We start from the raw sequence: 72089 nt of genomic DNA, 5'->3' as shown, positions 1-72089 counted from the left end.
TTAATTTTATTCGATTAATGAAGCAGTCGTTACTTTGTCCACGATTAAGGATCCGTGTGTAGTCAACATAATAACTCAATAAAGCCATAGTGTATTATTTTCTTCTAGAGTAGGTATGTGTAGTATTGGGAGGATGATCGTAATAAGAATAATTTTAAGTAGCCTTCTATTGGTTCAAAATTTCCACATACTGTCCCGGTAAATGTTACTTAAGCAATATAATATGCATGCGCTTGACTGCAATCACATAAAATAGTAAGTAGATGATGGTGCAGCCTAAGGTGGAGTTCGCCTACATAGAATACGCCTATTCACTCTTTTTTGAACGTCCCAATATTGTATCAATATTCTTTTGAAGGTTAATTAAAATATAACAGCAAAAAGGGTTATTAAATAACTAGCTTATGCCCGCGACTTCGTTCGCGTGGACTACACGAATTTCAAACCCCTATATTACACCCTTAGGGGTTGAATTTTCAAAAATCCTTTCTTAGCGGACGCCTACGTCATAATAGCTATCTGCATGCCAAATTTCAGCCCGATCCGTCCAGTAGTTTGCGCTGTGCATTGATAGATTAGTCAGTCAGTCAGTCACCTTTTCCATTTACATATTAAGAGAATGTCATAAAACAAAAGAGAACAAAAACTCCAGATTTATTTCTCACAAGTTAAAGTTTAAATTTCGCGATGACCCAACGATGCGTAAAATCGGAAATGGCGGACATCCCGCAAGCGCCCCAAATCTTTTGCCACTGAATCGCTGCTCACTATAAAACGCTTATTGCAATAAAACAATAAAAAATATTCCTTATGCATTTTATTGTGTTTTGGTGAGTCACAAATCTCTGAGACAATTTCCCTTATAAATTTATTCATAGTGATAGAAATCGAGATAACGATATGTTATTGCCACAATAAGTTAAGCTGATTTCTAGTTCTATGGTTATTGCAACTATTATGGATCTTTTATGAATTACTAGCTGATCCGCCCCGGCTTCGCTCGGGTGGAGATAAAAAATTGAGGGGGAGGTTGAATAAAAATTTTCTCTCCGTAAGAACCATCCTCGTGCTTCAAGGAATATTATAAAAAAAGAATTAGCGAAATCGGTTCAGCTGTTCTGGAGATTTGCGATGAGCAACACATTTAGTAATTCATTTTTATATATTCAAATTAAAAGTTAATTAATTAATAATTTAAACTAAAACTAAAACCTTAAAAAATATAATATTATAACTAAAATATATTATTCAAAGGAGTCCCTTTAGGCAATTTTTATATTATAGATAGAGTCATAATAATTATATCTACATAATTAATCCTAAAAATATTATAAGTATGAAAGTTGATGTTTGAATAATATTTGTTAACGGTGTTTTCGAAGGTCTAGCACGCGCTGGCTCTAGTCCTTGAAAATATCAACATGATATTATGTACCATTATTAGGTATTGCTCGTAAAACGTCAGCCTCGTAATTAGGTTCTGTCATAGTTGAAATCCAGCAAATTACACGCCAAAATGCATACTCTGATATAAACTATTTGCACACTGTAATATAATTTCGCTCTAAATTCAAAGCGCTAATGATTAAGTTTATTTATTAGAATGTGATTAACATGTTTTGTAGCCATTGTTTGTAGCTGAATTATTGTAGTGTTATTGATATTGCAGTTGTAAATAATACAGCCATTTATCTACTTTAATGTCGTTATTTGGATGGGTTGATTAGGTTATCATATCGATATCATTATTGCGTAAGGACTCTTTTAAGCGACCTATATCACCTTATTACACGTAAGGATTCTTTTTAGGGTTCCGTACCTCAAAAGGAAAAACGGAACCCTTATAGGATCACTTTGTTGTCTGTCTGTCTGTCTGTCCGTCTGTCTGTCTGTCAAGAAACCTACAGGCTACTTCCCGTTGACCTAGAATCATGAAATTTGGCAGGTAGGTAGATCTTATAGCTGACATTTGGGGAAAAATCTGAAAACCGTGAATTTAGGGTTAGATCACACAAAAAAAATTAAATTTTTTGATGGTCATGAAATAATAATTAGTATTTTCAACTTTCGAAGTGAGATAACTATATCAAGTGGGGTATCATAATATGAAAGGTCTTCACCTGTGTACATTCTAAAATAGATTTTTATTTATTTTTATGCATCATAGTTTTGAATTATAGTGCAAAATGTCGAAAAATACGACTGTAGTACGAAACCCTCATTGCGCGAGCCTGACTCGCACTTGGCCGGTTTTTTTAAGTGACCTATGCGATCTTTAACATTATTATCAGCGCAGAACAGACGACGGCTGATGGGGAAGATGCCTTCTGGAATGGGGACCATGTTTTTATTTATTTATTCTGATACAAGTTTGCCCTTGACTACGATCTCACCTGATGGTAAGTGATGATGCAGTCTAACATGGAAGCGGGCTAACTTGGAAGGGGTAGGTATGGCAATTCAATTATATTCATAACCCTAATCGGTTTCTACACGGCATCGTACTGGAACGCTAAATCGCTTGACGCACCGGTTTTGGGGTGGTAACTAGGGAGGAAACCTTCCACCAGACCAAATGCCTACCGGTAAGCTTAGTAAAGACGACCCGGTGGACTAATGCCCTGAAGCCGCCGAGGTGGCGGAAAGCCGTTGGGATCCCAACGTCTATCGGTTTTCCAAACTATGTGCCATGCACATTGCCACTTCAGCTTAACAACCCGCTAAGTTATGACAGTTACTCTAGTTCTAATGGATCTCCTCATTTCTACCTTGATCTCGTACAAAAACTCCATGTATAACTGTTTTCATCGCCCGCTGATATTTTAAGGTAATTTTCCCAAGAAATGGAAAGGGTCACAACTCTAACCAATGATCAAGACGCAGAGAAAGATTATAAGCTAACAGATAATAAGATTTGTTATGGGAAACATTGTTTTAAATGCAAGACTAAAATCAATTTGCTGAAACGCTGCCAAGCAAATTATCTCTCCCGCTATGCAAATAGGTATCCATGTAACTTCGCTCTTATAGCGGGCAAGAGACGGTTAGTTAAACAACGCTTTTCCTTAGTCCAAGCTTAACGTAATGAGATTTAAAAATAACAGGACCTTTCTTATAAAATTAACATAAAATAAGGAAGGGTCTAGAAAGCTGCAAGCGGTCGTTTGATTATAAAAATATATATGACCACAAATGAAGTTATCCATACTAATATTATTAATGCGATAGTGTGTCTGTCTGTTTGTCTGCTAGCTTTTCACGGCTCATCCGTCCATCCGATTTTGGCGAAATTTGCTACAGAGATAGCATGCATCCCGGGGAAGGACATAGGCTACTTTTGATCCCGGAAAATCAAAGAGTTCCCGCGGGATTTTTAAAAACCTAAATCCACGCGGACGAAGTCGCGGGCATCATCTAGTTCTTGTATAAAACCTGTGGCCATTTTTTCAAATAGGTAAGATGCTTCAATGGATATACTTCTATCTACTCATGTGCTCCTATGAAATGATTTAATATGATAATGGGTTTGTCGTTGGCAAGCTGAGAATAGAACGCTTTATTTAATTAGTGCTCATTTGCTGTGTCTGTTTTAGTCCGTTTGAGGTAAATAAAGCTTTGATATTAGAATAAAGGACTTCCTTTGTCTAATAATACTGAATGACCTTTGTTTGAACTTCTGTGAACCTACTATTAATATATTAAAAAAACAGCTTTATTCCTGAATAGATGATAATACTCGTATAATAGAGTCAGGGACTAAAACAATATTATCTCAAAAGGCGAGTTTTTTTGAGTTGAAACAGTTTTGATCTAGGGGTACGACATATAAAATAGTATATTTTAAGAAGCTTTAACGGAACCTACTCCTATGAAATGATTTAATATGATAATGGGATTGTCTTTGGCAAGCTGAGCGCTCGTAATGTATTAGAATGCTTCATTTAATGCGCTCATTTTCTTCATTCATACTATGTCTGTAGTCCGTTTGAGGTAAATAAGGCTTTGATATTAGAATAAAGGACTTCCTTTGTCTGATAATAAGTGACCTTTATGCTTGAACTTCTGTGAACCAGGATACTATTTCTGTGACTATTCCACTTTGCTTTGAAAGGTTATTTATTGTTGTAAAATGGGTAAAGTTTATAGAATTGGCTACTAATTTATAAAAACTTCATATTGTCACTAATCCTGTTGTAGTACCTACCTAGTTTGTATACCTACACAAACCCTAAACTAAAATAAAATGGACATTGTCATAAATCATAAATCATAAATCATAAATCCTTTATTTTGCTAGAATACATGTCACAATGGTAGTTAGTTTTTAAGGTAAGTAAGAATCAATGTAATCGGCCATTTCTGGCATGCAAAATTTTTTCTATTATAACACAATTAATAAAATTCTAATAATTATTAGCATAGTTAAATTCATTAAATTTTAATTATTTTTACAATCTAAGTCAAGTTTAATTCTATATATTATATATTATAATAGTCAACTTAACCTACTGTGCCAACATTTCATTGATTGAATAAAAACATTTATCTATAAGCCACTTAAAAAGATCCTTCTTAAATCGTTGGAGGGGTAATACCCGTAATCCTGGAGGTAGTTTATTAAATATTTTTATACACATGACATAACTACATTTTCCGTAAGATGCACCATGTCTAAATCTAGAACTATCCTTTTACGCAGGGAGAATCAACAAAGGGATAGGAATAAAGGGATAAATCTGTAATTTTCATTTAGTTTAGAGATCGTGTAAAACAGAATTATAAAAACCACGTATGGATTAATTCTTACCCAAAAGACATACAATATCTGCTATAGAATAGGTATCTTGGTTGAAAAAAATAAACAAAACGTAGACGTTGCTTTGAAGGCGCGCGTACATGTGTACGATTTTAATTGCTAGAAAGAGAAACTATAATAACGTCACAGAGTTGCGCGCGATGACGACTGCGTGCACGAATGCGGCTCCTGAACGCTATCCACAGTTAGTTGCTTTCATGCTGCCAGAGACTATTTTTACTCCTCGGTGCATGCCGCCATTTCTCAGTGCTACTCTTTCTTTACAATTCTAGGAGCCTTTACCTGAAAGGGAATTGAGAATAAAACCCCCATCATCTCAACTCATCGCCGCCGGCTCACTAATGAGAACGGGTATCTTCTCAGAAAGAAAAGGGTTAGGTCATAGTCCACCACGCTGGCCAAGTGAGGATTGCCAGACTTGACACATCTTTGAGACTGTTTTGGAGAACTCTCAGGCATGCAGGTTTTCTCAAAATGTTTTCCTTCACCGTTACAGCATGTGCATAATATCATACATACGAACTCCGGTCCCCCGAATAGATGGCCAACGTCTTAGCGACAAATGACTATGCTACCACTGCTATTATCTGTTAAAAACATACTGTTAGATAAAACCACGTACCTACCTACCTGTTTTATCTAAAATACGTGGATCGACGAATGTGAATATAGCTGCCAAGATTATTATTATAAAAATCATTTTTCCAATATTTTTCAGAAAAACAGGAAGGCCTGATGTTTAATGGGATACAATGTAGCTGAAAGGTGTTGGATGCGTCACCCGTCGCGCCATGCAGTCGCGCCGTCGCGACGTCTCTCCCGTCGCGTAGCAACCACCCTGTATTAACCTCTTCGGGATGGATGACCTCCTAGTACTCATGGATTACTCATAGCCTTATGGGTGTTATCATGGCTTTTGCAAATAATGGGGAAGCTTAGGTAATTAATGTCTATGGGTCTATATAGAAGCCTCAGTAGCTCAACGGTTAAAGGAACGGACTGATATTTGAAAGGTCGGCAGTTTAAACCCCATCAGTTGCACTATTGCCTTGGCCACCCCTAGCATAAGCTTTACGTTTAGTTGGAGGGGAAATGGGAATACTAATCATGATTAACATAGCTAAGTAGGTACACTTTAAATATGTCGTGTAATTAGAACCAAATTTAATATTGGAATAATAGGATTTTCAAAGTTTAGTTTTCACGAAATCGTTCACACGACCAAATGTTTTAGATTATAAGCTTTAAGTAGTTCTAGTTATTCACTACTACGAATTAACTGAACGATCTTTAACTATCAAAAACTAGGTTTGTGTGCGATTTATTCAGCGTGATTTATAATATTTTAGCCTATAGAACTCGGAGATATATCGGATATACCGAGAAAGCTATCTAGCAGTCAAGGAATTTTCAGAATTAGTTTCAGAGACTAGCGCCTACCCTATCTCTTTATTATGTGAGCTTGGAGTGCTTACTGCTTCGACCTATTTATTACGTCCATGGATATGAGTGTAAATTAATTTAATTTTAAGTATTAAAAGCAGCCGCTTTTAGCAGTTGCTAAAAAGCGGTAAAACCTCTATGATATAAAAATATAAAACATTGAAGAAAATACATATGAAAATATGTAATTCATAAAATTGCCCCATTTTCTTATTCCATCCATCTCAGCGTATTTATTTATTCCCAGGCACCGAGAATAAGGATATTTTTTGATGGATATATCTTAGGTAGAAATACCTTTTCATGTCTCTCAGAAATATTACTAGTCGTAAATAACTAAAACAATCATGCGAATACCGTTATTTAAGTGACATTTTATTTATCTACCGACTTACTTTCTAGGTTCAACATTTTCATGTACCTAAAGTATGTAAAAACGTCTTGTAATTCTTGTAAAAATATTCACGTGAACATCATAGAAGTTTGTACTTAGTAGGTACTATTTATTTCTGTATTTACTTTTCCTGCAACCACTGCAACCATATTCCTTAAAATCTGAGAATTAGGTGTATTTTGTGCTTATTTAATTGGATACAAGTCTAACGAAAGTTAAATTGAGTTGCGAGTTTTAAATGAAACGAAATTGGGATGTTGTTAACTAGTTTAATTCTAAAAATGTTCGAGTTTTGAACACAAACAAAAAACTAGGTGCCGACTGTTAGATGCCCACAATCGTAGTCTATAGGTATACCACTGAAATTCTACTTGTTTAGGTAGGTAGGTTTACATAATGTATGTATTTTATAATGTCAAGATAGGTATCTAAAATCCTTCAATACCTACAGCTATTTGTCGATACATAACAACCGAATATAATATAATAACCGGAGTTTTTCACGCTATACATTGCGAGTTTGAAAAATACTAAATCACTAAAACTACAAAATGAGGCAAATGGTTATTGGTATTGGATTGTGTTTAGGTAGAATAACAATAATGCTAACTTTTTGCTAGCGTTCTAGTTACACCCTGTATATTGAAGAGAACCTTTTACATGAGATCCATAAAAAATAAAACGAACACGTAGGCACGTAGGTACGTGGGTATTTTGTTACCGCATTTTATCGTATCTATACGAATAAAACGTTATTTACATAAAAAGTTACTTTTTGATCTAATATTACACTTAACTTTCGATTGGTGATGTTTATTGATATCTACTTGTAGAGAGAGCCAGCGAGTACCAGACAAAAGTTTAAAAGTTTATGGGTGTTGGCAGGGGGTTGCCACGATACTAAGTGTGCAGCAATGCTGAATGCATGACGTAATTTTTAATACTAAAATATATAAAAAATTTGACTTTTTGACGTAAGATTTTCACACCTTTGTTACCTAGCTAGGATAGCCAGTTCTTGATCTTGTACCATTTTTAATATTGTATATGTCAACAAGCACGCAAATTTGTTCAAGATCAAATCAATGTATGTGTGTAATCTAGATGATTGAAAAATAAACGTTTTATTTTATTTATTATTTACCTTTGTTACCTGTTATCTCCCAAAGCCACTCATGATCCAAACTTCATAGTCGCAGATCGTTCCTCCCTGTGTTTGGGACAATACGCAGAGAAACATAATTCGGCTTTTATAAAATATCGAAGATCTAATCCTCGTGGGCTCTTACGTTTATTGATTACTATAACATGACATGGAAATCCTTACCTAAATTGATGTTTGTAAGATAAATAGCGATGTAAAGCTTGATTTATTATCGTCCCGAAATGACTCAAACTTATCCTGACTATCGATGCCATTATCGTTAGATTTAAGGCTTGGCTTAAGTGGTTGTGTTCCATAGAAAAAAACGTTATTTGCCTATATAAGTACCATAACAGCTGTGGGCCTCATAAGAAATACTCTTTCATAAGAAATACCTTACTTACAACGCCCGAAATTTTCAGCATAAATTGGAAAAGTCGATACGTTCGAGTTGAAAGTAGTAACACCTACTCTCACAATAGATTGAAGTTACCATAGATTACCACAGCACACTTCAGAAACAAGATACTTCTTTCCTTTATTACAGAGCATCGAAACTATTGGAAACTTTCCAACATTCTGCGTCGGCGATAGTTTTAATCGATAGCTTTATAAAGCCAACAAACCATTAACCATAGAATGTATTGAAAACAAAATTGTTATCAGGCCAAAGATTTCCTGTAGCTTTTATTAGCTTTTACTATGTTTTATAATGAGGAATACTTCCTTGATTTTAATTATACTTGATCAACAAGTGCATGGAAGTCCTTATAGTTTAAACTTTTAATTGACTTCTCAAAAAATCATACTGGTCTGGTACGTAGAAAGTTAGTTCGGTTGTTAGTTTGCAGTACGGATTTCGAGGCTAGTAGGTAATAGGTATACACCATAAAAGCGTAATAGCCTATAGTGGTTAAGACATTGGCTTCCTAGTCGGGGGATTCGGAGTTCAATCCCGGGCATGCACCTTTAACTTTACAGAGTTACGTGCGTTTTAAGCAATTAAGTATTATTACTTCCTTTAACTGTGAAGGAAAACATCGTGAGGAAACCTACATGTCCGAGAATTCTGCATGATGTTCTCAGATGTGTGAAGTCTGCTAATCCACACATGACCAGCCTGAGGGATTATGGCCTAAACCCTTCTAATTCTGAGAGGAGACATGTGCTCAGTGACCACTTAGCACATGTCTCGATTAGCATGGCATTGACTAGTGATGATGATGATGATGATACATATAATAAGTTTATTTAATTTTCGTCAAAAATAAAGTAAATAGCTCAACAACTAATGATAAATGGTAGGTTTAGTGCCAATCTAGGTTTATTTGATTCAAACCGATATCCGACAAGGCAGGTTCTATATAAGGTAGGTTTTTGTACCGCTACGTCGAAAAAATTGTCAAGAAGTTAAACTGTAAAAGTGTCAAGTGTAAACTTTGTATCACAGCTGCTACGAATAGTATTCTATCCACTTAGACAGCGCCCGACTTTCCCCTTTCTTGCGCTGAACGTGAGGTATTAGTTTCACCCTGAAGATATATTATTAGTATCTGTGCCTAACTGCCTTATTATATAACTAGCTTATGCCCGCGACTTTGTCCGCGTGGACTAAACAAATTTTAAACCCCTATTTTACACCTTAGGGTTGATCTTTAACAATGAGATTTTAACATAATTATTATGAGCTTAATAAAATATGTCATACTGCTAATTGCAAAAATATTAATATTCAAAACTTCTTTATAGACACTTCAAACTTATACAAACTTCAAACCCCTATTTAACCCCTTTAGGGGTTAAATTTTGGAAAATCCTTTCTTAGCGGATGCCTACGTCATAATAGCTATCTGCATGCCGAATTTCAGCGCGATCCGTTCAGTAGTTTGAGCTGTGCGTTGATAGATCAGTCAGTCAGTCACTCTTTCCTTTTATATATATATAGATTTCCCACCTAAAATAAATATCAAATCATTTAAAGTTGTTTAGATCCAGGTCTTTTTCTTCCGCTTATCTTATAAGAGATCCTAATTCCCTTTAACAAACTTCGTCAGTTTATTAATCTATCCCTCATATTCCCACAGAGCCCTCATTTCCTACAACGCTTATGTCACGTTAGCTATCACGTAGAGGCCTACGTGATAGCGTGACATAAGCGTTTAGTGGTTTAGGGAATTTGTTATCATCATGTTATCACGCTTACAATGTTGCGATTTCAACATCAAAAAGACTCTAATCATTTTACTTTATTTATAAAGTAAACCCTTTTTGGGCCGAAATTTTATAAAATTAAATTACGCAATTTCGAAAATATCGGTATTCATTACATTTTAAAGCTAAATATATTGAAAATGATGTTTTGTCGAAATTATTCTCATCAGGAAAATGTAATTACAAATTATTTACCTTCATAAACAAATTTCTCTTTTTGAAGTAGGCAAGTACATAAATGAATAAAAACATTCATAATTTTATGTGAACACATAATGATAGTACCCATGCAATAATAGGTAAAGTACGCGGCAGTAAGTAATGCACATCGGCCTTTAGAATGACATTTCAGCTTTGTAGAGCGTTGTCTCTGTCACTCATATCTATGTTATATTTTGTCGGTCTCAACGACAGACACAATGCTCTACAAATCTGCTATCTCCTTCTAAATGTCGATGTACATTACTTTCTACCGCGTACTGTAGTGACTTTTTATTTGCAGGGCTTATTCTGTTACTCAAGCGGTAATAATAATAATAAGTAATAAATAATTTATTGATTCACCAAAATTACAACCAAAATATGCCTAAAATAAGTTGTAAACTCGTGTTATAGGCATCAGTGCTCTCCCCTTACAGACTAGAACATTAAAAACAATAAAGGAATGAAAAATATTATACAAAACAAAAACATTTTTGACATTAGGTATAGCAATAGCCTAGAAACATCGTGAATAAACAAACCTGCATGTCTGAGAGTTTTGCATAATGTTCTCTAAGGTGTACGACGTCACAAGTATGAAATCAAAGGTGTATCCCATTCGCATTTGACCGGTGGCCAACCCCTTCTCATTCTCAGAGGAGACCCGTGCTCTATTATAGTGAGACGACGATGGGTTGATTATGATGATGATGATAATTCTCTTGTTCTTAATTGTGATCTCTAAATGTCTAAATCAGTTTAATAAGCAAATGCTTACGTGTCTTTTTTTTTTAATTATCACCTAAATTTTTTGGGGAAATTAGAATAGAATAGAACTATGTATATTTTTATTCAAGGAAACTTTAACAAGTGCTTTTGAATCGTCAAATACTTAGTTTAATTTACCACTGGTTCAGAATTCGTATGATTACTAACGTAAAACCGTTATTAACGGATCACTAACAAAGCAAAAAGGATTGTTCAGATTATCTTGTTACTTTCTTTCAATACCAGCTTTAAGCTACGAAGATTAACACAATGCACTTAAGAAACAAGATATTTCTTTCCTTTGTTACAAAGCAGGACCGATTGGCAACTTTCCAGTACTTTTCTACGATGATATACCTAGTTCTAATCGACAGCTTTCCAAAGCTAACAAAGAGTAAGTAGAAGGTGATTAAGTATTTTTAAAATCTAACTAAACCAACTCTTTTCAAACAGTTTATTTTTGATACAACATTACACTTAACTAGCTTATGCTCGCGACTTCGTTCGCGTGGACTACACAAATTTCAAACCCCTATTTCACCCCTTTAGGGGTTGAGTTTTCAAAAATCCTTTCTTAGCGGATGCCTACGTCATAATAGCTATCTGCATGCCAAATTTCAGCCCGATCCGTCCAGTAGTTTGAGCTGTGCGTTGATAGATCAGTCAGTCAGTCAGTCAGTCAGTCAGTTACCTTTTCCTTTAATATATTTAGATTAATGTACCTATTTCGTAAAATGCCGAGGCCTCTTAAGGAACTTAACTGCAAGTAACACTTGCTTCTACACAAATTTATTCTGCAGTTTATTGAACTGAAATTTTCGATTACAGAGGTCAGATGGCTATGGGGTAAATTAACCCCATAGTAAACCAGGAAACTTAAAGTTTGTAGGAGAAAGTAAGGCGAGAAACATACTTAGAACAAAGTCAACGCACCCAACGTTGTGTTACGCGTGATGGGCAAAATCTTATACTTAAATTAAGACCAAAACTGATACTCGATTCGTGAAGACAGAATATTTAATAAGTAGGTACCTACTATCTTCCTGATAAGACAGAATACTTAATAAATACTACCTTCCAAGTACTAAAGATTCATTTTGCAAAGACGTTGAAATAAATAGCGACTCTTTTTACGACCCAATAATGTGCAAAGCCACAACCATTTTTAAGAAAAGAATTCTGTGGCGAAGCTCGCACAGTGCAGTGGTCCAAAATTACACAAACGTGTCTTTTTCTATCGCCTCAATCCTTATCTCTTAACTCTCTTTCTCTCTTACGAGATAAGACTCACGTGAGAGCTGTCAAAGGGGCACACATCCGTAAGTAGATATATATATTTCTTGGATCATGTGACCAATTAGTTGGCCAGGCTTGATACAACGTATTACGTAGCGTTCGAAGTTTGTAGTGAGTTGCAAATTTCAAAGAGTGTTACATAAAACTACGATTTCATTGGACTCATAGTCGACGCGTGGTCACGTAATAGGGTCCGAGTGTTTTGTTAGAAGTATGTTTCGAGCCTCTTGGTCAAAGTTAATAGCTATTAGATGTCGCTTTCTCTATCCCTTACCTCCCAACCGCGGACGTGGGAATGACTGCACCATCTGTGACCTTCCCCTCTTGGAAGTTGCAACTGTGAAGATTCAACCATCCGGAGAAAAACCGATTGAGTAAATTTACAAAAGATAGCCAGGATGAATTTGATAGCAAGGGAGTATACCGTATTGTTACGATTCTATAGGACGACTAGTTTCGGCCCACGGCTTATCTGCTATGTTTGGGTTCTATATTATTTTAATTTACGATTTTGATCAAAGTTGGAGCAGTATAATAATCCATACTTTTAATATATCCATACTAATATTATAAATACGTATGTGTATCTGTCTGTCTGTCTGTCTGCTAGCTTTTCACAGTCCAGCAGTTTAACCGATTTTGATCACATTTGGTACAGACTTAACTTATACATCCCGGGGATGGACACAGGCTACTTTTTATCCCGGAAAATCAAAGAGTTCCCACGAGATTTTTTAAAAACCTAAATCCACGCTGACGAAGTCGCGGGCATCATCTAGTAAATCATAAATGCGAAAGTGTCCAACCGGCCCATCCCTTTAATCAATTTTGTCAGCTACAGAGATAGCTTGCATCGCGGAGACAGACAGAAGCTACTTTTTATCCCGGAAAATTATTGTACCTACCACTTAACAAGAAATTTTTAAATAACCTAGTCGTGGCGTATCATCTAGGAAATAACGATTTTATGAGGGTAGTAAATAAGCCTAGTCATTGGAACCGGATATAAGAAAATCGATCAACCATGACCTAAATCCCTAATAGTAGGTAGGTATAATAGGCTTTTCACTTCAGCACGCTAAATTAATACCTACTTACTGAATAGTAATCGTTAACCTTCGACGCGAAGTTAACGGTTTTAATAGCACCTTTCATCATCATCATGATCAACCCGTCGCTACAGAGCATGGGTCTCCTCTCAGAGTGAGAAAGGTTTTGGCCATAGTCTACCACGCTGGCCATGTGCGGATTTGTAGACCACACCTTACCTTTACTGATAGATATTATGTACCAATATTCGATCATAATAAAAATACTTGAAGAATTTGTAGACAATACTCACTTTAATATTATTTTTAATTTATGCTTAGGTAAGTAGGTAGGATGATGGAGCTTTTTACAAAAAAATATGTATGGGAATCATTCAAGTAATTTATTATAATCGATAATATTCGCGCCCCCAAGAGTAGGTGTAACATTGATACAAAAGAAATGAGGCGTCATTTATTCGTTCCAGTGTAATTTCGTTGCTTTTAATCTAAAAGTAATTTTGAGTACTTTTTTGATATCATGTGGTCCACCCTACCGGCAAAGCCGTGCTGCCAAGTGATTTAGCGTTCCGGTACGATGCCGTGTAGAAACCAAAGGGGTATGCGTTTAAAAAAGAAAACTGCGGTACCAGGTTGGCCCGCTTCCATCTTCGACTGCATGATCACTTACCACCAGGTGAGATTGCAGTCTAGGGCTAACTTGTATCGGAATAAAAAAAAAATTTAGATACCAATAATATTCGATCATCATAAAAATACTTGAAGAAGTAGACAGTACTAAAATTATTTATTTTATGCTTAGGTAAGTAGATAGGTAACGCTCTTTACAAAAAAAATGTATGACCAACTAGCTGATGCCCGCGACTTCGTCCGCGTGGAATTAGGTTTTTAAAAATCCCGCGGGAACTCTTTGATTTTCCGAGATAAAAAGTAGCATATGTGTTAATCCAGGGTATAATCTATCTCCATTCCAAATAACATCCAAATCCGTTCAGCCGTTTTTGCGTGATTGAGTAACAAACATCCAAACATCCACACTTTCACATTTATAATATTAGTAGGATCATACAAACAATTTTATTACAATCGATAATATTCGCACCCCCAAGAGTATAACATTGATACAACAGAACTGCGTCCATGACGGGGCGTCTCCAGAGAGCATCGGCGTCATTTATTCGTTCCAGTGTTCATTCGTTGCTTTTAATCTAAAAGCAATTTTGTGTTACCGCATACCTACCCAGCGGCCATAGGGAAATGTTCTCATTTATATTCCATCAATCATTTTCGGTAGGTAACTTGATTTTACTAAGTGAAACACTGGCACGGCTCATTTTCAGATACGTAATCTGATTAACATACTAGCAATGCGATTTCTGTATTAATTTCCATTATTTAATTGAAACACGGTGATAGTCTAGTGGTTAAGACGTCGTGCGTCTGGCTCCTGTACGGAGGGTAAGGGGTTTGATCCCGGCACGCATCTCTAACCTTTCGCAGTGGTTTTAAGAAATTAAATGTCGCTTGGTTTAATGGTCAAGAAAAACAACGTGAGGAAACCATTGAATTATTATTACTAAGAAGAATCGTGCAGTTCTGCATATTGTTCTCGAAGGTGTGTGAAGTCTGCCAATCCGCACGTCTGGGTTAGCGTGGTGGACTAAACCCTTCTAATTCTGAGAGAAGATCCGTACTCAGTTGTGGGCTGGCGATGGGTTGATAATTATTAATTAAAAATACTTTATTTGAAGCCCCTAATTTTATTATGGACCAATTTCCCAATCGCGAGTCTCCTCTCAAAATTATTAGGAACTAAGATAAAGCTAGGTAAATATAAAATCCATGGATTTTTAAATAATTTTAAATACATATCAAAAATTGCGAACCAACAGGAATCGTCCATCCATGGATTTATCAAAATCGGATTTTATTTAAATGTTAAAATCATCAATTTAACATTGAAAATATTCCTAGAAAATTTCACTTTTATTATTATTTATACCTACATACTTACTGTATGTAGTAACATAGTTCCAGAGAAATGGAAAGTATAGTTCCACATTACTCTGGAACTATGTTATTACATAGGTAGGTACTTACTGTATGTAGTAACATAGTTCCAGAGAAATGGAACATCGAAGTTATTTTAAAGTTTGGCGTCAGGTTTAAAGTGAGATTGAAAATATTGAAAATATGTAGCGAGATACTTTTCTGAAAATGTGTTTTGTAAATATTTCCCTTATCTGTTTGGTAATAGTAGATTTCTCTTTGGGACCGATTTGTGAGAAAATATCACTTGTTTACAAGAGTAAAAATTGTGTGAGAGTACTACTTAAGTACTTGGGTATTTACCTATTTAAGCCTGTGTAAACTGTCTAGGCTATTGTATGGCCTAGTCGTCACAACGCATATCATGTTAAGCAGCATTGACTCAAGTCCATAACTAGATGGGTGGTTGGCTTTGAAGGTCTGATTTTGGCCCTTTCGTGCTTCTGTGTCTCGGAGCATGTTAAGTCGTCGATCCCGGTTATTATCACTAATAATCTGATAATTACTGTAAAAACCAAGAAGCCAAATCTCGTTTTCTTTCGATTTGTAAGCAAAAGGATCTAGGAACCAACCGCGTCATTTTCCCAAAAAAACTCCTACCATAATGGAACTCCTTAACAAAGACACAAACATTTATCAAAACTGTAAAATCATAATCTTTATGTAAGTACAAGTAGGAAGTTATATATAGAACTTTTGATAAATCTCTCACTTTGAGCGGTACTTGTTCACATAAGTTTTATCGTTAATTTTCCTACGTAGCAAGTTTATGCGGAAGTTTTTACATAAGTAATGCAATCACAGGAAAGTTTGCGACGCGCCGAGTGGTTTTCCTATTTCTCTTAATATAAAACGCCGGACTACTTTTTCTTTAGTGATTGATTTTTCGAGTAACTCGTATATGAAGTTATACGAAGTTCTTATATTGTTTGAATTTACATAATATGTAGGTATACACGAATTTTATAAGGTACATAGGTACAATATAAAAAGATTTTTGTAACTTGTAAGTTGTATCTGTATTTATCAACGCATAGCTTAAACAGATGGGTTTAAAAACTTGAAGTACCTATTTCCTTTTAATACGTAGGCACTCTATAACGATTTTTAGAATTTTCAGAAGAAGTAAGTCCGTCAAGTTTTTATCATAATTAATGTTGCTTTCGATTAATAATGAAGATATACGTAATTATTTCAGATTTTTTGGGAATTTTCCCTCAAGGCGGTTAAATGAAAGTGTATACTTTTCAAGTTGGTACCATGAAAGTTTGTAATCAATACAGATTTGAAATAATTTTGATTGAACAAAAAATCAGTTACCAATTTTGACGGAGTGACAACATACGAACAAACCTTACCAATAAAAAGCTCTTAGAAAGCATGAATTAATAATCGCATTTTTGTTGTTTTTAATAAAGCTCTATTACAACTATCGCCTGGAAAAATATTGGAAAGTAGCCAAACGTTTCTGCTTTGTAACAAAGAAGAGAAATGTTGTTTCTGGAGTCCATTGTCTTAATCACTGTGGCTTTCAGTTGGCGCTATATGGGAGTCATAAAATCTCTGACTATAGATTTTACTTGATTCAAATTGATTAAAAAAATTCAAACAGTTTTCAAGTATAATCTAAATTTATTTAAAAAGAATTCCTGACTCACTCATAGGCTAACTCATCAACTTGCAACCCAAACCCTTGGAACTAGAGAGCTGAATTTTTTCCTAAAAAGACCATAAGAAAGGCCGGATTTTTTTTTAAATTTTCACGTTAGCGAAGTCACGGGCGCTCGCTAGCTTTTAATGCAAAAGTCTATGAAAAATATAATAAAAATTTTATTAAAGAAGAAAGTTTATGAATTTATCGTATCTTAGCGTTCCGTGTGTTTGTTTTGTACGCCTGTTTATTTGTTACCTTTTAACAACTAAACAGCTAAACTGAAATTGATGGTTACAGAGATAACTCACTTTCTGAAGACGGATATAGAATTACCTACATATATTGTATCGTTTAGGTATATATTTTATTTTTTACCTTCTAGATCAACGCCATAATATTTTATTCACACACCGGATTCGGAATAAAAACACCTGCGTTCGTTTGAAAAGACGTTGTACTAAGAACTCCAGTCCCATTTATTTTTCTAATAGATTGCTTCGGCGTGAAGACGCACATCCGGGCTTCTATTGCCATCCAAACACCTGCAGGTCGATTGCGATAGTTATGATTATATCATTACTCACTAGCGTCGTTAGTCATCGCCTAAGACCAGCCATACACGGACAGCTTGAAGCAGTCGGGATGGACTGCTTCAAGCTGCGACTGCATGTGAACTACAGACTTCTACGTACGTACATACACGAACCGCTCAAGCAGTTGCAACTGCTTCGGGCGGTTGGGTGGCCAAGCAGTCGCCAGGCATACACTGACTGCTCGAGCTGTCGACCGCTCTCGCGCAGTTACCTCCGCCCGCGATCCTCATTCCACGTCGCGCACGATTCCCGCCCGCAATGAAATTGCTTGGCAGCTTGAAACTGCCATCGAGCAGTTAGGTTAACTGCTCGATGGCAGCTTCAAGCTGTTGACTCTGACTGCTCGAGCGGTCCGTGTATGTTGATCACTGGCTAACCGCTCGAGCAGTCCGTGTGTGGCGGGCCTGGTTGATGAATTGTTTTTTTTCTCTAGGCATCTCCTAAATACTTAGGCATCCGATTTAGGCAACTCCTAGGTTTATTGAAAACGGCTATTACTTAAACAGTTTAACTTACAAACACCTGATTTCCTTAGGACGATAGCAACTCATTGCAACTTTGCCCAGAAACTAAGTCCGTCATAAATTCTCTATAGCCCGTAAGTAAAGATAAAGTTTAAGCGGTCGTGAAACTTTACCTATAAAATATTCAAATGGACTAAGAGCCAGCGCGTGCCAGCCCTTCGTTATTTTATAAAAGCTGTAAGTTTCTCTGCGTATTGTCGCCAACACTAGGAGGAACGTTTGTTTGGGTGTTTGTTTGGATCATGGTAGTTTTGGAATACAATAGGTAATCAAGGTATAAAAATCTTACATCAAAGTATAAAGTGTAGTTTTTTTTTATTTATTTTTTCAGAAATCAGTAATAGAAAGGCAAGGGTTGCTTAAGTGATCGACTCTAAGTATCTGGCAATGCATGACGTGGTTTCTAATAATTAGAGACCGGATTATGTGCAACATAAAAAGCTTGTTATATGCATGCAAATATGCATGAAAAATGCTTGAAATATGCACAAAATTGCTTGAAATATGCACAAAATTGCTTGAAATATGCACAAAAATTGGTAGAATATGCGAAATTAAATGATAAATTTTAGGAATCTCCAAAAAAGAGAAAAGTAAGTATTTTATACCTGCATCTTAAATTAATGCGTCATTTTATTTGACTTGTTGTAGTTTGTTTTTTAAACAAACATCAAAAAATTGCCTAAAATCATAATGGATTTAACGAAAATATAGAAAATATAGTTGACTTTCCAATATTCAGCCAATTAATTAAATCGCAGGCTCTAAGAGGCGATAGTCGGTCAACTTCATAGTAACAGCTGGACGAATGCAAAACGAACAGATGCGGAATATTGATAGAGCTCTTGAGGATCTGTGGCTTAGGACTGGCCGTTTATTTTACGTTCATTACTGGGGGATGGGAGGATTTAACACTTCGAATTTAGTCCGCTAGAGGTAATGTAATATTCATTCGATTCTACTTAAAGATACAAGAGAAATAAACTATTTATGTGAACACTAGATGATGCCCGCCGCCCGCGCCTTTGTACGCGTGGAGGTAGGTTTTTAAAAATCCTGTGGAAGCTCTTTGATTTTTCGAGGTAATGAGTAATTTAAAAAGTCTAAAAAAATCTTGACTGCGGTTTTCACTGCATTCCTTTTCAGCCCCTCCGTGTCGTCGCGCCTCACTTCACACCACCAACAGATCGACAAATCTCCTACTGCACAGGTTCAGAGAGCTCTTTTTTCAGAAAAGAGTAGGTAGTCTAACTTGAAAAGAGATTGTGCCCATTATAATACGAAACAGCCAGCTAAATACCCAGTATATAGTACGCGACAGGTCAAGATGGCAATCGGGATATGAGGCGGGGGGACGCCCCGCAAACATACACGTCACCAACGCTCGCCCGCACCGGGTTAGCGCGGGGGCTGTGCACTGTGCAGGTATGCGGGGTGTTCCCATCCCGATCGCCATCTCGACCTGACGCCTATGGTACTTATCATACCTATACCTAGGTACTATAGTAGATTATGTAGACAGCCGCTTACGGCGTTTACCCACAATTAGAGGGTAAAACGTGGTTTGAGCAACCCTTGTGGGGAAAATTGTTTTCCTGCCTAAAGGCTTGGCCCATATTATCTACTTTTCCATCCCATTTGCAATGTTGGCGCAATTGAGCTTAAGCTGATTACACGAGAACTTTTCTCTAGTGTTGTTTTGTTGGTATTAATGAAATATTTTTTTTTGTATTTGTATTTATTTATTTATTAAAGAAGAATATTTGCAGGTTACAACAAGTTTGGTGCATTCATAAACTTTAAATAAGTTTTTCCGTACACCAGTGCCGTCGACAGTCGATAGGTACCTACACGTAACATTAATTTATTGTTATACTTAATACTTAACAGCTAACTAACAATTACTTAATATAAACTAACAACATTAAGCTAAATATGGGTTATTTTAAACTTACTATACATTAAAAAATTATTTTAAACTTAATATACATAATAGGTAAAAATCACAATCATTTATATAATGTAGGTAGGTAAGAAAACGTTCATTATTAAATATCACAGCGGAGTAGTAACATACGATATCCCTTATTATTCCTCTTCTTCATTTTAGTGTAATATGATCTGAGCAGATGATGATGATGATCTGTGATGACCTATGATCCTTTGATAGAAGGTTGGAGATCATATTATTTCAAAGTACATAATATTTTTCATCACGAATCAGTACCCTTATCAGTACCCTTATTATAAATGCGAAAGTGTTTATTTGTTGGTTTGTCCTTCAATCACGTCACAACAGTGCAACGGATTGACATGATTTTTTGCATGGGTAAGTACTCTTATTATAAATGCGAAAGTGTGTTTGTTTGTTGGTTTGTCCTACAATCACGTCGCAACAGTGCAACGGATTGACGTGATTTTTTGCATGGGTATAGATAAAGACCTGGAAAGTGGCATAGGCTTTTTATCTCGGAAAATCAAAGAGCTCCCACGGGATTTTTAAAAACCTAAATCCACGCGAACGAAGTCGCGAGCATCAGCTAGTAACGAATATTAAGAGAAAATATAGGAATCTTGAATAATTTCCATCTTGTTTAATCAAGACAAATAACAAACGATTATGCCAAGATTTGTAAATTCAAACAAACGATTAAGCAACGTTGCAATTTTTCCACCACCCTTTCGTAAAACGCTTCCCTATTCTTAATGCTGTTCTTTTCAGTAAAAACGAGCGATTTATGTAAGTAGGGGGAACCACATTGCTTGTTCATTGCCCTCCATAACAAGATCCTAAAAAGATTTACGAAAGGGTGGGTACCAACTTTGTAAAAAATAGCATCGCATTAGCTGAACAAAAAGCACAAAGTAGAGTCGATGAAAGAAAAATAATCACCCTTTAGTCATCTTTAGTAAACATTTTCCCTTAAATTTGTTCAGAATATCGGTACTAATATTATAAATGGAAAAACATGTCTGTCTGCTAGCTTTTCATGGTCATTACCATTATTATAAACTGTAACAACATGAGTCCTCTTTCATGAGCAGCACGCACTTCCATTGTTTCAATCTATTTCTAGATGGAATTTAAACTCATAGAGCCCCATAAAGTAACCGTTTCGGAACCTTTTGCCATTAAGAATGACATTCCATTCTACGGCAAAAGACTGAAGGCGCTCTAAAAATAAGCGTGATGTTTACTTCAATATGCGTCCCGTTTTGGTACAGGAGTTGGTGGAAATATTCGAGGCGGTATCTACTTTAACTTCTTGAAATTTCCGAATGCTTTCAGGTTTTATCTTGAACAAACCTGAAAATAATTGCCTTCTAGTGTGATACTTTACCTGAGCTAGAGGACGTTCACCTACTCGATGAATAACTGTGGTATACTGCTCCTGCGATCAACTCTCAACGCTACCAACAATAAATACAGGCGGAGGAGCATCGTGTGAAAGTTGGCGACACAAAACCAAAGAGGAGAGACGTCTACCTAAGTATATCACCCCAGCCGCCACGAGTATTCAAGTAGTGCACAATTGAGAAGAACTCTACCTTAGTTTGGTACCAGGTGACAGGTAAGTCGGTTTTGTTACTCACGTAAGGTGCAGGTGCTTCATATTTTTTAAACGTCTTTGAGTCTTTGTTGCTTTACCATATTCACTGTTTTAATAAGTAGACCGTACCTTAGTTGAAACCAAGAATATGCAATAGCAATAAAAATGCTAATTTTTACTGGAAGAGATTACCTACCGACTGGTCAAGAATATCCGAATAAATATCAAGTTTAGAATAATTATTTGTAACTTTCAATATTATAATTTAAATAACCGGTACGGGTACAACGATTAATTTGATGATTTTGAATATATATTTTACTGATAGTAACAACATTTTCCCCGTTATTTAAATAAAATGTCGCTAAGTCACATAATAAGCCTAAAGTCATTACTTTTAATATTACCAGATTGTTTTAGTTACAGGACCGCCGGCCTAACGTGCTCTCCGAGTGTTGAATGAAGAATAAATTTTCATATCCAAACTTCTAAAATAAGACTCACATGTCCAACTCGGCTAGTCGACTGATCGGCAAAACCCGTAATATTTGGGCAATCTCTAACTGGAATCCTATTTGATGTGCTGTACAAAATATCCCACCAGTTCTTCAGCTATTTATGTGTCCCGTTTTCGAACGCAACGCGCGCTGAAGCAATAGTCAAACGTCAGTCGGTTAATGCCTAGTCGCCCGCATACATGGAGACAACCGCACTAATCAATTAGTTAAAAGCGTGTTTCGGAACGCATATTCTAATTTTAAATTTTTCAAATAACATGAAGTTTTCCGTCGCGTTTTATTTGCGCTGTTATTATTTTTAGCACTTGTTCCAATTATTCAATTTAATAGGTCAGTCATATTATTTTTGTCATGGAGAAATTAGTTTTTGTTGCGTTATTATTTTGTGTTCTTTTATCAGGTGAGTTTTTAGTTTTGATTTTTAATGTATGCATGTTAGGAGTATTTTATGTTAAAATTCAGATCTACCATTTAATTAAAATACTCAATAATTTTATACAGAATATCGAATCTATGTTCGATTTTATTTAAATAAAGCTCTTGTTTTGTTTTCAACATGTTATCGGCATTACTTAATTGGTTCAGTTTTCAGTTTTCACGAAGTAAGAATTTGTTTTTAAATTTAAAAGCTACACTGTTTTTTTCAATTGAATTGCTTTAAATTCGCTTTAAAATTCGTTTATTAATATGCAACTAATTTGTATTTTCTTAATTGTACCTAAGTAATAACAGTGAACTATTTTACAAAAGTTACGGATATAACGACAGTTTGAATTAAGTATATCCGTGTTAAAATCAGTAATTATGGCTAAGTCTGTAATTGCGAATAATGACTACTTTAAAATATTCCCTTATTATATTGTGGTTACGATAGTATGGCCTAAAGGCTAAAACGCGTGAAGCCTTACAAGCTAGTGGTCATACGGGATTGTTTCTTGGGCGAGTACCTATCTAATCGATTCTGAATTTCGTATAGAATTGAAGTTCGCGTCACAATTTAAGTATAATCATTACTAAACTAACCGTTCTTTGACAAAGATACTAGTTGATGGCCGCGGCTTCGTCCGCGCGGATTTAGGATTTTTTAAAATCCCCTGAGAACTCTTTAATTTTCCAGGACAAAATAAGTCTAGGCCCGTACTTCGAATGCAAGCTGTCTCTGTACCAAAGTTTATTAAAATCGGTTACACGGATAGGTACTTTTGTCCCGGAAAATCAAAGAGTTGCCGCGGAATATATAAAAACTGAAATCTACGTGCACGAAAGATTATAATTTACTAGTAGTATGGATATTTATTTTACAAGGAGAACAGAAGAAAATTAAAGCTAATACCTAACAAGTTTTTACACATAGAATTTACATAAGAAAACCAAAAAAACTGGGGGAAGAGAGAATAGAGGGAAAAAAAAATTTTTTTTGAAAGAAAAAAAATATTTGGCAAATATAAAAATTGCATTTCCTCGCTAAATCAGCGTAGAACTTAAAGCGTGGGTACTTTTCAAAAACTCCAGCTATATCTCGGCTTTGCCAGGGCTTTCCTGAAATTAATTTCGTAAACTCAAACTCAAATAATTTATTCAGATTGGGTATTATTTTATAGGTACACTTTCTGATTGAAACTTTCTGAATCTGCAATACAATGATGTAGTGTTGATAATAGATACGTACACTTATAACTAAAGCTACGAGGGTAGTGACGGTCTATGCTATGAAGAAAACATTTTTTTTAATAAAAATTTGTTGGTCCGCCCTCTTGAATCACCCCATGTATGCATGTATGCAAAATATCAAGTAGGTCTATAGATTATATTATAGACCCAGGGGTTTGAGCTGTACATCACTCATCAGTTTCATACTCGTAGATAATATGGCTTTTTAAATGATTTTGTAAGTGCGATAAACAAAACATCATATTTATACACAATCAAGATACCTACAACAATGCCAGTAGATAAGCAACTGAAGACCAACGTTCAAGGCCCCCTTACACCTAGGCCATACAATACTAGTATTTCCTGAACACAATACATGTGTTATTAAAAAGAGTAACGCAATATACACATCAATTTGATGCGTTCGGTCACAAGCTAGTTGAGCTCGTTAAAGCAAATGGTACCAATTCCTGAAATTATGTGCGCCATATTGGTGTCATGATGATGGTGGCACTAATGAACGTAGGTACCTACTTCGGGTAAATATTTGGGCTGATGTTATTTTAATCATTATGATGTAACGCGAAATTAGTACCTAGCTAAGGGAGAGTCTTTTTTAGGTTTGCGCTTGACGACAATCATGCATTAAGAGCTTCCGAGACGGTCAAGCGGCTTGAAGTCGAGCACGTAGTTTTTAGCCTGAGTCAAGCATTTTGACCGTTCACAAAAGATAATTGATGCTTGAGACAAGCATTTACGTGCTTGACGCGTGATTGATGGATTTTATATTTTTGCTTGACGCGAGCGACGTTCAGACAGTGTTCGATGTATGAGAAAAGTGCCGTTTGCTTGATCAAGCCGCTTGAAGGGCGCATCAAGCAGCTTGATCAAGCAAAACATATCTACGTGCTTGACGTCAAGCAACTTGACCGTCTCGGAACCTCTTTAAAGAAAGCAATGATGAGGTCTAAGTTGGACCACGCTTGCCTATAAGATGCCTATTCACTCTTGCCTTGAAGGTACCTAAGTTAGACGTGGCAGGAAACACTGAGGCCGGAAAGGGGTTTCAAACCTTAGTCATCCCTTATCTACTACTCGTAATTTCATAGTTCAAAGAGGTTACAAAAAGAGCATTAAAACGGTAGATTTCTCTTTCAGCGCGTATTTTTTATAGGTGAGGGTCGTAACCCCTTTTAATAATTACACAGCGATATGGATTTTCTTTATACGAAAATGCGATGAGTTCCCGGATCCTGCTGTATAGTTGAAAATGAATGGCAATGTAATAAATAAAAAGGCTTTTCAAAAAATAAAATAGGTTTGAGCTTTACGATAAAATACTTCATGCCTTATGAAAAGCAATGATCCTAATCATTGGTTGGAGCGTGCTTGCCTAGAAGATGCCTCTTCAATCTTGCCTTGAAGGTACTTAAGTTATACCTACGTGGCAGGAAACACGGACACCGGAAGGGCGTTTCAAACTTAGGATTCTGTTACCTATACAGGTGTTTAATTGGTAGATTTGTTCACTAAAGTCAGTCTGATATCGATTGTGGTTTATGGAAGCCATAAACTATCGATGTAGGACCGATAAAACAAAAAAAAATGTACTTAATTCAAAACATTTTTAACACTGTTGCATTTAACTTTAATTTTAGAATACTTTCCGTAAAAGTAGTGCTAACATTAAAAATATTAATAAAGGTTTTTCTTTATAGTAGGTAAGCATACATAAATATTACTAATATTTATAAAAAGGTAAAATTTGTCAGTTTGAGTGTTTGTAGATGTAGGGGTATTCTTCAGAACTAATGATCTGATTCTTCAAATTCTTTCACTGATAGATACCTACTACATTATTCCCGAGTGCTTATATTATGTCACGCGGAACAAGTATCGGTCTAAAGCTAATATATTATGCACGATGCAGTAAACATATTACATACATATTTGTAGTTAGTATAAAATTAATATACTACATTGCATTTCAAAAAATAAAGATTGTAATTAGTTAGTAAAAACCCCGTATGTTTTTAAAAAGACAATTTTCAAGGATAATTTATTTTGGATCTGGTTTATGTTTTCATTTCGCATTGAATGTTTGTTAGGTATGTGTGTCATTGCCAGATTGTCGAGATACTGAAATAATGGTTAAAATCGGTCTCAGTACTGTATAGCAAGAGAATAAAAATACCAAAGCAGCCTGGGATGAAATTTTAAAACCATCCAGTGTCTTGCGGTCAATATCATCTGATCCTGTTTTTTTTATATAATAGGTACTAGCTTATGCTCGCAACTTCTTCCGCGTGGACTACACAAATTTCAAACCCCTATTTCACCCCCTTAGGGGTTGAATTTTCAAAAATCCTTTCTTAGCGGATGCCTACGTCATAATAGCTATCTGCATGCCAAATTTCAGCCCGACCCGTCCAGTAGTTTGAGCTGTGCGTTGATAGATCAATCAGTCAGTAAGTCAGTCAGTCACCTTTAATAAGAAAGTATTTTTGAAAATTCAACCGGGAGTAAAATAAGGGTTTGAAAGTGTAGTACACGCGGACGAAGTCGCGGGCATAAGCGGGTATAGTCGGTCAGTAAGTAATCTTGGGTGCCTTGGTTCCCCTGCGGATCATGCGTTTCGCAGTATTGTGGTGAAGAGGCAAAAAAAGAGATCGAGAAAATTAAAAACGTTAGGTTGAGATAGAATATAAATAAACGCGTCCACTCGATATATCGACCCGTCAATTACGTAACATTGTTAATCGGAATCTGGAAGCCATTTCAATTGAAGCCCGCTGATGAATTAACAATCACTGACTGCTCTTATATTATTGAGCTGGATTGAAACTTGAAAGGGTTATTAACAAGCAGTTCAAATTTCTATATGGATAGTGGGTACCAAAACTACAAACACAAATTCTAATTTTTTTTTTAAAGAACAATGTTGTCTATGGTCGAAACCATGAAACTATCATGTCAATAATGAAATGGATAGAACGCAGAGCATAACCCAAAAAATATTGGACGGCAAAATGGATGGCCGAGGAAGACCTATAAGTCGCGCCGGGTGGATTGAATGGAGTGGAGAAAGACATGGGAGTTTTGGAAGTAACGAGATGGAAGAAAGCTACTTCTGATAGCCTCCTCGAGCCGACCTATGGCTGTAGCTCGACCTATGGCTGTAGAGCTTTGAGGATGATGAGTTCAATCTCTCATGAACCTAGTCAAATTTTTAGGTCAATTTTTATGCGTAAAATAAGTAAGCTAGCTTCTGCTGAAACGAGCAGGTATGACAGTGCGACAGATGATATTTGAACTGACGCCCTTCGCATTTGAATTCACCTCTCTAACCGTTGAGCTAATTGGGGTTTCCTATTATTATCACTAACATAATAATTAATTCTATAAATAAGGAAATCTATATACACTGGACCGTGAATATAAAACGTAATTTGAGATGAATCTGCAATCTACATCATTATACCGCTTGATTGCTCTCCTTTATACCTTCAAGCTAGCTATATCAATAATGCCTTTTTCACATTAATCAACTAGCATTCCTCATAATATAAAACCTAATGTTAGGTAAGCTAACTACAAAGCCGCACGTACCTACGTAAAGAGTAGATACGTGCGGTTATTGGGCAAAGTCTGCGTTTTCCATTGTTGATTTTAGTCAACACACAACGTTATTAATTAGGTATACACTCCGCTTGTTTTGTGAATATTCAATTCAGTGTCTACACCGTGACGCGTTAGCTATTCCTGGTTTATTTAGATGGACGCTGATTAGCATTGCACTCAATGTCATGTTTCTAAAGAGCGTTGTAGGTAATAATTTTTTTTATGAGTTATGACGATATTTCGTGTAAAATAAAACCAGGCCAAGTGCGAGTCAGACTGGCACACCGAGCGTTCCGTACTACAGTCGTATTTTTTCAACATTTTGCACGACAAATCAAAAACTATTATGTATAAAAATTATTAAAAGTCTGTTTTAGAATTTACAGGTAAATCCCTATAGTGATACCCCACTTGGTTATGGTAAACTAACTTTTAAAAATTAGAAAAAAATCACGTTTGTTGTATGGGAGCCCCCGTTAAATATTTGTTTTATATTTTAACTAGCTTATACCCGCGACTTCGTCCGCATGGACAACACAAATTTCGAACCCCTATTTTACCCCCTTATCGGTTGGATTTTCAAAGATCCTTGTCATAATAGCTATCTGCATGTCAAATTTCAGCCCAATCCGTCCAGTTCTTTGAGCTGTGCGTTGATAGATCAGTCAGTCAGTCAGGCAGACAGTCACCTTTTCCTTTTATACATTTAGATTTAATTACTCATTTTAATTAAAATTTATATATAACTAAATATTCTGTGAATATTTCAAGCTTCTACCTGTTGCCGTTATCAATATCGAGCAAAAACGAGCAAAAACCAACAAACAAACACACTTAATTGCATTTATAATAGGTATGGGTAGTGATTGACAATCAAAAATTATACAGTAGTCATCATCATCATCATGATCAACCCATCGCCGGCTCACTACAGAGCACGGGTCTCCTCTCAGAGTGAGTAGGGTTTCGGCCATAGTCTACCACGCTGGCCAAGTGCGGATTGGCAGACTTCACACACCTTTGAAAACATTATGGAGAAGTCTCAGGCACGCAGGTTTCCTCACGATGTTTTTCTTCACCGTTAAAGCAAATGATATTTTAATTACTTAAAAACGCACATAACTCCGAAAAGTTAGAGGTGCGTGCCCGGACGTGCATTTACGTAGAACAGACGTAGGTTATCTATAGGTATATGTAGGAAAATCGTCATCCTCCTTTTTTCAATCACCATTTTTAGGTACCTTGAATTTCACGTTACCGACATTACATTATATAGTACGCGACTGGTCGAGATGGCAATCGGGGAGAAAACGCCCCGTACACCCGCACAGCCCCCGCGCTAACACAGTGCGGCCGAGCGCAAGTGACCTGCGGGAGTGCGGGGCGTCCCCGCGCCTCATACCCCGATTGCCATATCAATCTGTCGCAGACTATAAGCAATTTTTGCGATAAAAAGCAATATTGACAGGGGTGCCTTACCCTGGATGTATCGAAATGTTAATTCCTCCACTTGGGAGAAATAACATTAAATCGGAACGATAACGATATACGTATCGATGCTTTTAACCTTTTTCTAACGAACTGAGAGGCTTTCGAACTTTATTATAGGGTTTAGTTTAGATTGAATTTTGAATACAACAATAATTTACATAAAATGTATCAATGAAGTAAATATTTACAAATTAAAATCGGGATTAAAAAAGAGATAACCTAAACCTAAAGTCCATCGCTGTTAGAAAGTTTTTCCAATAATAAAATTTTGCTACAATCTCTTAAGTGTAGATACGTAGGTGCTCAAGAAAACTTAGAGTCACTTATTAGTTTACAATTTGTACAACTAATTACTAATGGGTTAAAGTTTTATCAAGTACATCGAATAAAACTGTATATTAATAATTTGTTTTTTTTTTTTTTTTTTTTTTGTTTATTTGAAAGTAATCAACAGCGTAAATACATAATTATTATTTAAATTTAAATCTAGGTATAACAGAAGGCCAAAAGAGATTACTTAAAATTATAATTAAACTATTTTAACAGAATAGAGTTAGAATAAATGTAGGTATATACAATAATAAAATAAAATTACAACAGTGTGTGTATGATTGTATGTGTGTGTGTATGCGTGTGTGAGTGTGTGCTTATGAGTATGTGTGAGCGTGTGTGCATGTGTGTGTGTGTGTAAATGGGAGTGTATGATTGCATGCATATTTAGATGTTAGCTACTTTTTTTTTGTTTTACGATGATAGTTTCTTAATTCCTTTTTAAATTTATTGTTTGATAGGTAAAATAAGTCAAACTCAGCGAACTGATTGTTATAAGTACGTACCAAGCGTGGAATTATAGAATTTCGCGCATAATTTGAGTTAGATTTGGGAACATTTAGAAGGCGCGTGTGACGCGTTCTTAAAGGTTGAGCATTAAATGAAAAGGCTGAGAGTAAGCTAGGACAATCGATTGAGCCGGTTAAAATTGCTTGCAGTAACAACATATCACATTGTTCCCTTCTATGTTCCAGTGAGCCGATACCGTAGTGAGTACACGCTTCCTCATAACTATTAAATTTTTTAAAGTCTTTAAAAGCTAAGTATTTAAGAAACTGCCTCTGTATGGTTTCAACGTTTATTTCTCTTATTTCAACGTTATCGTATCACTCAATCTTAACAATTGCTTTTAAGACAACAAATTCTTCTAAATGAAAACGGCCTTGTTCACCAATAACTACTAAGCTTGTGAAGAGTGACAGACACAAATTTAATTCCCGACGTAAATTGTTATTATTTAACAGAGCTGCATTAGACTAGTTAAACTGTCGTAAAAAATATAGCAGGCTCTGGCGTAGCAGTTTGTCCGTGTTTTGGTAAGAAGAAAGGATATAGCCCATTAAAGAGACGAGGGGTCTCTTTCAAAAATCGTAATTAAGTAGTTGTACTGCCAAACCTAAAAAACAACGAGAGAAAATTAGATAAGACACGTGTATCTCCTTGATTTGGCATGGCATTTTTCTTTATTCAGATACAAGTTAGCCCTCAGGTGCAGCATTACTTACCACTTACCAGGTGAGACTGCAATCTCACCTGGTAAGTGGTAAGTAATGCTGCAGTCTAAGATGGATGCGTGCTAAACTGGAAGGGATATGGCTGTTTTATAAACCCTTTGGTTTCTACACGGCATCGTACCGGAATGCTAAATCGCTTGGCGGTACGGCCGGTAGGGTGGTAAGTATACCACCCGGCAAAGCCGGCTTCGGCGGTGGCAGTAGCCTCCCACCAGTCCAGACCAGAAATTTGGAAATTATTAAATTCCGGACCCCTGCCGGCAAACAAACACGGGAACAACAAGACCACAGCGCTTACCACTGGGCGAGGGGTGTCAAAATTTTGGATAGTAGCGGATTAGACATAATCTCAGGAATGAATAGGACATGGTTAAGACACCTTCAATTCTACGAGTAAATACACTCTTATCATCATGTCAAATCATAGTCCATCGCATAGTAGGACCGTTTTAGTTGCAGTTACAGCCGTGCTCAGAGTTGCTTAATCGTTAATTAAGTTTAGTTAAAACGAGACAGAGTTATATCTCTCATATAAATCTGTTTCGTTTAAACTCAATCTTAAGTAACGATTAGCGGCTCTGAGTACGGCGGTTAGTGTAATATTAAATGTTTTTGTTGCAGTTATAAACGCTCATTTCCATTAATTGTCGATAGGTATACCTACACTTGGAGTACGGAGGGTTTCTAAAACGCTTGCTATGAGGATTGCATTTGGGAAAATATTCCCTAGATATAGATCTACAATCAGAGAGTGATAAATTTTTGTATTGCGTTACGGGTTTTTCATCGACTAATTTTCTAGGTATTCGGTATACCGCCTGCGGAGAATCCCTGAATTCATCCTCAAGTAAATGAAAAATTCGACCAATAAAAATGAGCTCTAATTGTTAAAGAAATTATATCTAATTATCGCGTTCAATTCTAATGAGAACTAAGTCGTAAAACTGTCGTAAATAAGATTAATGTGTATAAAAACCATCATCCCAGATTTTTAAATAGATATGATCTTCGCATCATTGGTTTGATTTAAGATGTGATCTCATAATTTTAAATCTTAAGTGTGTTTGCATCTTGCACTCGGTTAAGGTTACGGACTAATATACAGGTTGTACCTAACCAGAACGCTAGCAAGAACTTAGCGTTTACTATTGTTATAATATTTAAACACAATCCAATACCAATAACCATTTGCCTCATTTTGTAGTTTTAGTGATTTAGTATTTTTCAAATCCGCAATGAATAGCGTGAAAAACACGGGTTATTGCCCCACCACGGCGCGGCATTGACTTCGAGTGGCCTACTTACGCAACGTTCGTAGACCTCAAGCGTCAGTCAGATGTTTTATTTGCAATAATATATCGTGAACTTATACAAAATTTAGGATAATTTTTATTTATTTTTCGCGTTTTTTTGAGGTATCTTATCAGTAATCATCAGTACTATCACCTGTCTTCGTTTTTCCTTTGTTCGTTCGTACACCCTGTATATACTGTATAATCTACGTGACCACATGAACTCATGACTCAAGTTTAATGACACTTGAGGTTGTCATCGAGTCATTAAGCCCACGTAACTTCCGCATTTATAAAAGTTTTAACAATGCAACTTCCTGATCTTCTATGAAATTACAGCGGCCAGACAAAACAATGTGATGAGCACCATTAAGGGACACCTCAGTACGTGATATCATCTGCTTTTGCGTCACATTTTGCATGCTTATGTCATAAACTCTAAGTCCCCCTCTTAACTTTTTGCTTAACTTTAACTTTAACTGTTGATGGAGTTTTAGATGACATTTTATGAAACTTTGCTTATGGGGCTTTGGTTGCACCTACGAGACTAACATATTTTTTAACTTAAGTACATGAAGCCTGTGATAGCATAGTGGTTAGGACGTCCGCCTTCTGATCGGAGGTCAGGGGTCCGATCCCGGGCACGCACCTCCAACTTTTCGGAGTTATGTGCGTTTTAATTAATTAAATATCACTTGCTTTAACGGTGAAGGAAAACATCGTGAAAAAATCTGCATGCCTGAGAGTTCTCCATAATGTTCTTAAAGGTGTGTGAAGTCTACCAATCCATGGCCAGCGTGGTAGACTATGGCCAAAACCCTTCTCACTCTGAGAGGAGACCCGTACTCTGCAGTGAGCCTGTGATGGGTTGATCATGATGGTGACATGAAGCCTTATGTTCTTCAAAACAGCGCACAATAGTTAAGATATTAAACTCTACCGTTTGCTCCAAATACCTGTAATTTGCGTAAGTGTACAAGTGAGTAGGTACGCATGTTCTCAATTCACCTACAACTCACATAAAAAGTCTAAAAATGGATGAAAGGAAGACATGAACACTTAGTACAAAGTACCTAAGAAAGGTGTTGACGTTAGTTAGGTCTAGACATCATAAACTATTGTAGAGTAAAATGCTTAAAACCTTTAAAAAAATAAGTAGTTAGGTTTCTACTTAGTTTTAAAGTCACAATTTTTATTTTTACGTTAGACTTTAGAGCAACGATATAGTGGGAAAACGTTAAAAACGTTGATCGCTACCTGTTGGTCTTCTTGAAAGCTTTGTCTGTGTTTATCACTACCCATACCCACATTATGATTAATGCGAAAGTGTGTTTGTTTGGTGGTATGTCCTTCAATCACGTCGCAATGTAGCACTGGATTGACGTGATTTTTAGGGTTCCGGACGTCAAAAGGATACCATTTAGGATCACTTTGTAGCCTGTCCGTCTGTTTGTCATGTCAAATAAGAAAATCTATAGGGTATTTCCCGTTAACCTAGAATCATGAAATTTGGCAGGTAGGTAGGTCTTATAGCACAAGTAAAGGAAAAAATCCGAAAACCGTAAATTTGTGGTTACATCACAAAAAAAGTGTTCATGAACAAATAAAGTACATATTTTCAACGATCAAGTAAGATTACTATACCAAGTGCGGTATCATATGAAAGGGCTTTACCTTTCGATTCTAAAACAGTTTTTATATATTTTTACGCATAATAGTTTTTAATTTATCGTTGAAAAAATACGACTGTAGTACGGAACCCTCGATGCGCGAGTCTGACTCGCACTTGTCCTGTTTTTTGTATGGATAATGGATATTATTATTATTATTAATGAAATAGCTGTTAGAGATCTGAAAAGTGACATAGGCTAAAATTTTTAAGTATAAGTTAAATCAAACTGTTCCCACGTTTCCAAAATACCTAATCCATGTGGACGAAATTGTGGGCTTCAGCTATTGTATCCATATTTTTACACTCATCCTGGATCAAAGCAATATCATAAAACAAATATGAATAAAATGGTATAATAGCATTATAAGTCCCGCAAATTGCTAAAGCGCGTGGCCGCCATTTTTGTGACGTCAGCACTAGACTGGAGTTTCGAGGTTATGGTATATTTATACTTAAATATACGTCAAATGACGTCATTTCGATGTTGTTAATGAGACATGGTTCCAGCGTAGTAGCAATTTGCGGGACTTATAACATAAATTATTACTAAGCTCGAATTATCAAAACATTTTGTGCTCCAAATCCTAAAGGATTTCAAAGAGAAAATATTATGGGTCAAATAAACCAATAACACAACAATGTAGCTTGCAGATAAGTTTAAAAAGGAATATTCTAGCGAGTCTTCACTTGAATATTCCTTTTCGATCTACGTGTTCGATGCAGAACTAACTTCTAAAGGGTTGCATTTCTCTTTGTAATGCATTCCCTGTGGAAAGTAGACTATGTTGCTATGTTACCTTAAATTCCTTACGTGCGGTTTATTTAAAACTGTTGAGACGTGGCACAGGCCATGTTGGACTCCCTCCTGAAAATCTCTAAATCGTCTTTACTGGTGAGTAGTGTATAATTGGGCATTCTAGATCATTAAAGCATGTTTCGTTTCACTTCGTTTCACTTCGTTTCACTTCGTTCCACTTCGTTCACGAAACATGCTTTAGTGATCTAGCAATGCCCAATTATAGCTTTTGCATTTCGTTCATTCGAAACATGATTTAGTGATTGCGCAACTAAGATTTCATAAAGGTTAATCATTAACTAAGATGGTTTGCAATTTTCAATATAAACTATGGTGACGTTGAGAAACTGTTACTTTATTCGAGTTTGTTAAAGCTATCACACAAAAATGAGATTTGAAAAGCAGCCTCAATCACTTAATTTTAATAACATTTGTACTGTTAGCGAAAATACTACATTCCGTCATGGTAAACTACTTCCCAATACAATACGGTGTCTTATATGTGGTCCATCGAACTGTGGTAAAACCAATTTAGTCATCGGTCTTCTCCTACACGAAAATGGATTACGATTTAGAAACGTTTATGTTTATTCAAAAACCTTGTATCAACCTAAATATACGCTTTTAGAAAATATTTTGAAAAGAGTACCGGGAGTGTCTTACTTTAAATACCACGCCAATAATGATGTCCTTAGTCCTCAAAGCGCTAAACCTAATTCAGTCATAATTTTTGATGACGTAGCATCTGAAAAACAAAACAACATCAGAGATTACTTTGCTATGGGTAGACACAAGTTTGTTGACTGTTTTTATTTAAATCAAACATATACAAAAATTCCTAAACAGCTTGTGAGAGACAACGCTAATCTCATAGTTTTATTCAAACAGGATGACATTAATTTGAAACATGTTTATGACGAACATGTCAACACTGATATGTCCTGGTCATTATTTCGAGAAATGTGTTCAAAAGTATGGAATAATCCATATAATTATCTAGTAATTAACAAAGATTGTCCTAAGAATGAAGGAGGTTATAGAAAATCATTTGATACATTCATTGTGTTCGATTAATCATGTTAATTTATTTAAATATAGACGTTTCCTTCAAACCACGTCATTGATTTAAACGTATACATATATAACACTCCTATTATTTTTATAATGGACCGTCATATAAAGCAGCAGATTATTGAAGCATCCGAAGCTGTAAAAAGGAAATTAAAATTATTGAAAGATTCAAAAACTGATAATGATATGGTTCTTCAATCAGTATTTAAACCTATTACTACTTCACTTGATCGTCTCGCCGATAAAAATAATAAAAATATTGATTTTGAAAATTTTGATGTTTCTAAAGAACCTGAAAGCCGTGAATGGAGCCAGTTAGATCTGAAACAGGATACCACGTTATTGGATCCAAGCGATTCTAGTAATCCTCAAGAGTCAGATGATGAAAATAGTGATGCGTCATTTAAATCGAGTGAAACATCTAGTTGGTCCCTATCGTCAGAAAATTTCGGGGATATTCCATTCGGTGTACGATCTGTAAATGGAAAACCTTTCATAGGTCTTACTCCGATTAAAATTAATAGTAATTCTTTTGTAATTGCTGAAAAAGAATATAAAAAGACTCCTGGTCTTAATGAATTGTTACTTAGTAGAAACCCTAACCTATCTTTGATCGATAAAGAAGATATAATAAACTATAAAGCAATCCTTTTGACAACGAATGTACATCGTCGAGACTATGATCCATCAAAACCAATTAAAAGTAACAAAGGTCAAAAGTACATGACTATAATAAAACCAATATTTCAAATCCCTACTTTGGAGGAAAGTAAGAAAACTGTGAGAGGTGATGGTCTTCCTTTTATGAAATTAATAAAACCCAATACGGATTACGTTTATTGGAATAACCCTAATGAATTGGTTGAACGATTGAAACTTTTGATTGCTTCAAAACAAGCTGGTAATACTGGATTAGATAATGAGATAATATCGATAATCGAAGAACTCAGAGAAAACGGTGATCTTAATTAGTATATAAATACTAGAAATATTATCTGATTAGAGCAGTAACATTTTATCCATACTTCTAAGCTGATCAAAATGAATATCGATAAATTCGGCCATCACGTTCATAAGCGTCTACGTGTGTCAGAATTATTTGATTTTGATGACCTTGTAAAAAAGACAGAAACTGGAGAGGTTGATCTCAAATCATCATATTTAAAAGGTTTACCATCACCAAAATCACGCGATCACGCAGTTAACAAAGAATATGTAGACAATTTAATAAATAATTTAGATAAAAATATTGTTCTTAACAAATATTTAAAGTTCGAAAATAAAACACTTGATTTGCAGTACGCAAAAATGAAAAACTTACAATCTCCATCAGAACCAAACGATGCTGTTACCAAAAACTACGTTGATCAAATTCTGAGTAATTATTGCACTAAAGAACAATTGATACTTGAAAAAAGTATTTTAAATAGACAAATTGCTATGTTAGTGGTAAAAAGTTTGCGTGAATATTATACTAAGTCTGAAATAAATAAACTCATTCAAGCTTCAACTAAACATGAGTAAGCAACAAGTTGTTGAAGAAATTCATAAGCAAGCTCGAAAAAACTTTCAGCGTCGACATGTAAAATTGAAAGGTTTACATGATTTGTGGCAAGCTGATTTAATTGATATAAAAAATATCTCAAATGTCAATAACAATTTTAAATATATCTTGGTTGTAATTGACTGTCTTTCAAAATATGTTTGGGTATTTCCTCTTAAAACCAAAAATAAAGAAGAAATTTTCAATAAGTTTAGTACATTATTTAAAACAGGATCCGTGCCAAAGAACTTGCAAACTGATTTTGGAACAGAATTTTATAACAAGATGTTTAAAAAACTTATGAATGATTATGGTATTAATCATTATTCCACATATTCAACCAAAAAGGCTTCTATCGTCGAAAGAGTAATAAGAACTCTGAAGAACAAGTTATACAAATACTTTAGTCTAGTGGGAAATTATAAATGGTTAGGTAAACCACTTCAAAATGTTGTAACATCGTATAATAATACTGTCCATCGCTCAACTCGGTACAAACCAGTTGATGTAAAGTTTGATAACGTTTCAAAAGTTTTGTGTAATATAAAAAAATCACAAAAATATAATAACACCCTCAAAGCGAAATTAAAAATTGGTGATTTTGTAAGGATAAGCAAATACAAAGGTTGTTTTGAAAAAGGTTATACGCCAAACTGGTCAACTGAAGTTTTCACGGTTATAAAAGTCAATAAAACCTGTCCGATCACATATCACATTAAAGATCAAAACAATCAAATAATATCTGGTATATTTTATCAAGAAGAACTCAAAAAATCTAAATGTCCTAATGTATACTTAATAGAAAAAGTTATCAAAAAAAGAGGAAGTAAGCTCTTCGTTAAATGGTTAGGATTAAGTGAAAAAGAAAATAGTTGGATCGATAAAAGCACATTGGTTTAAATATATAAATTATAACGTATCTAACTATAACATTATTGTAATACAAGTAATGAAAGCAAGAGGACTTGTTAACACTGTAATTGACAATTTACCAATAGAGCTACATTTACCAGGATATAACTTTTGTGGACCAGGTACAAAGTTAAAGAACCGATTGGCTCGAGGTGATAAAGGAGTTAATTTATTAGACGAGGCGTGCAAACGTCACGATATTGCTTACGATAATTTCAGTGATATAGACAATCGTCACAAAGCAGATATCGAACTAATGAAGCAAGCTAAACAAAGACTGCGTTCACAAGATGCAGGGAAGGGTGAAAAAGTAGCTTCGTGGCTCGTCAATAAAGTTATGAAGGCTAAAATAAGAACTGGCGCTGGTGTTAAAAAATTCAATTCAATTGTTTCCAAATACGTCGAGGGATAAGCAAATTAAAAAACAAAAGCAATAAATCTGCTATTAAGTACGCTTATGCAGCTGCAAAAAAAAATCGTCGGTAAAACTAATCGACTTCGCCTGCCTAGAGTGATACCTGTTCCAAAATCGGGAGGTGTTTTGCCTTTAATACCAATTTTTGCTGGTCTATCTGCTTTAGGCAGTTTAGCTGGAGGTGCTTCAGCTATTGCAAAAACTGTCAACGATTTCTTAAGCGCTAAAAAATCCTTCTCGCAAAACAAGCCTAAGGAGTCTATCGCTTTAGGCAAAGGATTATACGTTAAACCTTATAAAATGGCCATGGTATTTATATAAATAATGCAAAAAACTGAAGGTTAGGCTACCCAATAGAGCTTTGACTGATATTGATATTAAAAAATTTGTTAATAAACATTGTATTCCACACTTTCGAGGAGTGTTCATGAGAAATAGCTTACCTAATAAAATAAACCGTATTGAATGCGGCATTGTTAATTTGGATGATGTAAAAAATAAAGGAACACATTGGGTAGCCTATGCTAAATTGAAAGATTACTGTGAATACTTTGACAGTTTTGGTGATTTGAAACCACCTAAAGAAATAAAAAAGTATTTAAATGTTTGCAATATTTTTTATAACTATGATAGGTACCAAAAGTTTAATACTGTTAATTGCGGTCATCTATGTTTAGAATTTTTACAAAATTTTTGGATTAAAAATCATATAAATTAATAGACAGTTATTTCATTTCAGTCATACTCATAATGTCCTTTACACTGTCAATTACAGGCAACACGTCAAATTTAGAAACAACATATTCTCCGAGCTTACTGTTAGACGGTGAATATGAGTGCGCTCTATTGTATTTATCCACTTTTAACTCGATTCCGAATATAGATGCCAGTAATAACAAATTTTATTATGCATCAAATCAAGTGGTAGAAATCCCTGAAGGAACCTACGAATTTCAAGATATTTGTGATTATCTAAGGGGACACATTGTTGGATGTTCACTAAAACTTTACTGTAATAATAATACGCTGAAAACATTTCTTTACTGTTCTCAAGATGTTCACTTTGAAAAAAAAAATTCTCTCGGGACTATTTTAGGGTTTAGCAGTCAGACCCTAAAAGCTAATATATTACACGAGTCGACGTTACCAGTCAATATTTTATCAACAACCGTGGTGAGGGTTGAATGTGATATTATAAGCGGTTCCTACATAAATGGTAATCCTAGTCATATTTTATATGAATTTGCACCGAACGTGCCACCTGGATATAGAATTATTGAAATACCTAAAAATATAATCTATTTCCCTGTGAATCAGAGTGACATTAATAACCTCAGTATACGAATACTTGATAGTAAAAATAAATTAGTTAATTTACGTGGCGAAGAAATTCAATTATATCTTCATATAAAAAAACGAAATGATAGATTACAGCAAAAATACAATTCCTCGATTTGAACAAACCAGTGGTGAAAAAAAGAAGCTTTCAAAATCAAACAGTGACAATAAATACACATCACTACAGCATGGGTCACTCAGTGCTAAATCATTCACCCGCAAAACTACACATCCTAAAAAGAAGATTAAATTAACACTTAAAAATAAGAAATTTCTTCAATCTATTGGATTATCAAAATGACTATTTTGAACATAATTAATTCTCCCGTCTATGACACTTCCATAGAGAGTATTGAAGTTCACTCTTATAAACCATACGGAACCAGCTTCAACACAAACGATGAAATTAGAATTCCTATCAACCAGCAAGATTTATATGTCTTACCCTCAGAGAGCACGCTGTATATAGAAGGGGTCATATCCGTTCAAAATATTGAAACAAAACAAACAGTTTCAAGTATTCAACTAACTAATAATTCTTTTCTTTATCTGTTTCAAGATATTCGATATGAACTGAACGGAGTTGAAATAGATAAGGTTAAAAATACTGGTATCACTACAACAATTAAATCTTTGCTTTCATTTAGTGATCATGAAGCTAAAATGGCTAAAGCATGGGGCTGGGACTTAAATGGTACTAAATGCAAAGGCAGCTTTTCAGCTTCTATCCCTCTATGTAATATAATGGGGTTTGCTGAAGATTATAAAAATATTATTATGAATTGTAAGCACGAATTAGTTATTCTGCGAAGTAATAATAATATGAACGCAGTAAAACTTAACACTGGTGATTTTGTACATGATATTCAAATAAACAAAATAGTATGGCGTGTTCCTCATGTTAAGGTATCTGACAGAGAAAAAATTAATTTACTAAAGTATCTAGAAAAAGATAGACCGATTCAGTTAGCTTTCAGAAATTGGGATTTGTATGAATATCCTCTGCTACCCAAAACTACTAACATACTTGGTCTATTAAAACGTCATCTCAAATTGAGAAACCAAGATATGTAATTATAGGTTTACAAACAAATAGAAAAAACAATGTACAAAAAGACATGTCTCAATTTGATGAATGTGATTTACGTGATGTTAAAGTGTTTCTAAATTCTACATACTATCCATATGAAAGTTTGAATGTAAATTTTTCAAAGGGTCAGTTCACTTTATTATATGAACAGTATGTCAGATTTCAACAGTCTTTCTACGGTCGTAGACCTGAACCATTGTTGGGTTTGGAAGAATTCAGGACGAGGGCTCCTCTTTTTGTAATTGATTGTTCACGGCAAACTGATAACTTGAAAACAGGACCGGTAGTGAACATAAGGCTAGAGTTAGAAAGTAATTCAGAAATACCTGATCAAACTGCAGCATATTGTCTCATTTTGAACGACTGTATTATCGAGTATAAACCACTTAGTAGCATTGTTAAAAAAATATCATGAATTCAGAAATCTTAATTGTAGATTTACAAGGCTTCAAAAACAGTGGTAATGAATTCATAATAAAAGAATTTTCACTTGGATTTGAAAAAAAGGATTGTACACAAACATTTTTGATTAAACCTCCTTACCCCTTTAGTAAATTGACTAAAGAAGAAAAGAAACAAGTACTATGGTTAGAAAAGTATAATGGAATGAGATGGAGCGAAGGCTATATAGACTATTACGAATTTAAGCGTATTATCGTACCATTCTTGAATAAAAGAGTGATACTTACAAAAGGTCACGAGAAAATAAAATGGATAAAGAGCTGTGTTCAAACTGTTCAGTGATAGATTTATCTGATCATGGCTGCTTTAATCTTTCAAGATTACATATTGAATATTGTAAGAATCATGATTTTAATTGTATTTTTCATGCTAAAAAGTGTGCATTAAAAAACGTTTTGTGTATCAAAAAGTGGATTTCTGTAAATAATATTGAAGTTTAATTATAGATATTATAGGTATACATGTTTACTCGATTTTTAAAATAAAACAACCTGAAATATATTTATAAACTAGTTTTATTTTATAAAATTACTTACAAGCTACTTTACTCATACCCCACTATTACAAATACAAATTAAAATCTATAACCTATAACTTACAAAGTCAACGAGCCGTGGAATTATAATTTTTATACCTACATATTACTATCACACATTTTTTTTGAAATTTTTCTTATAACACTTTCAGTAAAATCCATTATTTCATCTACAGTGTCTTCAACCACATACTGGGTACTCAAAATTATATTGTCTCGATTATCATCGAAAGTTAAGTCACAAACTTCGATTTTAATTAACCGGTGACCTTTTTTTAACACTTTACGTACAACAAAAGTTGTGCTATTTTTATCAGATTTTCGTTTTGACGGTTTTGATTTACATTGACTGGGACTAGGATTTTTTATTTCTTCAACTTCAGTCTCAAAATCATATAGCTGACCACACTGAAATTCACTAGAGTAGCTCATATCTGTAAAAGAAAATACTGTTCGCTATCAAGCTACTCGTAGATCTACATAATATGTAGTACCTTAAATACAATATAACTTACCTACAGTAATATTTGTCAAATTAAATAAAATTAACGTATGAAATAACAAAATAAACTACTGAAGCCGTGACACAGTTGACCGTCAATGAAACATGATGCGATACTTTAATAACCTCGTTTTTGCAGGTTCAATGCGCTATGTTTATGCTATCTGCTAACTTTGCAAAATTAGAAGCGTGCCAAATAAGTGTTAAGACTTAATAAAACAAGCCCTATTAAAAAATTAAAAAGAAATCGTTTTATGACCCCATGCAACTGTTGAGATTTTATCTGATTTAATGTAACGTTTGTCATCTTGGCTGGACAGTGCAATCTTATTTACAGATTGGGTGAATATTTCATGTTTGATAGATTTAAACAATATATTTTGCTTACGAATTAGTGAATTATTGAGTAAAACATTTTGGTAATCGTTTGATGACAAATCTCGAATAACGTTCCTTTTAATCCCCTTAGCTTTTTTTATTACTTTTTTTTCAGTTTTAATGCAGTATAACTTCGATCTCAAACCAACAAATTCTGTGACTATTTCACCGCCCAATTCATCTTTAAATAAACCAGGAATTTTTTTGTTTACAATCGGTAACTGAAATGTATTTCGTTCAATATAGTTACTTGTATCAAAAAAATTTATAAAATTATTTCTTAAATCATTATAAAAATCATCTGTTTCGATGGTGTAAACGAAACTATCCGTGTCTGTGTAACAAAGTTGGATGCGGTGTTTATAAAATGGTTTCATCACAGAATAATGAAATTGATACATATGACTCTTGGAAAGCTCCAACACGGAAAAGCCAATATAAATAGGTTTATCTAAAATAATTCGTTCGGGTTTCATTTGAATCGCTACTAGATCTTTTGAAAAGATTGAAGTGCTATGAAAATTTGGACGAGATATTAATTTATTGGCCCCGAGAGTCTTGTTTGTCTTATTTTTACTGTCAGTCCAACAGTTTACTAATTTGACATCGACTCTATTTTCGGTGTTTTCTAAGGTCTTTCCAAATACTGAATTATTAAATAGTTTAAAAAGCTCCTGCTGAAATGGAGAAGTAGCTTTTTTACGAAGTTCTGTGTTCAAATCGATGTATTTTTTTAAGAAGGGTTTTTGTTTGAAAGTAACCACACGATGAATTTTATTAAGAAGCAAACCGTTTTTTAAGCATGTTTTTAAATGCACGTAATGTATAACGTAGTGAAACTTTGAGTAAAGATTTGGAATTAATTTAGAAGTTTTACCACCTTGGGGTATGAACTTTTGGGCACAAAAAGGATAATCATTGTGAAAACAGTGTAAATGTTCAGGATATGATATGTCTACTTCTAAAATAAAACCAAATTCAGCATCATCTGACACTTGCAAAACATCTAAATGTTTTATCTCAATCTGATTTAAAAACCTAAAGTCAGATACAGGCAATGTTTGACTCATGCTGTATCCATATAAATTGTTACAATCAATATAGACAATATATGAACTTGGTTTAGAAGGGTCATATGCATTCATATACTTGTTATTTGCCTTAGCGTGCCGTGTCGAACACATACAAATCCCTCCACGTATACCTTTTTGTATTAGACGAACAATTTCCAAATCATTTAGCAACTCTAATCTGATTCCTGTTTTAAGCAACATTGCATCGAATGATAGACTAGGCGCTGTTAAATAAAATGCTGGATCAAGCTGATAATTGAATTTGCAAACTTTTCTAAAATTTTCAAAAATGTCTGTTAATAATAATACGTCAGTTTTAAGGTAGAGATCAGTATATTCGCCCATGTTTAAGATGCCAAATGTTTCCCAAACGGTTTTAGCGTGGTTATAACAAGCATCACTGACATTTTCATCATTTAACATATTATAAAAACATTGTTTCGGTGGAAGTTGATCATATAGAAACTTTTTCCAATCAGTCATAAAGTCATAAGGATATACTCCCTTTCTTTTTACTAATTGAAATTGGGACTCCTCGGGAAAGTATTTTTTCAAGTATATAAAGTCATCGGTGTCTAATCCGTTCACTAATTTTGCAATGCTCGCGCTTAAAAACTTATAAGAATCTACAAATCTAACTTGTGCAAACTGACTATCAGAAATCTTTAAAAATTTTGTGAACGATATGTAACTTTCCTTACTCTTAGGAATAACTTTTATATTTCCTTCGAGTTCGCCTAGCTCTTTTATAAATAAATGACAATCATAACCCGACAAATTATGAAAAAATATTGGTAATAGTTTTGGAACGCTATAACGCAAATTACAATACTGATGTGCTGCGCCGCGATAACAACCTGTCAAATGACAATGGTCTCTAACTTTATCAAAAAATAATAACTCATTACAGATGTGGCACTTCGAAGCGGAAGCATGAGCTTTAGCATTTTCTTCTGAAAATATAATTGGTATCTCAGTGTTCAAAATACAATATATTTCTTTAACATCTTTTAAAAGAAACTCTATGAACTTTATCACACAATCAGGTCCTCGGTATTGTCTAAACTTATTAAGATTTTCATCAAAAGAACAGACAATATGATATGCAAAGGCGGCAGGAACGTGTAGCTGTTGTTTTGCCGTGTAACTACAACAAGGGTCAGGCTCGCAACCATGAACTGGTTTTAATAATGTTTCAAAATCTGCATAAATAACAAAGGGTACATCTTGCTTACGTTGAAAATTTTTAAATTGTACAAAAGAACCTTTTTCTGGTAAAACTGTAGCTACACCACTACAAATGTGATTATTTAAATTAATTTCGGTTGAAAAGAAAAGAAGGCAATCATCACAAAAATATAGTTTAGCGTGGTGTTTTGTAACTTGTCTCCCAACGAGACGCGGTAAATTTTTTATGAGAACGTAGTGTGATTTATTGCCTTTGTCAATCAAAAGTAAATTAACTTTTATTTTACGCTTAAACTCTGATCTATATATAGGACCTACAATCGTATTACTGTTTTTTAAAGAGTATACATTAACAGAAATATTAGAGTTATTAGATTCGAATACCTTAATATCTGCAAATGTAACAGGTAAATTCATATTTTGTATGTTCAAAACGTCACGAAAATGAGGATACGAGGATGTGCGAGCGCTATTTTTGCTTGTGGGATAAACCGCTGCTACAATAGACCACAGAAAACAATACGGATCACTATTTTTAATATTGAGACAAGCTTTCTTATTTCTAAACAATCGCGGTAAATCAATATAGCTCGATCCATTCAATGGATCGTACTTATTAACATTTACTTCCAAGTACGAATTGCATAAAAAAGTCCACCCACTATCGCGTTCTTCAAATTCTTGAATTTTTTTTTTAATTGTCTCAATAAGTGTCTGAAATATGCAATCAAATGAGTAGTTTTTACAAATAACTATATTTTTTGTAACGAAAGACTTTGTTTCTTGTTCATTATTTTTGAACAAGAGAAAAGTACCAAAATATTCAAAGTTAACTTTTATACTATCATGGTTACTAAGAGAAGAATTTAAAATACTTTTTAGTTTAGAACTAATATTTTCTAAAAATATTTCAGGCAAACTTTGCTCAAACTCCAACGCAAGTATTCGATATGAAGCTATTCTACCTTGGAAAGCAGATGAAATTTTAACAATTCCACTACTTATTTCATTCATAGAGATACTTTTGTGTATGTTACTGCGGAGATGACCTATCCACTGCTTTTTAGTCACCTCGACTGAGCAAACTTGACAAAAAGGCATTATGAATTTATAAAAATTAGATTTACACCTAAAGAACTGAAAAACCAAAAAACTAATAAAACCTTATACCATTTATTAGGAACCTAACTAATGAATTAATAAAAATAAAACCTTTCTTATAATGTTATTCCTTCATTTGCCTTATTACCTAAGTACTACACACATACACATACACGTATACATTAAAATTGTTCTATCTTTTCTTAAAATTAAAGTTACCCGACATAAATGTCGGGTCCGAGTCCTTAAATAATTCGTGCAGTTCCTTTACGAGTCGCTGCAGTGCTTTCCACTGCGACGAGTCGTCGTCCACCGAGCAGGCCAAACGCAGCAGCGCTTTCTTCCAGCGTTCGTCCGACTCGGTAGCCTCGGCGTCGCAGCGGTCGTACACGCGCAACTCCAAATAAAATGGTCCTGTCGTAGACACGCTCCGTCTCTGGACGCCGTTCGCGACCCTGTTCACTATAAACGATGGTAGCGACTTCACTGCACCACCTTCATCGTCATCCGATTGCAGACCGAAGATGTCCAAAAGTTTTCCTTTCCGGCTTCTAAAAATAAAACAAAAATATTAGTAACCTTATAAATTAAAACTAGCATGCTTTTACTAAACTAAACAGGGATTCGAACCCATAACTCTTGACCGCGTATAGCTTTAAAATATTGAATATCGCAAACACACAAGTTATACTATAAAGTCGTAGTAGCTCAACGGTTAGATAAGCGCTCTGAAATAAAGTATAATGATAATATTACCTTGCTGGTTCCTCGCTCGTTTGCTTGCTGGCTACTTTTGCAGGCGTGGAAGACTTCCTGGGTTTTTTCACCTTTGCCGGTGGTACTGCAAATTCATATTCTGAATCAGACCTAATAGAAAAAATATAAAAATAAAATCTTTAAGAAAAATATTAGCAAAACATTCCATAATAATAATAAAATCTTTATTTGGTTCAAAAACACAATTTACAAAAATAATAATTATGAGAACCAAAAGTCGTCTACTCAGCATCTGTTGGATACACATCTTAATATATTTCCAACGCTGATATTCTGTATAAAAACCTTGTGCTATGTACAAAAAGCATTGACGACAAAATGCTACTAAAATAAATCAAACAATAGAATTTAAAACTAAAAGGAACAAATTAGTAAAAAAAAAAAAGATTCCGACGAATTGAGAACCTCCTCCTTTTTTTGAAGTCGGTTAAATATTTAGATTAGATTTATTTATAATTACTATAAGCAGTGATAGCCTAGTGGTTAGGGCTGTGGTCTCCTATTCGGGTCGCAAGTTCAATCCCTGGCACGCACCTCTGACTTTTCGAAGCTAAGTGATAATTAAATATCACTTGCTTCAACGGTGAAGGAAAACATCCTGAGGAAACCTGCACACCTGAGAGTTCCACATAAAAAAGTTCTCGAAGTCCGCCAATTCGCATTGGACCGGCGTGGTGGACTATGGCCTATAACCTTTCTCTGAGAGGAGACCTGCACTCAGTAGTGAGCCGTTGATGGGTTGCTGATGATGATGATGATGATGATAATTACTATAATGAGGTATTATCAACTAATTGATTTCATAACGCTATCACTATGTTGCGTTAAATCTAGTTTTAAAACTGAAGTTAAACATTGATTTTAACACTTACGTACATTATGAATAATGGTGACGACTGTAGCGCGATAGATCAGGCAGGTAGCAGGTGAGAGGCGGCTCGCAGGCTCTTGCAAGTTTTCAGCTTTGAAAACTCCTTCCACGACTCGTTGACTTTGTTGGATGAATGATGTATTTTCGAAAACCATGCTTATAAACGTTCATAACACCCACTGTAAGCAGTTTTTGCTTAGTGTTCCGTTGTAAAATAATTTATAAAACACTATCTTAGTATTAATTTTAAAAAACTTTAAAATGCAAGTTTGTGAATTCTTCTATATATATAGTAGGTATATAGGTAGCGATAGCCTAGCGGTTAGGACGTCCGCATTCTGATTGGAGGTCGGGGTTCGGTCTCGGGCACGCACCTCTAACTTTCCAGAGTTATTTGCGTTTTAAGTAATTAAATATCACTTGCTTTAACGGTGAAGGAAAACATCGTGAAGAAACCTGCATGCCTGAGAGTTCTCCATAATGTTCTCAAAGGTGTGTGAAGTCTACCAATCCGCACGTGGTCAGCGTGATAGACTATGGTCAAAACCCTTCTCACTCTGAGAGGAGACCCGTGCTCTGTAGTGAGCCGATCATGATGATGACGATAATAAAGGTAGTAGTAGGTACCTACATAAAATTATATTTTCCTTGCTTTTGTCTTTTTTATTTTATAAACTTAAGTTTTTATATTTAAGTATTTTTATTTAATATATTTACGTTCAATAATACATACGGAACCCAAAGTTGTCGTTTAGACGGACTCCGCCGCTTCAGGTCATTCCCCGCACGCTTGCCTGAATATGCAAAATTTGATAGTCGCAAAATTAGAAAACAATTTAAATAAAATATATAATAATATGATTGTTATTTTACAGAATGTGTCGTAACTACCATTGGGAAACTAACGTTAAAGCAGTTTTTGCTTAGGGTTCCGTTGTAAAATAATTTATAAAACACTATCTTAGTATTACTTTTAAAAAACTTTAAAATGCAAGTTTGTGAATTCTTCTATATATATATATAGTAGGTATATAGGTAGTGATAGCCTAGTGGTTAGGACGTCCGTCTTCTAATTGGAGGTCGGGGGTTCGGTCTCGGGCCCGCACCTCTAACTTTCCAGAGTTATTTGCGTTTTAAGTAATTAAATATCACTTGCTTTAACGGTGAAGGAAAATATCGTGAAGAAACAGCATGCCTGAGAGTTCTCCATAATGTTCTCAAAGGTGTGTGAAGTCTACCAATCCGCATGTGGCCAGCGTGATAGACTATGGTCAAAACCCTTCTCACTCTGAGAGGAGACCCGTGCTCTGTAGTGAGCCGGTGATGGGTTGATCATGATGATGATGATGATGATGATGACATAGGTAGTAGTAGGTACCTACATAAAATTATATTTTCCTTGATTTTGTCTGCGGCTATAAGTAGTATTTGTATTGAATATATTTATGTTCATTTATATACACGGAACCCAAGTTATCGTTTAGACTCAAACTTGCAATTCTACGTAAATGCTTGCAGTTTTTGCTTAGGGTTCCGTTGTAAAATAATTTATAAAACACTATCTTAGTATTACTTTTAAAAAACTTTAAAATGCAAGTTTGTGAATTCTTCTATATATATAGTAGGTATATAGGTAGTGATAGCCTAGTGGTTAGGACGTCCGCCTTCTAATTGGAGGTCGAGGGTTCGGTCTCGGGCACGCACCTCTAACTTTCCAGAGTTATTTGCGTTTTAAGTAATTAAATATCACTTGCTTTAACGGTGAAGGAAAATATCGTGAAGAAACAGCATGCCTGAGAGTTCTCCATAATGTTCTCAAAGGTGTGTGAAGTCTACCAATCCGCATGTGGCCAGCGTGATAGACTATGGTCAAAACCCTTCTCACTCTGAGAGGAGACCCGTGCTCTGTAGTGAGCCGGTGATGGGTTGATCGTGATGATGATGATGATGATGACATAGGTAGTAGTAGGTACCTACATAAAATTATATTTTCCTTGATTTTGTCTGCGGCTATAAGTAGTATTTGTATTGAATATATTTATGTTCATTTATATACACGGAACCCAAGTTATCGTTTAGACTCAAACTTGCAATTCTACGTAAATGCTTGCAGTTTTTGCTTAGGGTTCCGTTGTAAAATAATTTATAAAACACTATCTTAGTATTACTTTTAAAAAACTTTAAAATGCAAGTTTGTGAATTCTTCTATATATATAGTAGGTATATAGGTAGTGATAGCCTAGTGGTTTGGACGTCCGCCTTCTAATTGGAGGTTTGGGGTTTGATCCCGAGCACGCACCTCTAACTTTTCGGAGTTATGAGCATTTTAAGTAATTAAATATCACTTGCTTTAACGGTGAAGGAAAATATCGTGAAGAAACCTGCATGCCTGAGAGTTCTCCATAATATTCTCAAAGGTGTGTGAAGTCTACCAATCCGCATGTGGCCAGCGTGATAGACTATGGTCAAAACCCTTCTCACTCTGAGAGGAGACCCGTGCTCTGTAGTGAGCCGGTGATGGGTTGATCATGATGATGATGATGATGACATAGGTAGTAGTAGGTACCTACATAAAATTATATTTTCCTTGATTATGTCTGCGGCTATAAGTAGTATTTGTATTGAATATATTTATGTTCATTTATATACACGGAACCCAAGTTATCGTTTAGACTCAAACTTACAATTCAACGAAATGCTTGTCTTGCACTTCACAAAGGTACAGGATGTAATCTAATAGCTTTCAGTTATAAAATTACTAATAGGTACCTATATCTGATTATACTAGATGATGCCTACGACTTCGTCCGCGTTGATTAAGTTTTTTCATTCCCGCAGGAACCCTTTAATTTTCCGAAATAAAATGTAGTCTATGTGTTAATCCAGGGTATAATCTATCTTCATTTAAAATTTCATCCAAATCCGTTTAGCTGTTTTTGCGTGATTGAGTAACAAACATCCAAACATCCACACTTTCACATTTATAATATTATAAGTAGGATCTTATTCAATTCGTCTATACCTATACTATGTGGAAATGCATGGGGTTCTAGTTCCGATTCCTATTCGAGTAACTACGGTAACTTACTATTATTATAATCAGCTTGGGTTAAAAACAAACTTTCTGTATTACTATTTGGAGAATAAAAGCGTAATACCAAAATAATAAATAAACTATACAATAAACGTCTATCTATTAATTTACTGTTAATTTAGTATCAAAAGAAGTAATGAGGAACCAACTAAATTACACCCTGTATTGATTACTATTTGCAGAAAACACTTGGTAGACATTAGGTACAAAAATGAAGTAAACATGATGCATCGTATTTCAGTCAGCAATATACCGATTAGCAAGAAATATTTCGCAATTTAACTTGGATATGTTACTTTACCTATATAAAATAGGTGTTTCAATGTTAATGTTTTTCAGAAGAACGCCTTTTCCTTCCCAGAGATGAGCTCGCTACCACGGTAAGTAACAGCCTTTTAAACTCCCTTTGCTGGAAAATGACCTCCTCTCAGATAGCGATAGGGATTTGAGCCTGAATCCACCGCGCTGGCTCAGTGTGGTTGGTGGGTAAACACATGTCAGATAATAATCATCCAAGCATGCGGGTTTCCTCACGATGTTTTCCTCATCGTAAGTTGTGATAAAAGCGTGCATAACATAACACTTTATTTGTTGATGGAGAGCTCGCTTTCTGCCAATGATAATGTATTCACGTATCGTGGATTCGATTAATGGATTCACGAGCGCCGCGTCGCCTAGCGCTCAAACTGCTTGCTGGCGTACGCGAGTCGCTTCGATCGTAACGTGAACATACAAATATTGTTTATGAATATGTTTATTCACTTTCTGAAACAGATCGAAATCGACTCAAGACAAAACCAGATAGCAACCGAACTGAAAATCACTAAATCATGTTTCGAATGAACGAAATGCAAAAGCTATAATTGGGCATTGCTAGATCACTAAAGCATGTTTCGTGAACGAAGTGGAACGAAGTGAAACGAAGTGAAACGAAACATGCTTTAATGATCTAGAATGCCCAATTATACACTACTCTGGTGGCTTATGCTTATAGGTACAAATCTAAGTGCAAGATGTTTCTAGACCCCGCAACGTTATACGTTGATATTATATCATAGTCACTCACTAATACCTATTTTATAGAAAAAGATGATTGTAGGGCACCAAGTCTATCCCGCCGCTTAAAAATTATATTATGCATATTTTTTTTTCAATTGAAAATTTTAAAAAATACCTTAGAGTAAAACAGCCTTGTTTCAAAAATGTTGGATAAAATTATCATATTAATTTTATTCTTCAAATCACGTAAAAAAATTTTTAATACTTAATATTCTGTCCTTGTTTTTTTTATAAAAAAAATTCATTGCTAAGCTTTGTTATCTTTCCTTTGAAAATTTCCATCAAACATCCTATGAGACCAAAAGATTTACGTCAGTTTTTACAATTTTTTTGTTTGGAAAGATCAAAGCTGCCTCGCCTGACAAGCGTATCGTAAACACTTTTGAAACAAGTTTGAAACCCTTTCCTAGCGAGACCAATAATAATTAATATATGCCCTTTCCTTTATTTGAGAACTCATCGTCATTATCATCATCAATGTTCACTGCTGGGCATAGGTTCTTGTAGGGACTTCCACAGACCACGGTCTTGCACCGCCTGAATCCAGCGGCTTCATGCGACTCGTTTGATGTCGTCTGTCCACCTAGTAGGGAGTCTTCAAACACTGCGCTCTCCAGCGTCAGGTCGCCATTCTAGCACCTGGGATCCCAACTCATTGTTTAAATGTTTTGTGATAAAAATATAGATTCCAATTTTTTTGATGTAAAATTAAAATGTTTTCAAGTTTTCGAAGTGAAAATTTCTTCAGACGCTTTGGGCAATTTTTGGATACATAAAAACTTTGAGGTCCGGCATGTTTCTATGCAATGAGAGCAGCTGCTGGTGATTACTAAATGCATGTATTTTAATGATCTTTTAATTTTGCAACGGTCATCTTTTTTAATGATTGAGATTCTTTTATTGAAATATTTTTTTAAATGTATTTTACCTTAACTAATTAGGTATAGTGAATGAATGAAACCCACATGCATATTTATGTTCTATCTAATCTATGCTAACCTAAGATTTTGGCCAGACAAAATATGGCCGGTCACATCTTTCAATCCTCAAAAAACATCACATATTTTTAAAAAGTGTTCATTTGTAATAGACGAATTACTATTTTAGAGGATCAAATAATATATTCCCCTAACTAAATATAGCTTTGAGTGGATAGTAATAATAATTTCTAAAAAAATATACTAATAAAAATATCACACAGTGGATGTCCGTTATTTCACCGAAAAGTTTTATGACTGCTGCAATACAGTTGTAACGGAAGTGTATTCCTCCAGTATTTGAATTATTTGCAACCTGCAGCGGTTTCTAGGTAACAATACAATATAGCATTGTACTAAACTAAGAATCATCAAGCTCATAGCGGCTTCCATGTAAGGTACATACCTACTACCTACTGAACGCAATATGCGATAGGCTGAGATGGCAGATGTGACACGAAATTACTTATACATGAATTAAAACCAGTGCTTAAACGAGAAAATAAACGCGTGTGATTACGAGTGAATGTTTCATTTCAACAACCATCAATCTTCAAAGATAAATTAGCACAAAACTTCAGCATATTATCTATAACGTAAGAGTGCTCCATATTGCAATCTCTCGAACTTTTGCAGAACTTAAATAAGATTCGGACAAACTCCACTCAATCTTTCGCTTACCATTCGATATTACGATAAGCGATAATCTCAGCGGACTGAAGTGGCATATTGATGGTTAGGTATTATAACTTCAAATAACATTTTGTCTGATTTTGATCTGTCTAGCTGACTAACCCCAGCTGAGCGGGGGATTACCATTACATTAAAAAAGAATATGTTATGAGCATAGTACATTATAATTCAATGGTTATGAGTATGGTGATAGGTTGAGAAGGCAATGGAGAAGGGAATGCCCCGCACACCTGCACAGCCTCCTCGCTGACCCGGTGCGGGTGAGCGTGGTTGACGTGCGGGTGTACGGGCCATCCCCCCGTCTCATACCCCGATTGCCGTCTCAACCTGTCGTGTACTATACATACAAACCATGAAGATGACCTAAATGATGATGAAAACCATATTACAATCCAAAAAAAAAGTAAAAAAATAAACAAATGAGGATTTCGATTACTTCATTATTTTGAAACTGGATGATGATGACGATATGTCCGCGTGGATATAGGTAGGTATTTTAAAAATCCCTCGGGAACTCTTTGATTGTTAAGGTTAAAAAGTACATGATAATTCAGGGCGGGTATAAGCAAGAGAAGACAACGTAAACGGTAGTGCAAGGCGCAAGCATTATGTAAACTCTAAAGTAAAACTACGATAGTATTTGAACCTCATAGTAAACAAACAAAACCACTTTAATCCAATATCCCAACGTCTTATTAATATGACCCATATATCATGCCTCCCAAAAATATCAGCTTAATTGATGGATGAGTTAGCGTGGGTGACATTAATAGAATCTTTTTTGTTCCAGCGAGCTACGCATGCTTCACAAGCAATCAGACTCACTTTACCCGGATGAGAATTGGAAGTCAGTTTTACCAGGAATGTAAATGTGACGACCCGGGCAAGGAAGGAGTCAAGTTAACATGGTTGGATCCACACGATCAAGAAATTCTACCATTAAGGTAATAATATAACGTTCATTAATATGGTGGTTAGAAATGAACCTCCTTTAAAGTCAAAGCTACGTTTAATTTTAGACGAATTAAGTTAAAAGTTAGAAATTTTGCAGTAATTTGAATACATAAAAAATAGCCATAAATATATTATAAGATTCTTCAATGACAACTCCGCGGTTTTCTGGTAATGTTGTTATATCACTATCCAAAATAAGCATCACTGAAAATCTTATGTTTAAAAATACCGAACAAAAAAAATACCAAAAACAGTAGAATTTTATATTGCAATTGGATGATGCCTTTAACTTGATCCGAAAGTTTTGGGTTTAAGGTAAAAATTTCGTGGGAATCTTTTGATTTTGCAGGGTTTAAAGTAGCTTACCTGTATCTTCGGGATGCAGGCTATCTGTGTACCAAATTTCGTCAGAATCAGATAAGCAGATACAGATAGACATCAAACATTTATGATATTAGTGTAGGTATAGATAAGGAGACCATAACGATTTTAAGATGACTAACTATTAAATAAATTGCATTTGTTCCTAAAGTAAATAATTACTTTCACAAGACCAGGTATAGAATCGAACGTGTATTCAGAATGGGTGGATGAAGACACATACAGGCTGTTCATATCGAGCCTTGGCAAATCAATATCTGGAGCTTACAAGTGCGTGACCGTGCACAATGGCCAAACGTTCGCACTTACGTACAACGTTGAAGCATATGGTGCGTATAATACAATTAACGATATTTTATTACCAACAATATGTTATTAATGTTTAATAGTATACTGTATAATATGTAGCAGTCAATGTAATTAAAATTAATATTTAATTGCTACATTGCCAACGTTGCGTCTTAATCAAGCTTTGCAAACCTTAAAGCCTTAGATAGACATGCTCATTTCTATCAAGAAAGGCATGCTTTTTTCGAGTAAAAGCTACCTAGTAGTATGTGTGTACGTACATGCTTTGCTAAAAATAAGCATGCTTATTATAAGTCCCGCAAATTGCTAATGCGCGTGGCCGCCATTTTAGTGACGTCAGCACTAGACTGAAGTTTAGAGCTGATGGTATATTTTTACTTAAATATACGTCAAATGACGTCAAAATGACAAAATTTCGATGTTAATGAGACATGGTTTCAGTGAAATAGCAATTTGCGGGACTATAATATTAGCATGCTCAAGATTCGATTGTCGTTCGATTTTGTAGAATTTTGAGCTTAAAATAAATATGCTTTCACAAGCAAATGTAAACAGTTACAGAGCATGCTCATTTTATAGCATGCTTAAAATGAGCATGCTCTTTAATAGCATGTCTATCTGTACCTTAACAGTAAAGTTTGATAGCTACAGTATGATGATCGTAAAGTTGTTTTGATTGGGTATTTTCACTATTTTACTAGTAACAATTTTACACAGTAGTATAGCAAGATTGTCATAAATCCAGCCATTTACAAGAAATAAAATTAAAGCTCTAAAATTGAACTTCCATACTAGCTTTCATTATTTGAGAGTTCTGAGCCACAATTGACCAATTCAAGACACGTACCTACATCAAAAATTCTTTGCTAGCGCGGTAAGACACCTTAGCGTGGAGAAATTCAAGCGATTGCAAAGTGAACGAAGAACTCTTTAGTCCACAACAGACCGTAGGCAGGTAGAGAAAATTATAAAATGTTTCGATCCCTTGAGACTAAAATCTGAGGCACGTTTCAATTAGTGAAACCACGAAAGTGATGGCACGATCAAACGCTATTTCTACTTTCTTTTAATTGAGGTCATTAAACAGTTTTCTTTATAAAACCTTTCTTCCTTCGGCGTTCTAATCATGTTCTAACCCTTTGTGGGTTTTGGGCTCCTCTAAGGTTTTCCTCCAATTTGTTTCGTCTTTAATATCTTTTTTTCATGATGAAAATAATGTGGCTAATTCCGTTGTACACAATCTCTAAACTAAACTAAAATGGCACGTCTAAATCTATTTCTATCCCTTTCATAATGTTGCTTGCGGAAAAGGATAGCACTAGATTTAGACCTGTTAATTTAGTTTAGTTTAGAGATTGTGTACCAGAGAATCGGCAAGAGAACGCTTAAGTTCGCTCGGGGTTAAAAATGAAATATTATTCAAACTTGATATTATTAAAGCAAACTTGATATCAGAATTCTAGATAATACAGTTCTAAATATGTGTCTTATTATTTATCTAGTTAGTATTGAAATTATACAAAATATCCTACTCGTAACTAAAAAATGTTGACTTCAATTTACAGATCGTCCTTACTTTATTAATACAAATGAGACTCAGTATATCGTAAATGGGAAAAATGTTACTATATTTTGTAAAGCCCGAAGCGAGACAGATCCTTTAATTATTTGGTACAAACAAGACGGCCTAACTAAGGTGAGCATAACTAACATTTCTACATGAAGTATTTAAAAAAAAATCAGCCAGTATATAAGAACAACTTTTGATTTCTTGATATGAAAAAGATGAGGAGTTAGCGAACAAAACGATGTCATTGGATGAAATACAATTTTACAGGAGTAATAAACCGAATGAAAGCTGTTGAAACTTTAATGTACTTAATCGTAACGTTTTGATTGAAATCACGAATTTTGGACTCAATTTTAGCACAGTTTTAGACTGTGTTTGGAAATGAGTACAAGTTTGTATTCAGTGATTGAGATCATGAACTTTTGATTCAGTTTCAGTACAGTTTTAGGCCGTTTTGCTTGGAAATGAGTTCACATTTATATTCATTGAACCAGAAACGTCCGTAATAAAGAAAAAAGTAACTGAGTATTTTCACCAGAAGTACACCGATTTGTTCGCCAGCTCCCTCCTCAAATAATAATATATACTTAATATTATGTAATACTAACAAATAAACCTTGAATTAGATAAGGGATGGCGACAAATACGAAACTTCATCACAAGGATTGATAATAAAAGGAGTAACAAACGATGATAAAGGGCTGTACAGATGTGCAGCATCGGATCTCAAAACTGGGGAAGAAATAATCAGAGATATACAAGTTGAGGTAATTTGTTTCTCTTAAATTAATTATGTATGTAAAATGAAAAGGTGACTGACTGATCTATCAACGTCGCACAGCCCAAACTACTGAAAGGATAGGACTGAAATTTGACATGCAGATAGCCATTATAACGAAGTCATCCGAAAGGATTTTTGTAATTCAACCCCTAAGCCCTTAAGGGGTAAAATACGGGTTAAAAATTGTGAAGTCTGCGGACGAAATCACAGGCGTAAGCTAGTTTAATTATAAATCTCCGTCTTTACTATGTAAGACCTCTCGGTTTTTATTTTCAAGACCTTCATTTTATGAATTTTTTTCTATTTGTTATTCGAATTTTCTGAAGTCGATTATTATGAATATTTAAAAGTGCTTGAATATAAGCGGATTCTGAACATTTGACCCAGTTTTACTATACGTTCTTTGCTGAAGCGGAAAAAACTTAAGTCGGATAATTTGCATAGTATTGTACCTCCGCTAAATCGCAGTTCAATGGGTTTTATGACAAAACTAGGATGAATAAATCCAATTAAGTACCTACTGAATGTTGATACTAATTGTGTAAATGCTATATTTACAAGATTACACAATTAATGTGAGATAGTAAAATATACCTTACTAGTTCTAAACCCGACTAAAACGTCTTCGCCCGCGTTAGGTTTTTAAAAATCCTTACTCTTTGGTTTCCCGGAATAAAAAGAACCCTATGTCATTCTCCAGGTTTTCAACTATACCCGCGCAAAAAATTTTTTCAATCCGTTACTCCGTTGCGACATGGTTGAAGGACAAACCAACCCACAAACACACTTTTGCAATTTATAGAAGCTATGGGTGTAGTGAGTGTTTGATTCATCCAAATTATTTACAAAGTTGTAAGCTAAGCATTCTCATGAATAAATTTTTATTATATAACTATGACTTTTTTGTAATTACAGGTGATATCAGTACCAAAGATAACAGAAATTGTAGCGTCTCCTGATAGCAATGTGGTAGCTGGTGGCGTATTAGAGATCGTATGTATGGCTACTGGTAGCCCTCACCCGGAATATGTATGGAGAAAGATTCCCAAATACGTAAGTAATTTTAATAGTTAACCCTGGTTTTAATAGCCCTACTGAATTATCTCTATATATATTTAAAAAACCGGCCAAGTGCGAGTCAGGCTCGCGCAACGAGGGTTACGTGCTACAGTCGTATTTTTTCGACATTTTGCACGATAATTCAAAAATTATGACGCATAAAAATCTATTTTAGAATCTACAAGTAAAGCCCTTTCATATGATACCCCACTTGGTATAGTTCATATCTTACTTTGAAAGTTGAAAATAGCAATATTTGTTCATCAACACATTTTTTTTTTCTTGTGATGTGACCACAAATTCACGGTTTTCAGATTTTTCCCCTAATGTCTGATATAAGACCTACCTACCTGCTAAATTTCATGATTCTAGGTCAACGGGAAGTATCCTGTAGGTTTCTTGACAGACCGACAGACAACAAAGGGTTCCGTTTTTCCTTTGGAAGTACGGAACCCTAAAAATGAATGGCTATAAATGTGTTGCTTACAAGCTTACAAGTAAACCAAGGAAAAACAGACTTAGATATGTAATTAATATTTAAACAGTTTTTTTAATTACTTCTCATACAGCCTCAACCAATTGGAAATTACACTTTCCCGGCGCAATACGCTCATTGGAAACAAGAAGGCAATAGAGTAACAATATACGACGTGAATGAAAATGATGCCGGGGCTTATGAATGTACAGCTACTAATGTGGCTGGTTCCTCGTCGGGGAGTATCAACATAGATGTAAATATTTCACATTTCAGTAAAATAATTTCACATAATGCGTAGAAATTCGAGCCATCCCAGTGACTAGTATTGCTACTTGTAGGTACTTGTAGCAGGCGACCCCGCTCTTCCATAACATCTTATACAATAAGTTCCTTTAGAATTACAGTTATATAAAGCTAAATAGTAAATACAAGATGTGTGTACCTACCTATGTACATGTGGTGTGTGTGTGTGTGAGAGAGAGAGTATATAGATGTGTGTATGTAGTAGTGTTTGTGTGAGTGAGAGAATGTATTTTGTGAACGTGTGCATTCTACGCATTATGTGAAATTATTTTACTGAAATATTTTTTTTTTTTTTTGAAATATTCGTATTTTCTTCTATGTTTGCTTGCGTGCCTTCGTTAGAGTTTAGCATTCAGACTACGTATTCTTAATTTTGTAAGCAATTAATTAATATCACTTGAAAAAGCGGGCATCCGTCTTCTTTTCAGGAGGTCGGGGGTTCGATCCCGGACACGCACCTCTAACTTTTCGGACTTATGTGCGTCTTAATTGAGTTTGGTAATTAAATATCACTTGCTTTAACGGTAAAGGAAAGCATCGTGAGAAAACCAGCATGCCTGAGAGAACATAATGTTCTCAAAGGCGTGTGAAGTCTACCAATCTGCATATGGCCAGCGTGGTAGACTGTGGCCAAAAACCCTTCTCACTCCACCAGACCATGCTCTGTAGTGAGTCAGCGATGGGTTGATCATCATCAATGTTGTGTACATCTATTAGGGGTTGTTACTTAGATTCTGATCTATTGTTTTTAAGTTTAGATATTTTATAGTTTCAACCTATTTTGTGTGCCAGTTCCATAAAATAAAATAAAAAGCATAATATATAAATGTTTCTAAGGAAGTGTTCTAGTTGAAATTTTTATGGCAAAAAAGAAGTGTAGGTAGGTAGTAGGTACCTACCTACATATTGCATTCATTTCTATGTAAGGGTATGACTAGAAAGAAAGTTCTATCCTAATAATGTATACGTGTTTTAGGTATATTTCATGCCAGAGATAACAAAAGCTGATAGGGTAGTAGCCATAGAAGGATCGACAGTGCAAATAGTTTGCAGATCACAAGGCCTACCAATTCCCCAGATGAGTATAAACTATTTGGGGGAGGAAGTCGATGAACGAAGGTGAGGTCTTCTCCGTTTTACTTCAACGCCAGTATAGTTTATAATTCAAAAATTAGGTAAAAATGATATGTAAAATGCAGGGCAGATGGAGTGTAGAATTGTTTGAGCAAGAGAGAACAAAGAGCAAAATATTTGTTATTTTTAATATAATTTCGTAGACCAGTTAGAAAAAAGAAAGATGAAACTAAGTTTTATGTACGATCATTATTTTAAAATTCTGATTATGGAATCAAAAAGACACAAAATATGACAATGAGATAAAGACTTATATACTTTTGTATGTTTTTTTAAGTTTTTATTTTATTAAAAAAACCATAAAAAATGATGCTTTTAAAAATAATGGTTTTTTATTTTAAAATTAGGTTTAGGTAAAGTAGTGTATGAAATATCTAGATATAGGTACAATTCTCGTGTAATGCGCCGTTTTGCTTGGAAATGAGTTCAGATTTATATTCAGTGCAGTGGGTCAAAAACGTCCGGATCAAAGAAAAAACTATTCTGATCAGAAGTGTATTTATTTTTTACCATTGTGCTCACCAGTTCCTCATTATTATGTTACTAGCTGAAGCCCACGACTTCGTCCGCGTGAAATCAGGTTTTTTAAAAATCCCGTGCGAACTCTTTGATTTTCCGGGGCAAAAAGTAGCCTATATCACTTTTCAGGTCTTTATCTATGCCCTTGCAAAAAATCACGTCAATCCGTTGCACCGTTGCGATGTGATTGAAGGACAAACCAATAAACCAACAAACAAACATACTTTCGCATTCATAATAAGGCTTTATATACCTACTGCTTAGAATATTCTAATTTCATGTAATTTAGCAAACTTTCACTTCTAACTTTGATGAAATTTTGTATTTACTTTCCAGCATAGTATGGGACGTGAAGAATATTAGTAACATCGAAGTAGAGTTCTATTTGACTTTCCTCAGAGTCAATAGAACTCACGACGGGTTTTATGTTTGTAACGCGACCAATTTCTGTGAGTTTATAGTTTTGTTTATTTACTTTATTCACATTTACTCGGCATTTCGATGTCATATTATTTAATTTACTATAACCAAATATTATGTTTTTCTGAGACATTATCTTTGTATATTCTGATAAGATTTTAGATCTGGATTCCTCCTATGCCTAATGTGTACCTACCTACTGTGTATATACGCAAGCTAGTTTGTCAAATTAGAAGCGATGTTTTCACTTTTACCCTTTTAACAAAGAAATATGGTACCTACCATATTGTAGTGGTTACTGTGTGTAATAGTAATATTAACATTCTATAAGATGCCAGTTCAAAACCATTAAACCTAATTAGATTCGAAAATTTTATTATAATGTTTTATTAGTATATGTTCACCCATGATCAATTATAATTATAGATACTAAATAGGCGATTTCTTAGTTAGTCAAAGTCGACAGTTATTTTTGAAATCTAAATAGCCTCCAGCGTTGAGCAATTATCAACCACCATTGATATTGTAAAATCATTTTGTTTTATTTACTTGTTCGCAGTGGCCACTGATCAAAGAGAAATTAATTTGGCGGTATTGTACCCGCCACACTTCGATGAAGCATTCGAGGAAGCCTGGGGCTGGAGCGGGCGTAGTACAAACCTGAGTTGTGACAACCATAGCAGTCCACCGGCAAATATTACATGGAAGTAAGTTTTTTTAATAGACTAGCGCTTGGCTGCAAACAAACCTACTGGTGAGTGATGATGGAGCCGAAGATAGAGAGTTTTTGCCTAGACTTTAAAATACTATAAATATACCAGAAGTGAAGTTAAATATTAACCACGACACGCAGCGGCTTATCGAGAGCCTTACCTTTCATAACATTTCATTTCATAACCTTACTGCAATATTAACTTGATTAGGGCACAATTTGCTATTGAAACCTAAACACAAAAAGCATTTAATAGTCGGTTGAGTCCCGTGTCAGAACGAGACTAGTCTAAGAATCATCAAACACCCGTATTTATACAAATCGATTCAAGATGGTTGCCCCACAAGTCACAACAGATCACGTGACTTCCATTCAAAAGGCGGCAAATACAAAATGCGATAACAATACCTTACTTATGTTAAAAATGGAGAGAAAAACTGAATCCGAAAAGGCATTCCATATTATCCTAGTGGTTCGAATTAAAATCAAGGAAGCAAATCGTTTTATACGTGTCTGTGAAATTTTGACTACATATTATGGATGCAGATCTTGACGATGCCTCGCGGTACGATACTAGGAAGGTCAAAAGCAAAACGGGACTAGATCAAAAAGGTCTTCGAACCTTTTATGTCTTTGTGATAGATATCATACCAGCTAGTTGCCAAAGCGATAGTATGATAGTAGTAGAATGCGTAGTATAATAGTCGTGATAGTTTATTGGCTAAGATGTCCGCCTCCTATTCAGGCAGGGGTTTGATCCCGGGCCTCTGACTTTTCGAAGTTATGTTTTTTTTAATTTGTAGACTAGCACTTGGCTGCAATCAGACCTGTGGCAAGTGATGATGCAGCCTAAGATGGAGCGCGCTTGCCTAGAAGATGCCTATTCACTCTTGACTTTTAATCAATTAAATATCACTTGCTTTAAGGGTGATGGAAAACATCGAAGTTTAATATGTTACAACAAACAAAACTTGAAGTCTCAGTTAGTATTATAATTATATATCTCTCTTTTCAGTTATCAAGGCAATGATTTAACAAAAGAGGAACAAACGAAAATCAACAACATCATGGCCGACAAGATACACGATAATCCACTAATAATTGAGAACGTATCACTTTATGGAACTTATCAATGTATTGCCAACAACGGATTCGGCGAAGACAAAAAAATGATTATATTGAGACAAGGATTTGTTCCAGCAGCTATTAATAATGTAAGTCAAAGTAAATAACAACACTACAATAAATTAATGAACATGAAATTGGTCTATTTTCAAACGTAGATCATAAAACGTATACATACGAGAAAATCTAGGTTGATGGTAAATTTTTTTCACATACAAAATTATTATCTGATCATGGTGTGAGTGACCTTTTTCTATCTTTTCCGGTATCTTAAATATATAAAAGGATTGACTGATCTATCAACGCACAGCTCAAACTGCTGGACGGATCGGGCTGTTTGGCATGCAGATAGCTATTATAACGTAGACATCCGCTAAGAAAGGATTTTTGAAAATTCAACCCCTAAGGGGGTGAAATAGGGGTTTGAAATTTGTGTAGTCCACGCGGACGAAGTCGCGAGCATAAGCTAGTATCATAATAAATGCACTTCTTGTTGGTGTTATTTCGAAACCTATTTATAAAAAGCCTAAGCTGGGGATAAAATTTGTACAGTATGCAGCAGAAAGTAATGTACCATCGACCTTTAGAAGGAGATAGCAGATTTTTAGAGCATTGTCTCTGTCGTTGAGACCGACAAAACATCATATAAGTAGGTATAGTGTAGTAGAGTAACAGAGACCGAAATGTCATTCTAATGCCCGATGTACATTACTTTCTGCCGCGTACTGTAGTATCTACTGATAGCTTCAGCTCGAATTTTAATAAAGACGGTTAAAACTTTTTTAGGTAACACTAACAAACATCACAGCAACATCAGTCACATTTTCCATCAACGTGCCAGAATCCCTCATCGGACCTCCTATAAAAGCATACAAAGCAGAATATGACGAAGCCGAAAACTACAACATAACAGACATACACATAAATAGAACTTGGTCTATTGATAGACCGTTCAGAATAGATAGACTGAAACCCAGTACAGTTTACTATATAAAGTTTGCAGCTGTTAATGATGTCGGTGACGGGCCTTGGAGTGAAGTCTACGATTTCGACACACTTGAAAAGTACGTTATATAATAATTAAGCTAAAATAAGAACTAATAGGTCTAACAAATTTGTTTCGAGACTAATACTATGATGTCCTGGCAAGTTTAGTTCTGTTTTTTTGGTATCATTTGCTTAGTCAGTAACAAAATTTAAAAATACTTGTAGTTACTTATATTAAATTAACAATGCAAGTTTTTTTTCTATCAAATAAACTTTCTTATCTTTACTTAAAATAAAACTGAAACTCGACAATTTCTGTACCTACTTTAAATATATTCCGATAATTGGAGGAAGCATTATTATCGGGATAGACTCCAAAACAATTTTTTTTTAATTTTTGTACATGTCTGTCTATGCACACTTCACTCAGAAACTACTGATCGGATTTGAATGCAATTTAGCATAGCTCTTTAGCTAATGCTAGGTAATACTTGAGTTCAACGTATATTTAAAAAATTATAAGATAAGAAAATCAATAAGTAGAATTTCTCATTAATTTCTCTTCAGAAACTTATTGTATTCTGAGATTGTCTAACAGCCTGAATATTTACAGTCTAAGAAATCATAGTACCATAAAACCATTACCCAGTACAAATTTGAAAGCTTACATTAGCCAACTAACCGGCCTGAACGCAAATTCATGAATTCATGTTCATGGAGCGAAAATTTGAGGCTTTGATAGAATCTTATTCAAGTTTCAATAAACAGAACTTTGAACTATTTTGACTGATGTTTTTAAATGCGCATAATCAAACGATCTACGATCTGACTGATTTATTTATAATTTTTCCCCTACAATTAGCACAATGAGAAGGCTATCCACACCAAAATATTTTTTCTGTACCTAGCACACCCTCAAATTTTTTTAAATCATCTTTCAATCTATGTGTGATATTTTCTTTGTATTTCTTGTCTCAATGTAAATATCTGAGTGTTTTAACAGATTGACTGCCAAGCGATCATTTTACTAGTTACTAATGTGATACATTATCACCTAACGCCCATACCTACTCACATAACGAACTTTCTCGACCGATTTTCCAGCACGAATTTCAGGTCAGTGCCACTAGAGCCTGTCTGGGAGGCGGATGTAGAGGAAGTTGCTGCAATGGAGCGTAAACTAAAGTGGAAACAAGAGGAACTAGTCGATTCCTACAACATACGACTTTGCCCAGTAAGTTTTATAACCATAATTTTTTTTTTGTTACTAAAATTGGTTGTAGACTACATTAAGCGCGGTACTGTACGCGGCAGAAAGTAATGTACATCGACCTTTAGAATGACATTTCGGCTTTGTAGAGCGTTGTCTCTGTCACTCATACCTATATGATGTTTTGACAGTCTCAACAACAGAGACAACGCTCTACAAATCTGATATCTCCTTCTATATGTACTTTCTGCCGCATACTGTACTTACTAGTGATTCTATGTTTTTAGATGAACAACGGTATTATCGAGGATACAATGTGTACAGACAAGACTATCGAACCAGCAGCCGAATTCCAACTGGAAGAAGTAGATTCCAACACAACTTACTATCTTGAATTGATTGCGCACAATTCTAACGGTTCATCCACTCCTGCGCATATAATGTTTACAATACCAGGTAAACGCAAAACGTGTGTATAAGCACTTATTTAAATGATAATCTTCTTATTTTAGGTTTTCATGTTTCAAAAGCCAATCCCAATAATAGGTATTTCTAATATTAGTTATGCCCAATTTTAGTATTGCACACGGTAGGTTTTGGTAAAAAAAAATCCAACATCTACCTATCTATTATGGCTTGTAAGGGATTGTTCAAAATAACTTTTAGTCAAAGTACCTACATACTTTAAAGAACCCCATTTCATTGCAAAATAGGCTTGTGCTTGACGACAGTGAAATCAATAATGACTGTTGAACCGCGCTTGACTAGAAAATCTTTGAAAATTGAGGATTTGTGATTTCTTTGCTGTTGTAGACCTATTTATATCCCGAAGTCTATCTCTAAAAACGACTGTATTTTATTTTTTTAAACTCTGTAACTTATATGTAACTGATTACCTAACTTTTAAGACCCCATGTAAATAATTTACATGTAGGTACCTACCATATCTGAGCAAAATAAATAAATGATTATTATTATTATTATGTATTATTTCAGTCATAACTTATGATTAAATAAATACTATAATAACAGTTATTTACATATAAGTAGATATTATTTTAGCTTTTTAGTAGCTAGGTACCCAAAAGTTTATATGCAAAACTAAATAAGTAACTAAGTAAATAACTAATTTAAGTTCAGGCTTTGATTTCAGCTGAAGAAGAAAAGCTATTATCTGCTGGAGCTTTAATCGGAATATCAATAGTGGTAGTATTCTTATGCCTCGTGTTATTGGACGTAGTTCTATTGCTGTGGCGGAAACAAGGCATCATTGCTCATTGCTGCAACAACAAGAAGAAGATTAAAAGAGAAGTGAGTTTAAATTCAAGGTTAGTTTGTGGTATGATTTCTTTAATATAACAACTTCCTTATTTTAGCGTTTAAACTATCGTGATTGATTTCCATTATACATATATCACACAACGGCTTTACTCACGTGTTAAGTCGAGGTGGAGGAGGAGGTTAATTAAAACAATAAGTACATTTTAGGATGGTATCCAAGCTGAATTGTATAGCTATAGCCTAGCGACAGCTCAAACCAATCGATTGTGCTGGTCAAACAACGTTCATCTAAATACTTATTTAGATGGTAGGTAGGTACCTAACGATCAGCTTTGGAGATTATAATTTGAAATTCTGTTAATAATAGAAAAGGGCGATTATGCCTATTTCTATTTAAGCTTAGTTGTCTTCTATGAGGAAGAGTCTGGAAGTCATCTACCTTAAGTCTTACCTAAGAAAACCTGAATTCCTGTACTTACCTGTTCTGTTTTATGGTATATGTTATAGGTTTCCTAAAAATCCCGTGGGATCTCTTCTGGATAAAAAGTAGCTTATGTCAGTCTTCGGAATACAAACTACTATCTTTAAACCAAATTTGGCCAAAATTGGTTTAGGAGACCGACCGTAAAAATGTGACAAACGAACAGACAGACACTTTCGCATAATATCTTTTCTTTTTTTACTCTTCATTTTAAAGGACGCGACTAGAATTTATATTATGATTAATGTGTTTATACATAAAAACTATAATACTTATTATTTTAACAGATCCCTAAATGAAAATATAAATGGTAAAAAAGAGGACAAGTTCTTGTTAGGTAAAGGGTTGGGCTTGGGCTAACATAAAATATGTTTGAATATTTTTTTTTGTTGAAATAACTATGAATGTTTTTGGTTTGGTTTATCTGATAATCCTTTTGGTCTATGAATTAACTGACTTCTTTAACACTTGGCTTTGGTTTTTCTCTTCATAACTATTACGGGTACTATTAAGGGTAGGGTCTTACTACACCGACTACACGAGGATTTTGTCGCAAATAGCGAGAGTATGTAATCCGTATGCAATATGTGTAGTGTGAAGACTGCGCGCCGCGCCCATAGAAAGTACTATTGAATACAAACTCAGGAATATTATTCGCTAGACACTAACAATACTCGTAAAGGCAGATCCACACCTGGACACGCGCACGATCCGTGCACACAACGCACATCATAAGAACAAAATGCGGACGAGTCCACCAGTGGTTTGCTAGCAGTGCACGTGCATGTTGTACCTACAAGTTACGGCATGCATTATATTTGTGTGTTTTTGGAAGTGAGTACAAAATTGATATACTCGTTTGCGACATATCAATGCCTACGGAGACAATTATGTATCAATAGGCATTCGTGGCGCATCGCGTGGCATGTTTCGTGCGGTGCGCAGGTGTGGATCCACCTTAATAAAACCATAATTTTAAGGAAACAGTAGCCCAAGTTTTCTTTTGACTAACAAAAATGTGTGAAAGTTTATTTGGGGTTTGAATTTTTTTGTCTCACATTTTTAAGAAAATAGTAGGCTAAATTCTTTCTATTAACGAAAATGTTTGAATTTGCTTTTGAAGATTAACATTATTTTTGTTTGTTTTTCACTTACTGTTTTATGTAAATGTAAAACAATTGTTTTATAGAGACAGGAAAGGCCTTCTTAGAGACAACCCAGAACCCAACGACGCACAAAAGCGGGCGAGCAATGGACACAGAGAATATGAATACAACAAGACGACCGGCGTTATAACCGGGAAACATTCCGCCGTATAGTAATAGAAAGTTATTTAAGCTGATTGAACATCTATACTTTAGTTTTCCTTAGTTTGCAAGACAAAGAATCCTTCTGAGAACCGCCTAAGCGACGCGATTTGCCCAGCCCTATATTACTGTCAGTCTGGAATTAGGTTTTTCACTCGTATCATAATTAAATGTCACGTCGCGGTAACAAGGTCGTATGGGCAGTGGCAAGGCTACTTCTTACGCTTTAGAGCGAGAAGTTACTCGTTTAGGAAAACTAAAGTAGGTATATCAACAAGCACTGTACGCGCTTATTGATATTTGTTTAAGTATTTATATTCTTAGGGTTTTTTTGTGTCTTCATTAGATGATGATGATGAATGACTTCATTTGAGTTTCATTAAAAAATAGAGATGTTGCCTATGTTAAAAATAAATTATGTGTTAAAATAGAAGGTCTTTCAAAACACATGAAATCCATCTCCGCTGTCAGTTTTAAGTTAACTACCATTTTAAACTATCGAATAAATTACTATAAAAAGGACTTTAATTAATGTTTTCACTATTTCATACAAACTTCTATTATGTTTGCTGATTTGGCAACATCGCTATTTTGTTGTGCGAGCACGTTCAGTGCGTACCTTACGGTTAAATGTGCGATCAGTTTAGTATTTGAATAATAGTTATATATTATATTGTAAGTTCGTATTGAAAGTGGTCTCAAGGGAAACATATTGTTGTCTACTGTGGAGGATGGTGTAGGTATGTAGATATACTGTTAAATAGTAATAGAACCATATTATGTAACGCGTACAAGATCTATACCAGCCTTTTAATTAACTTACGTTTAAATTATTCTTTTTCTATAACTTTCAAGTAAGTAGGTAAGTATAATTATGAATTAATGTTTTCCCGAATTGAATCTTCTTGGAATATCTAATAATACTAAAGCTTCAGATTATACAGTAGGTATATAAGTATTTAAATATTTCTTTTAGATTAAATATATTTTAATACTTGAATGGACCTGATCAAATATTATGTGTACCATGCAAAAACTATGTATGTAGATAATGTGTGTAGTACGATATTGTGTATATTTCAAGTATTGATTGATAATTTAATATACCTAATTATTTTTAGCAGTTACCTACCTACATTTAGTCATTAAATTAAATATGTTTTAAAAAGTAATGTACAGAATATTATTTTCATAAATACTTAGTAGGTAATATTATTATTTTATATTTTATGCATTTTTCAATATTTATGTTATGCCAAAGATTTAAGAGAATAAAATGTTGAAAAGATTAGTAGGTATTCATTTTGTATTAAAACCCAAAACAAATAACAAAAAACGGTATGGTAGTGACTTGGATTTGTCTTTAGTACCTATCTACCTAAGTACAGAATATTATAACAGTCCGTAGGTAGCCTATATTTTATTCTATGGAGTTTCTCATTTTGAGAGGAGACCTGTGCACAGTAGTGGGCCGGCCGGTTGAGATAACGATGATGACAATTAGTAGGTACTTAGTATCTGTGTTGAATCCCTACCGACCTATAATAAGATTATTATGAATAAACCCCTCTTAATATAGTGCAAAAATACAAATTTTATTCAAAATCGTTCAACCAAACCACAGTCTAACTTTAACAGCAAGCTGGACTAGGTACTGTTAATTACACAACTGTTAATGCACTTTATGTAAAAAATAAAAATTTACAAAGTATTTTTATATTTTTCCTGCTCTGTTCATTCATTACCGCAAACTTTCCTCGTTTGAAAGTTGATTTTATGCGAAGAATAAAACTCGGAGGGAAAAATTTATTTTTTAGAGTTCCGTAATCCGTACCTCAAGGCCGAAACGAACAGAGCTCAAAAGGCGCTACGAGGCCTAACATTACGCTAAGCGAGTTCTCGACTATAGAGTTGTCCCGCATTCTAATTACGAAATCCTCAGTGTATGTTCTGAGTATCCAGAGAATTCCATCCTCTTAAATTTGAAAGGAAGTGGAGCGGAGAAGAGCAGTGAAAAGTGGCAAGTGTTTCCATTGAAGCGGAGCGGGGCGGAGCTGAGGTAGGTATAGTACGCGACAGGTTGAAATGGCAAACGGGGAGGGAATGCCCCGCACACCCGCATACTGCACAGCCCTCGCGCCACGGAGTACAAATTTTCTACTACGTGCCTCGCGCTAACCCGGTGCGGGCGAGCACGGGTGTCGTGCGGGTGTACGGACCATAGGTACGGACATTAGGTAGGTAAGCTAACTAATTTCAGTAAGTATAATATTAATTACTTACTTTACGTATCTATACACTTGGGGGATAACGAAGAAGTCAAATAACACGGAACCCCCTAAGCCCTCGGATCCTACTTACACTTGACTATTTACTTATTTTTGTCGCAAAGATTTTGCTTTAGCGCAGCTCTTAAGTTTTAATGCAATCTTAAACAATGAGCGGTGAAAATACACAGGTACCATTGTTGTCTGCGAAACTGGAGACGTTTTTTATATAGCATTTCATCTTCAGCCATTTTGATCTTACGCTAGGTTCTTTCCGCACTGCATCCGATCTGAATCCGAGAATTCCCAATCCAAAGTAGCCGTAGTAGTATTTATATGAGGGGTTGCGGACTTGATCCGAACTCGTTTTCCGAAATATTAGGTAGATATCTCCGATTCGGAGCATTTTCGCGGATCAAAGTAACCACGGTGGTGGCAAGCAACATCCGATGAAACAGAGATGAAACGGACGCAGTGTAAAATTTTAACATTCGGTTTTGATCCGAGCTTTTAGATATGAATTTTTTCGGATTTGAATTGAATGCAGTGCGTAAAGAGCATAACCATTTAATTATTCTCCTGTAGGTAAGATGCTGGGTATTTATTTTTGTTTTAGGCATTTCAATAAGTACCTGTCTTTATATTATATCTTATCTTATCTTTATAGAAACCGACCAATGCGTACCATGGGCACGTATGGGCACAGGTTTAATGAAATTGCCAACGTGCGATAGAAATGAATGTAATTTTTCGTAGTGTGACCTAAGTATACCTTTTTCAAATGAAATATTCCGAGTGGCTACTACACGAAAAGAGAAAAAGCATCACAAGAAACCATTATCGACACCTGCGCGAGGAGCATCCGGTTGAAAAGGCTATAAATTGAGCAAATCGCTGGCGCCCCGTGAGAAGTGCCAGTTGCAAACATTGAGCAGTCGCTAACAGATTTTACAAACGGCAGTTACATATACTGGGTAGAAGATTATCTACTTTGTTGGTATAGGTACAGGGTGAAAAATGAAAGGTTAATTTTCTTCGATTAGCATGAACTTTAAAAATAGGTTATTATGACTTTCCTCGTGATAATTAATAGTGTACAGTCATGCAACGTCTACTATCATACTCGCCGATAGTTCTAATAAGTTTTAGTTAAGTATTTTATAAAGTGGTGACTGGTGATATAGTTGGCTGACTGGCAGACAACTAGTGTGACGGCCATGGGTTGCTGATTAATGATTATGATGCTCTAATATCACTTCACAAATGCGAAAGTGTGTTTGTTTGTTGGTGTATTGGTTTGTGGTTTGTCCTTCAATCACGTCGTAACAGAGCAATGGATCGACGTGATTTTTTGCATGAATATAGTCAGAGACCTGGAGAGTGACATAGGCTTTTTATCCCGGGAAATCAAAGAGATTTTAAGTAACTAAT

At 35.0% G+C, this 72089-nt stretch overlaps 2 protein-coding genes across 10 annotated transcripts; one reads left to right on the top strand and one right to left on the bottom strand.

The window, feature by feature from the left end:
- The first annotated feature begins 22357 nt into the window (after window positions 1-22357).
- Window positions 22358-69677, top strand: LOC117989397 (fasciclin-2-like). 8 transcript variants are annotated; one of them, XR_011237680.1, is made up of 17 exons: window positions 22358-22611; window positions 54171-54324; window positions 54887-55044; window positions 56590-56720; window positions 57221-57361; window positions 58291-58428; window positions 59004-59165; window positions 60192-60334; window positions 61205-61317; window positions 61848-61995; window positions 63016-63214; window positions 63912-64189; window positions 65217-65346; window positions 65610-65778; window positions 66476-66633; window positions 67767-67918; window positions 68274-68401. XR_011237680.1 is itself a non-coding variant. In XM_069503832.1 (17 exons), exons 1-17 carry the CDS (start codon window positions 22563-22565, stop codon window positions 68378-68380), a joined length of 2433 nt encoding a protein of 810 aa, XP_069359933.1. In that variant the 5' UTR covers window positions 22358-22562; the 3' UTR covers window positions 68381-69677. The 8 variants fall into 8 exon arrangements, 7 of the variants coding, with proteins under 7 accessions (XP_069359933.1, XP_069359934.1, XP_069359931.1 ...); XM_069503832.1 differs by lacking the exon at window positions 67767-67918 and adding an exon at window positions 67372-67421 and having other exon boundaries at window positions 65229-65346; window positions 66476-66650; window positions 68274-69677; XM_069503833.1 differs by lacking the exon at window positions 67767-67918 and adding an exon at window positions 67372-67394 and having other exon boundaries at window positions 66476-66650; window positions 68274-69677.
- Window positions 45966-50580, bottom strand: LOC138403388 (uncharacterized). 2 transcript variants are annotated; one of them, XM_069503741.1, is made up of 4 exons: window positions 48291-50580; window positions 47563-47736; window positions 46666-46776; window positions 45966-46460 (listed from the first exon to the last, which is right to left on the bottom strand). In XM_069503741.1, coding segments are annotated over exons 2-4 (471 nt in total). In that variant the 5' UTR covers window positions 47565-47736; window positions 48291-50580; the 3' UTR covers window positions 45966-46102. The 2 variants fall into 2 exon arrangements, with proteins under 2 accessions (XP_069359842.1, XP_069359841.1); XM_069503740.1 differs by lacking the exon at window positions 48291-50580 and having other exon boundaries at window positions 47563-47863.
- Window positions 69678-72089: the final 2412 nt, after the last annotated feature.

This window comes from Maniola hyperantus, chromosome 16 (genome assembly GCF_902806685.2).
Source record: "Maniola hyperantus chromosome 16, iAphHyp1.2, whole genome shotgun sequence".
NCBI lineage: Eukaryota > Metazoa > Arthropoda > Insecta > Lepidoptera > Nymphalidae > Maniola > Maniola hyperantus.
Note: the sequence above shows the minus strand (reverse complement) of the source record. Positions and strands in the feature narration are given on the sequence as shown.

Excerpts from the sequence above, each read along its gene's own strand:
- LOC117989397 (XM_069503830.1), top strand. The coding sequence starts at position 22,563 with ATGGAGAAATTAGTTTTTGTTGCGTTATTATTTTGTGTTCTTTTATCA. Across the intron at positions 22,612-54,170 it reads ATTTTGTGTTCTTTTATCAG|CGAGCTACGCATGCTTCACA; the intron begins GTGAGTTTTTAG and ends TTTTTGTTCCAG. Across the intron at positions 54,325-54,886 it reads CAAGAAATTCTACCATTAAG|ACCAGGTATAGAATCGAACG; the intron begins GTAATAATATAA and ends TACTTTCACAAG.
- LOC138403388 (XM_069503741.1), bottom strand. Across the intron at positions 46,461-46,665 it reads ACGAGCGAGGAACCAGCAAG|AAGCCGGAAAGGAAAACTTT; the intron begins GTAATATTATCA and ends TTTTATTTTTAG.